Raw genomic sequence first — 72,089 nt, 5'->3', positions numbered from 1 at the left:
ACATGTCGCTATTTTTAGCGCAGGGTGAGGAGAGTTATTGCGTATAAAACAGGTTCTCGGCGGACTTTATGTTCTTATTATATCTATTAGAACTGTTTGATAAAGGCTAAATAAATCAAACACCATGGATTGTGTAAGATTTTGAGAATACCGAACATGAAAACATGAATATATACATGTATGTGACTTTACTTCTGCATATACTTCACATCACGTACAGTGATTCCGTGGTCTAGCGGTTATGTCTCTCGCTGCAAGTGTGAGAGGTCCCGGGATCGAATCTCGGTCGCACCTTTCTTTTTTTTTTAAATACTTTTTTTTTTTTTTTACAAAATGATAGTATTCAGCATGTGAAATGAAAAATTTATGAGGTTATAAAATCATCATTACAGTGTGATAAAAATTCCATATAAAAAATCTTCTATACACATAATGAAGAATAAGCAATCAAATCTTTATATGCATATTGACATACATGTATTTTAATTGCTTCAGTATACATTTCATAATTCTATAAATTCAGTCAGGGGGAGCCGACTTTTTCCCTAAGCGGGGGACACGAATTCTCTGAATTAGCTTGTTTCTCTTTGATTTTGACATCGTTTTAAATATGTTATTACTTAATATTTACATTCAGTGTAATTTTCTTTATTAAATCCATTAGAAATCCACGACGTTCAACTTTCTATAACACACGCGAAACCTGATCACAGCGCGGCAGAATACACAGAAGGAACTACATGTATTTTCAGTATTTAGGAAAACCAAAATGTTTATTGTTTTGACTCAATTTCATAAAAAAAACTACCCTTGTAAAATTGACATAAAATACGGCGAAAGTGCATTAAAAACTAATTTTTCATTTTATTTCCTCGCAATATTTATCTGCGTTATTTAACTTGCCAACGTCACAAACGGCTTTTCGACGTCATGACCGGCTATTACATTTATCAAGCACGCCAATACCGAGGGGCGCTAAATTCACATTAAACATGAAGGAAATAAACAATTATGATAAAGAAAAATTAGAGAATGTAAATATAAGCATTGAATTCATATTTGGGGATGTCTTCGGTCCTATAACACATGCACCTGGCCGTGCCGACAAATTATCATACCGCGCTACCGCATGGTATTCAATTTGTCGGCACGGCCAGGTGTGTTATAGGACCGAAGACATCCCAAAATATGAATTCAATGCTTAATTGTCAGCATTGTTTTACAGCAGTGTGTTTCGGTGGGTTTTTTTTATCGTACTGGTGTATTAAAAAATTTAAATCCGATTTAGGTATTGGAAGCACAAGACTTACAAACAACAAAAAGACAATTTATTTCTCCTGACAATTATGCATAAATTTGGATATCATTTTGATTAAATTTAATCATTTATTATAACTTACACGTTGCCCTTTCGGAGTTTCCTCCAGAATTTTCAAATTTGTCGCATAAGCTTAGTGCGAATCTAAGAAACACAGGCGTGTCTTGAAACAGAGAAAAAATATACAAACTAATTAAAATAGAATAGGGGTACCAATGTGGTGGAAGAAAAAAGGGAAAGAACAAGAATTTTTCTCTTTATTTTGTTACTTGATACTACCTTTAGATGTAGAGTGTACATGAAAATCTCCATGTACACTTTACACAAAAGTTGATGTAGAGTGTACATTGAACTTTGCAACGACGCTGTACAATTTGTACACTTTTTGTTTTTAATTGTAACTTGTCATCGAGTTTCTTTGAAAATGGTGTACACATTACACACATAACATTAGTGTAAATGACAGCCGCTATCAGCCATCGTAATTTTTCCCGATCATGACAAGGTGCATACGGCAGGTGTCAGAGGTCAACAGGGGTCATGGACTGATACAGGATTTGTAATTGGGGGATTATTCCGTTCCGGTTCGTAGTTATATACCAAAGTATGACATTATCATTACATGTATAAGCCATAGCATGCTTTGAAAAATTGAGGTTGGTCCCCCCACCCCGACCCTATAAATCCGCCAATGAGGATGCTCACTCCTCCGTGGCCTGATCCCACCTCTGATGTTTTGAAGGTCCGTGATTGCTCTCCTCCTATTTTGTATTGTTTCATGGACTTTTGATCTTAAATGTTGCTCGTTATCTCGATCATCTTAGACATATAAAGCGTAATTGTTATAAATTAAACTCATCATATGAGCTATAGGAATTTGACAGAATAGAAAGCGTTTGAAAAACACAAAGAACTACGAACTCTAACTCTTGATTCCCGCCTACATTTTGCACCCATTAAATTCAATTTTAATGGCAATTTAGCCATTAAATCTATGTTTAATACAAAGATCAGGTCTATGGTAATTAATTAATCATTTTATTTCCAGCGCTAGATAGTAAATTATCAATTATTTCAGCTCTTGAAAAAAAAAAGGGTTTGGCGATATTTTCTGGTGAAATCGAACTTTCAAGCATCACCATATTTTGAAATAGTTTTAAATTTCATAAAATGTTTCTCATATCTTTTCTTATGTTTTACGGAAATTAATAAAACATATATAAATAAATAAAATACAATTATTTAGTTGTAAATAGCTTTAAAATTGGTGAAAAATCAGCATTTTTTCGTTTTTTGTCTAAAAACATATGTTCCCCCCCCCCCCCCCGTGAAACACAAAAAAGCTTTGGCATAAATTTGTTAAATGACAGTCCATATTACCTGTGAAAAGGAATTTTTGTTTCACGGGGGGGAAAGATGTTTTAAAAATATATCCGGATGCTTCAGTATCCGGACGATTTTTCATCGGAACGAAATTTTTAAATGTTATTCTGTCTTGTTCAACTGGTGATTCAGATATCCGGATGCTTCACATATCCGGACAAATTGACTGGGAACCAAAGTGTCCGGATAAATGAGGGTCCACTGTAGTGAAAAACAAATTCAACCAAAATTATAGAGTTATCTCTCTTTTTTATCCCAAATAAGAAACGTTTTATGAAAATTCATATAAATACATTTATCTATAAAAATTTCGAAAATCATTCGAATATGTTAACTTTTTAAAATTGACTTAGAGGTAGGCGGGAGAACAATACTATCGTTCGTGGTTCTTTATTGATACGTGTACTCTGAAAATGGACCATAATAAGAAAGTAGCGTTTTCCAAGAAAATTTAAATAGTAAAATTAAGATAGAGATTCAGAGATTTTTTTGGTTCAAGAACGGTTGCCAAAATTACAACAACCAAAAAAAAAAAAAAGAAGTAGAGAAGACCTAACTTGCTAAAACATCATGCCTTGTGACAAGAGCTATATGTAATCTATATGTATTGCTATATCATAAATTCTCTTTTATTGTCTTAGACATACAAAAGATAGAAGGAAAGAAATCGACTGGTAATGGACAGACCACATTTAACCCTGACAATCGGTCACACATCTCTCTTTTTTTTACCCAATCAACTACCAAATCTTCCCATGATAACAATTGAAATAATTTACTGTTTAATTTCTCCAAATAAAATTACGTTTGAAATTTTATGATCATAAGAAAAGAAAATAAATAAAAAGTAAAAAAAAGAGAAGTATATGTATATAAGATAATACTGTTACCTCCATATGTCCAACCAGAGAAAACGCTTCCATCTTGATCACACACTTCCTTATCCACCTTCTGGTCAAGACGTTTAGAGGCGTCCACCACCACAACATAGAAAGCTCTCCTGGTCAGGTAAATCTGGTGACAGGCGTATTACGCACACTGTCCTACAAAGTCAAAAAATGTCAAGGTCTTTGCATCCAAAGTTCTAGCATCATTTTCTACCCTTTTTTGCCTTCGTTTTTTCTCCTAGCTGAAAAAGTGATCATAAGAATATCATACTCTTGCTGATGGAATAAAAAAAATGCACGGAGAAAAGAAGAGTTTATAAAATAATCATGTTCCGCAAAGAAATACATAACTAGAATACAATCAATATTTCTAAAATTAAAAAAAATAACTCAGATTCAATCAATTTTAATTTAGATACAAAAATATACTTCACTTTTTCTTAAGGTACAGAACTTTATCTCTCCGAAAAAAAGTATATTGTCAAACCAGAGAGCTACAGTGTCACCCATTGAAAAACCTACACATACATTTATTGCGCACAAGAAAGTGCGCTGTTTCTCAATTTATTCCTCTATGTTTTTCAAACTGTCGAATTAAAAAAAAATTACTAGCCGCGTGATCCTGACAAATTCTTCCACTGTTTCCACAAAAAACATTCCTTATAATTGTTGTGAATACCCCCCCCCCCCGCCCCCTGGCCCTGAAATTGAGATGATCGAATATTACGTCCATTTATACTGCAATTTTTGATTGTAAGATAATTCAGTCGAATGGCAATGCACTTTGTGCAGATGTCAACTACGATAGCACTTAATAGAACTGAAAGGGTTTTTTATCAAGCTTTTGCAATTGAGGTAAGAATTTGGAAGATTTAATCCAGAACCTAGCACAATTTTTTTTTCAATGGGTGGAATTGTAGCCCTCCGGTGTGTCAGTATATTTTTCTTCCCTTGGAAAAGGGTGTGTCCCTTCATTTGAACAAACTTGAACCCCCATAGCAATGGATACTTTGTAGCAAGTTTGGTTGAAATAGGCCCAGGGGTTATTTAGAAGAAGATGAAAATGTAAAAAGTTTACGACAACGATGACGACAACGACTACGACAACAACAGACAACAGACAAATTTTGTTTAGAAAAGCTCACTTGAGACTTCGGCTCAGGTGAGCTAAAAAGGAAACACTGCTAAAAAATTTAGAATAAAGTAATTTTCAAATATAAATGTATAGATATAAATACTCACAACGTTTACTGATTCTGTCACGAATCCCCCTGTCAGACACGGTACAGTGTGTGATGATGTCCAGCTGTAGTTTGTCTATGAAGAGGTCGTACATCTTCTCTGGATTGTTCGGTACATACAGACATCTCTCTCCCTCACTCCTCTCATAATCCCAGGACCGCCAGTATTCTGATATCACGTCACGTGACGCCGAGGTCAGGAAAAACTCCAGATCACTGTCCTCCACCAGACACTCCGTAACAAAGGCGTACATGACGTCATGTTTGATGTCGTCTGATATAAACGTTAATAGACCGTCACGTGTTTCTGTGATTTCCTTAGGAGGGTTTAGAGATCACTTTTCCGTAACATAAGGGAAATATCTGTCTCTGATTTTGACCCTTATGATTCTGTCTGATTGTTCATTGAGATTCAACTGATATTTCCCAGCTAACAGTAAGCAGTACAGTAGATTCCGAATTTTTGGCGAATAGTTATGAAGTTAACCTAAAATGAGAATAAAGCTTTTCCAGAATAAGTAACATTTTTATTGGGATAAAAGATGATACATAACTATATATTTCAGAGATTGGTTATTCATACAGGTTTGGGGAAAACGTAGCTTCAGATCTGTAGCGTTATAGATTTATGTATTTGTCTTCGACCATAACGCTACAGATCCCGTAATGCAAAGAAAGGTGCAATTTACGGCGCAATACGAGGGTTGTCTAAAAAAGTTCACGGACAATGACGTTTTTGTTAAAATAAATGGTTCTATATACATCTATCGTATATCAAAATATTTCTCATAAAAAAAAAATAAGTCAGAATGATTTTATTTTTATTAATGAAACATTTTTTTGTAAAAATCGGGGTCTTTAAAGATCTCAAATGTGCGCACGGACCAGTCTGACGTTACGCTAATTTCATTATTACGTCAAACATTTTGATTTTGACTTTAGTTATCACTAGCTGCAGATCTGTAGCTATCCGAAAAAAATATATTGAGAGACCGGATAGCTACAGTGCCATCCATTGAAAAAACTGTGTATTTATTGCTACAGATCTGCAGCTAAGTTATCACATGTTCATGTAAAGTAAAGTGTAAAATGTCATTTTCCTTCTTTCAAGACCTTTAAAATTCTTATATTTCGACGGATGCTTAAGGCAACTGATTCTATACTTGTAGAAATTCCAGTGCTCTGTGTTTATACCTGTCAACAGATTAATATATTTTGTATTTTTTTTTTCAGTAATAGATCACGTGTTCTTAATTTTCACATTTTTCATTACGGGAGACAGGGAACATGTCACATGACTCTAAAGACATGTTACGTCATAATTGGTGCTGATTTACATTTTCATAATATTAAATCAACATTTCATGTTTAATTTTATTCTTAATTATAAAATTGTTTTTAAACATTTAATTTTAGAAATTATAAATAATAATTTTTTAAGATCTTACCATCATTTAGATATTGTGAAGTTTCCCAATTCACACATTTGTTTCTCTTAACCCTGCAGTCTGACGTCAGTTGCGTCATAGACGTAGTGTTTGATTTCTCAGCGCAGCGAGATCATGCACGCACCCGCAATGATCAGTTTTCATGTTTATTCAGTTTCAGAATAAACAGGTCACACTCAATGTATCGTGATAAATTTCTGAAGCATATTTTTTTTTAATGAATAATTTTTCGTGTTTAGTAGCAGAAATTCTCTCTATTTAGATAATTTTGAATTTTGTTGTGCAACGTCACAATAGATTTCCAGCACTCGGAAAATACAAAAGTGAAACTTTTTCATACTTACGTCTAATTCTACGATGTCTCGTGCGATATTGAGGTAAGCTTCACCCTGTGATATTTATGCACTAAATAACTACTATGAAGGGCTTACATTCAATCATAAATTTAGGAATATTTATTGACAGAATTTTTTTCCAAATGAGTTATAACAGTGAAGAGCATGCGGTATAAAATCACATAAGGTGAAAACTTCATTACTCACACCTTTGTATATCAACTGGTACGTCAGGCATAATTACTGTCACCAACCGTAACGACAGCCGAATTCTTCACTGTTAAAATATTTGCGTCCATGTAAACAATACGGACAAATCGAGACAAAACAGCTAAACGTAATATAGTACTTAACCCCCACAGGTCTATGAAAAAAAAAATAAATATTAACTTTGAAATCAAATACATACTGTTAAAATCTATTGATACGCCTAAATTCGAAATAACTAAGTGATTAATCCGAGTACACTTACGGTGAAATGCAAGAAGTGTTCAGCAGTACTTACTCAACAATTTAAGTGCGGTGAATTTTCTCCAAAACATAAATAAATGCGATAGGGAAATTATAATGAGGTTGAAGATTGTCTTTTCAATTATTATAATAAACAAAAATTAAAAAAAAAAAAATATTTAAAATTCCAAGGAATCATATTCTGTAATATGTTCAATGTTATAGATGAACGATGACAAAATTATTTTGTTCGGGTTTGCTCTTCTTTATTTTATGATTGGGATTGAACTTGTAAAATTGGCAGCTTTACGATTTCGCTTTTATTGAATAACAGATTTATTGAAATAATTTGCATGGTCTCCTAAATTTCAATTAGTAGGCTGTATTTGTATTGACGTGTATACAGAGGTAACTGACATAGGAGCTCTTAATTATTATAATCGGGCTTCTGATTCTTAAAATTTCTGTAAGGTTTTTTTAAACAAGTTTTTCAATGTTGATTTTTTAAAGAGCTAGCGAATGAACTCTGATTGTTAATGTTAACGTTTCACTTGGTGTGTGCAAATCTGCACATATCACTTAGCACGAATTTAACATTACAGATGCAGGCACGTAGTATCCGGGGGGGGGGGGGCAGGGGCCCAACATTACCTTTACTATAGAAAGTGTCTAATGAAAAAGTGGTTGGCCCCCCCACTTTTTACCACGGTATATACATTGCAAGAAAACATAGGAAAAAAATGGAAGTGAAAGGAAATTTGCCTTGAAAAACGTTGCCACTACCCCCCACCCACCCCCCACCCCACCCCACCCACCCCCACCCCCCACGAAATAGGATTTTCGAGTTTGGACAATGGACATTTTACTTTTTTTTTTTTTTTTCTTGTCAACTTTTTTTTGGAAAGTAAAATAAAAATTTCTCAGGTTGGACCCCCCACTTTCAAAAACGATGCTACGTGCCTGAGATGAGTTGGTTTTGTTTTATGACATTTCAACTCTTATCTTTTCTGGATGTAAAATTGAATATATTTTATTAATACACAACAATCTCATACGTATTAGGGATGACAATTTCCTTAATGAACGTGCAAGAATGTTTTGATTAAGAGCGTCCAAAAATTCCTAGTTTGAATATTTTCTAGATTTATAATTTAATTTCTAAAACTATATTACTGTGTGAAATGCTATAGTATCATATGTATGGCCTAAACGCCCAATGTTGCCGCTTAAATCCGATGGTCTAACTGTGCAAAACCCCAATGGTTTGTTCTTGCATAAAAGTCATGATACTATCCCTTAAAGCGGGAAAATTAAGTCTTTAAACAGATTAAGAACTTTATCCGATTAAAAAAAAGCGCGTTGTTTTTTTCAAGGAACTGATGTATTAAGGTCGACGACTTACTGACATCACATATGCCCATTCAAACCCCACCCCCACCCTCAAAAAAGAACCCACAGACTGAGTTTTAAAAAATCGGTATGTTTTCGTCGCGGAAGCATTTAATTTAGTTTTTTAAATATTTTCCAAAAGCCTTTTTCACCATTATTTATAGTATTTTTTTAAAAAAGTTGTTCTTTGTGCAGTTAGTTTGAAAAATAAATAACTTTATCTAGTCTCGAAAAAACATGACCCTAATCGTAAACAGTTAATATACTTAACCCTAACCTAAGGCAAAAAAAAATGTGACTCGTTTTCATGTAAATTACGAAGAGTAGAATGCAGTTTTCTTGTAAACTAGCAAAACTGATGCTACAAAACAAATTGGTACAAAACAGAGCAATTTTTTCATTGGAATTATCCAATATTTTTTCATGGATGTTTGAAGCGTATTAGCCATCTTAAACTAGGATAACACCCTAGTCCGTGTCTGCACAGTGATGATGTTTTGGGGGGTCAAGACTCCTTCACAGGTGACTTCAAGATTGAAATAATCCGTCTATCATTTCAGTTCATCCTAGAATAGTTCATCAAGCTATGAAGCTGGAAATTCACATAAAGAGCCATAGCGGCCTTTCCGACGACATGGCCTACTCATTTAAAAGAAAATCACCGGTTTCTATTAAAGATACATGTATCATGTATTCAAGATCAAACTACATGTATGTGATCAGTTGTGGACCGGTGTTATATTTTCAAAGTTGCAAATTTGTTACATGACAATCATTTTAATAGTTTAATACTCTTACTTTAAACAAGACTTTTAGAGAATCTTAAGAATAAAACAAGACAGCAGCTACGAGTACGACTTAAAATCATTAAAATAGTTTAGGACTGTTTTTCCCGAGACACTTTTAAGGTGCAATGTTGTATACTATATCTCTTACATTATTTATACACGTATTATAAAATTAAAATAAAAGAAAACTTAGCAAGGAAAAATGCATACAGAGAAAAAAAAAATGTATAGATACGAGGGGCATTTCAAAAGTTCTGAGAACAGTTTTCTAACAAATTAACCGTTTCACAGAAATTATTGAGTTTAATATCATTGGAAAGATAAGAAAAATATACACATATTGTGACGTCACTTTATAATTTTTATGACGTAATATCTCCGAAAATGACGTCATAATTCCGTTTGCTCACGATAATAGCCATAAAATGACGTAACAAAAGACACAGTTTGATCAAATTAAAATTCCCAAAAAACAACTTTTGCTCATTCTTCGGGCGTAAGCTATCGGATGCAAATCCCAGTTGGTGGGATGTTTACATAGACTACAATCTATAATTTGGTGTTCTATTTCACAGACTTTCTTGTTCTGAAATGGTTTAAGGGATTGTTAAACATCTCATGTTTTTATAGAATCTCGCTCAAAATATTGCGTAAAACAGACCTAACTGTGAGAAAAAAAAGCATAGTTGACAATCAAAGAAAAATAGACGATTGTGTTACAAACTTATATGGCATCAATTCTTCAGGTGTTTGACCGAAATTTGAGGGATTGATGAAGGCTAAAGAGAAGTTAAGTTTAGTGTATCCTATATTTTCTCGTAAAACCCAAAATAGCGCGGGCGCAGTTGTAACTCCGCCATACCTCCTCATATTCGCAAAATTTAATTCACGGAAATTAAATGAGATTTTAAATGTCTGTGTTAAGGAATGTTTTTTTTAGTTTTGTGTGAGTTATTGGTGAGTGAATCACACAGACTTGTCACGTAGGTATATTTCATGAAGCGCGCTAGCGCTTCATGAAAAATATGCCTATGTGCAGAGTCTGTGTGATTCACACACCAATAATTCACACTAAACTGAAAAACATTCCTTATATTTACATTTAACCTGTTTGGATGCAACTAAAATATACTCAATATTTGAATATCTCGCTGTCCTATGTTATTGCATTTTACTAACGTTGCTGCAGTCTCATTGTGACGTCACGTTTACGCACGTTTTTCCGTATATATTTCTACGCGTGAGTTTACACGAAAATGTTTTTCAAATCAATTTCACAGTAAGCTTACTAGAAAAACACAGCGAATGTAAATATTAATTTATAAACATTTTTTGGAGTCAAAAATCAAAAGAAGTAGTGAGTTCTTGGGCGCCGATTTTGATTTAATTAGAAAAATACGCAAAGAAACAAGTCAGGGGCAAGACTTTTAATTAAACAATTTATTTGAAAACGGTAAGAGTTTTGTTACTCAAAATATATTTGTTGAAAATTGCATTAAAATATTCAGTTTTATACAGAAAATGTTTGATTTCATACAGTGAAGAGCTTTATAAACGACCGAAAATCCAGTGGTATCATGTAACTTAAAATCTTAAATGAATGCTGATGATAACCGGGCAAAAACCGTGCTAGTAAACAAACCATACAATGGAATATGGAATTCTTGATAAACGGTACCATAGTCTTACTGTACTTCTATGCAAGTAAAAATTTTCTTTGAAATATTTCTTCAAATAAGCCTTTGGCAGAACTTGTAAACTTGTCTAATGTGGATAAAAACGCGACTTTTCAGTATGCTAAACATGTTATACTATGACATCATTTTTCGCAGAAATTACGTCATAAAAATAACAAAGTGACGTCACGATATGTGTATATTTTTCTGATCTTTCCAATGATATCAAACTCAACCGTGAAACGGTTATTTTTTCATTACACAGTTCTCAGGACTTTTGAAATGCCCCTCGAATAAAAAAAAACTGAGACTCGAACTTGCAATCATTATGTCTACAATCCAGCAATCACACCACTACACCACGAAGTCATTGAAATCGTAAAGATGAATTTAAGACTGAATCTTAAATTAATATGTGAAGAAAAATTATATCCATATTTTCAAATTTTTCCATATGAAGACTGTTACGATACTCTAAAATTATTTATAGATTTTAGCTTAGCCCCTTCACGTTAACTGCGGTACTACTCTTTTGCAGGGCAAAATGATAACGTTTGGCGAAGTTTTGGTTGAGAGATAATTAAATGACGTATATTTAACAATTACTTTTACGTCATATTTCACCTAACTCAATCATTTTGCCCTGCAAAAGAGCAGTACCGCAGTTACCGTGAAAGGTTCTATTGCGTCACTATTGCTATTACTTTTATTTTCACGTTCCCTTTCAGAAGTTCTTGGATGTCGCCAATACAGCCGAGGAACACCAGCACGCGATCGTCTGTGACACAGGATTCAAGAGACTTTAGACATTTGGCACGGGAATAATGGACTTTTCATACTTCATAATTCGGCTTGGGCTTACCGTGGAAGTATTGTCGTGTAGATAGCGATCGGTGTCCTTGGAGCTGGAGGACTTCCGTTTTGATTAACAGCTGAGTAAATTCTGTCCGCTATCATTGTTTACCTTTTTGTGTGTGTGTAACTGTATTTGTATGTGTTAGTTTAGTATGATTATTTGTTTTTACCATTAAAAGTTGTCAAAGTTTTAATTCGTTTTGCCTGGTGTGTTGTTGTAAGTATGTCATCGGGAGCCAAAAATAGATTTGTGTATTCGGCACATATTACATATTGGGGGCTCGTCCGGGATAATTGAACTTTTGGCTCATTGTGGGTAATTGTTAAAAATGATATCTCGGATGTTTTGATCACTAAATTTATTTCATTTGGGAATTTATTTTTTTATTATACACACCAGTCAAGATGGTTTTTAACGTAGTTGATTTTTTGAATGCACCAGATGTCCGCTTACTTCAAACACTTAAGAAAGATGAATTGTTTGAATTTGTGTCAAAGTTTCACTTGAATGTAAAGCGTAGTGCTCGGGAAATAGAAATAAAAATTGTTGTGATTCAGTATTTAGTTCAGAGAGGTATTTTAGATGATAGCGCATTGTCATTGGTTGAAAATTTGAAATCTAGTGAAATTGAAAAAAAGAAATTTTGAATATGAATTAGAGTTCAAGAAATTAGAAATTGAACAAGAGAGAGAAAGGCAGGCATTTGAAAGAGAAAAGAGAGAAAGAGAGAATATGAAAAAGAGAAAAGTGCGCAAGATGGAGAACATGAGTTTCAAATTAAGAAGTTAGAATTTGAGACGCAAAAGTAAAAATATGAGTTGGAAGTTGAAGCTATGGCTAAATCAAAATCTGACTTTCATGTGACAAAGAACATAAGACTTGTCCCTAAGTTTCAAGAGAAAGATGTTGACAAATATTTTATTCATTTTGAGAAAATAGCAGAAAATTTGAAATGGCCAAAAGAATTCTGGCCACTGTTGTTACAGCGTGCTACAGAAAGCTAGGGAAGTTTACAGTGCATTGTCACTTCAGCAAAGTACAGATTATGATGTTGTTAAGAAAAATGTCTTAAAAGCATATGAACTTGAACCAAAAGCCTATAGACAGAAATTTAGAAATTACCAAAATTCAATGAACAGACTCATGTTGAATTTGCGAGAGAGAAACAAAATATGTTTGAGAGATGGCGCACTTCTAAAAATGTTTGATCAAACTTTGAAAGGTTGAAACAGGTCATTTTGATTTAGGAATTCAAAAATTCTATTCATCCTGAAGCAGAAGGTTGAGACTCTTGAGCAAGCTGCGACTGCGGCTGATGATTATTGACTAACACATAAGATATCTTTTGTAAGTACTAGTCAACAGAAGATGACCAGGTATGACAGTTCTCGAGGGGGGCCAGATACTTCACAGGTAATTCAGCCTAAGATGGCGTATTCTGAGATCAAAGGAAGGGACAAGAATAAGGAAACCTTAAAGCAGGTACCCATTTGTAATTATTGTAAAAAGAAGGGTCACATTAAGTCTGAATGTTGAGCATTACAGAGGAAAAAAACCTGTAAGTAATGATAGTAAGCCAAGTCCCACGGCTCTAACAACTGTCCAAGGTAAGTTTTCCTGTAGTCAGTTTGATAACACCGCTGTTAAGTCTGTCGAGCCAGAGTCTGAAGTACTTAGGGAGGAATTTTAGCCTTTTGTATTTTATGGTTTAGTGTCGGTGGTAACCGACTCACACCCTTTAAGAATTTTAAAGGATACAGGTGCTTCTCAGTCTTTGTTACTAGAGGGTGTGTTCCCATTGTCTGAGAAGACACATACTGGTTCTGAAGTGCTCTTCTGTTAGGTAATGATTTAGCTGGGGGTAGGGTGGTTCCTGATCCAATCATTTGTGTAAAGCCAAGTCTTATAGGAGAGGTAGAGGAGGAGAATAAAGAGTTATTTCCTTCATGTGCTATTACACATTATTAGGACATGCTGAACAGACGGTTATTCAGAAGTTAAATACAGGGAAGGACTTGTCTATAGATCTTGATGAGACATTTTTGTCAGCTATGCTAGATTCAGAGAGTCATATTTCCTCAGAGGATCAGCAGTCTAAAGGTGATGTATTTGGTTTACAGGAAATGTAAGACAACACACCACTTACTAGAGATAAGTTGATGTCTGAACAAGAGTCAGATGTTGAATTACAAGGCTTTGTCTCAAGAAGGTCCCTGTTTGTTATTATAAGAACCCGGGTGTATTCATGATAAAATGGCGTCCCCCTGATGCTTCAGTAGAGGATGAGTGGCAAATCCACCATCAAATTGTAGTACCTAGGACATATCTGAGAACAGTAATAGGGCTTGCGCATGACAGGTGTCAGACCTACTTTACCTTTTAAGGGAGTTTCTTTTCTGTTAGGTAATGATTTAGCTGGGGGTAGGGTGGTTCCTGACCCAATCATTTGTGTAAAGCCAAGTCTTAGAGGAGAGGTAGAGGAGGAGAATAAAGAGTTATTTCCTTCATGTGCTATTACAAGGGCTATGGCTAAGAAATTAGGACATGCTGAACAGACGGTCAGTCAGAAGTTAAATACAGGGAAAGACTTGTCTATAGATCTTGATGAGACATTTGTCAACTATGCTAGATTCAGAGAGTCATATTTCCTCAGAGGATCAGCAGTCTAAAGGTGATGTATTTGGTTTACAGGAAATGTAAGACAACACACCACTTACTAGAGATAAGTTGATGTCTGAACAAGAGTCAGATGTTGAATTACAAGGCTTTGTCTCAAGAAGGTCTCTGTTTGTTATTATAAGAATCCGGGTGTATTCATGATAAAATGGCGTCCCTCTGATGCTTCAGTAGAGGATGAGTTGCAAATCCAAAATCAAATTGTAGTACTTAGGACATATCGGAGAACAGTAATAGGGCTTGCGCATGACACACCAATGTCGGATCATTTGGGGGTCACAAAGGCCTACCATAAGGCATTGACTCACTTCTTCTAGACTAAGATGAGAAGGGATAAAGTCGACTATTGCAGATTTTGTCATATCTGCCAAGAAGTGGGCAAACCTAATACGAAGATCCCGCCTGCTGCTTTGAAGCCTATTCCTGCTTTTGATGAACCATTTACCAAGGTCATTATAGACTGTGTGGGTCCCTTACCTAGAACCAAAGCTGGTATTCAGTATTTGTTGACAATAATGTATGCGTCGACACGCTTCCCTGAAGCAATTCCCCTGCCAAACATATAGTCTAGAACCATTGTCAATGCTTTGACCAAGTTTTTCACCAATTTTGGTTTGCCCCAGCCAGTACAGTCTGATCAAGGTTCCAATTTCACATCTTTAAACAGATAATGCAGGAGTTAAGGGTTAAGCATCATACATCCAGTGCATACCATCCAGAGTCCCAGGGGGCTCTTGAGAGGTTTCATCAAACCTTGAAAATATGATTCGAACCTATTGTTTATCTAATAAGGAGTGGTTTCTACCAATATAAGGTGATGCCTTTTGGATTAAAAAATGCCCCTGCACCCTTTCAAAGTATGATCAATCATCTACTTAGTGATGTAGATGCAAGTGAGGCATACATTGATGATGTGATTGTGTATAGTAACACTTTTCAAGAGCATTTGTCATATATTAGGGCATTATTTGTGAAACTTTCAGAGGCAAATTTGACTGTAAGCCTTACAAAAACAGAATTTTGCCATGCTGTTGCTAAATATTTAGGCCATATTGTCGGTAACAGCCATGTTAGACCAGTGTTTGTGAAGATTGAGGCAATTGTTAATTTCCCTGCACCTCTATGTAAGAAAGAACTGATGAGATTCTTAGGAATGGCGGGGTACTATCGGAAATTTTACCCAAACTTTTCGACCATTGCTAACCCACTGACCTGTCTCTTGAAAAAAAATAGCAAATTTATTTGGGATGAATCATGCCAACAGGCTTTCCAGCAAATTAAAACACTTCTCATGGTCTCTCCAGATCTTTTAACACCAGATTTTGATAAAGAATTTTTGTTGCAAATTGATGCTAGTGGTGTGGGTTTTGGGGCAGTTTTGTTACAAGAAGATGAAAATTATGTTTGTCATCCTGTTGCTTATTTTTCCAAAAAAGTTTTCGAAATGTCAAAAAAAAATGATAAAAGAAGCATTATACATTTATAAAACTTGTGTGAAAGTAGGAAATTTGTACACGATTAGGCTGGTACTTAAAATATTGAAAATGTACATAAAGTACAGTGTTTTTACTATAGCAAGTGAAGTTTATTTACCTGTATGACCCATGTTGAACCCACGTGAAATAAATTAATTATAATACTTATAAAATACAAATTCCTCAATGGTGCTTACCGTAAAACATCGGCAGGTTTCGTATCATTTAGTCAAAGTCGTGCCGCTTAGAAATATTCATATGAACACAGGAGGGTTTATTGTTATTCATAAAAGTGTCAGACATATTTAACATTCGTGCAAGACAATGAAACAGTTATTGAAAGCCACCTAAGCACTCCTTTTAATTTCAAATTCAATGAAACCATTATTGTATTTTTTAATGCAACAGTACCAATTTCTTTGTTTGATCATTATGGCAACAGGATCACACAACTTCATTCAATTTGTAATACACAGATTTCGCATAATCGGGCGGATTTGCGGAATGTTACGTTTTGGGCATTCAAAATATTTTATTGTTTCAAACCCATGCTGATTTTAGGTGATGCTTAACGTGCTTTTCAATTAAAAATATCCACTGGTATTTCACTATTACCAAAAAGAGAACAATTTGATTATATATTCTAAAGTAGAATGACAAATAAAAAGGGTCCATGAAGCATTGCTTAAGTGCACTTGTCCTTTTGGTTAAGCAATGTATTTCAATATCACTACAAGAGTAGGCGAAAGTGACTACATGTATCAAATGCGCTATGGCTATTGAAGGATCTTGCGAAAAGAGGCGTGATCAAGAAGTAACTACCCAAAACAGACTTGATAAGTAGTATGCTGACAATTTTCTCATCGTCAATCACACCTTCCAGAACATAGAAATAAAGAAAGATAACTCTGAATGATTTCTTACAACTTTACGTAGATACGTTTAACTTGTAGGATATGTAATTATATTTTATTTTGAGACTGAATACAGTTCGTTATCTCAATAACCTTCTATGATATAAACAACATCACATCACTGTTGTGATCTCGTCCCTATTATCAGCGCTAGAATGGTCTATACCAATGATACAGTGTACCAGGACCAATATTGAAACAGCAGTGTGATATTCTATCTATTAGTCTTACTATATAAATACATGTACACTGTAGTTTAAGTTGTTATTGCGCACTGTAGCCCGATGGACAATTGATTTCACCATGCGATTTTTTTTTAAAACCAGCGCTAGCACTAAAACATCTTAAGTTTACACGTGTGAAAATCGGATCCGGTTTCAAATTTAATTCAACAATAAAAAAGTCTGACTGTGACTAAGTCTTGTCCTTTGAAATAAAATCTTTTTGAATTGAAATAATTAAGACACAGACATACAATTCTTAATTGCTTTTTCGGACCTAAAGCTCTTTTATTTTTAGAACAAACTAACCTGGGATTATTTTTTTTAATTTTAGGCCTATATAATCTTTTTAAAATTTACTCTTTTTAAATTCGCAAAGAATGAATAAAAACATGACATTCCAGAAAAATGGAAATATGATAAAATACTGGTAAATTATTAATAATGAAGTTTGTGTTTTTATTAACTTTGGATATAATTCTTAATATATCTAAAGACAGAATGGCATGTACACTGTGAACATTATGATTTTGAGAATTATTTGTAATAAAGATAATTTCCCTCTGAAAGACGTGGACAGACTCAACATCATTTTGCTATTGTTTTTCTATAAATATTTTACATATTTTTCTTGGCAAACTTTTCATTTTTATTTTCACTAGTATGACATAAACTTGATGTATAAAGGTGCAGAGATTAGAGAAATATATAATAACAGACTTCGTTCGATTGTGGCTGTTGAATTTTTAGAAGTGTGTAATGAGACATGTTTGAAAAATAACCTACAAAGGTATGTCTTACATTGATGTTTTTATAGCTTTTGGCTTATTCAAGGTATTCAAATTAAAAAAAAAGAAATTTTACTATACACAGTTTAATATATTGAAAAAGAAAAACGAAAATACAATGTATGTATCGAAGGATAAATAAAATTTCTCTTTATTTTGAATATGTTTATTACGCATGAAAACTTGTAATGCATACATGTACATGTACATGTAGCTTACTATGCATTTCAACCCATCCGCTTATCAAGCAATTGGTCAGTTCGTTTAATAGATGACACCTCTTTGCATTTAGATTAAAGATCATGTCAAATAATCTAATGTTTAAAGTTATGCATTTGAAAGTTTCTTTGATTGTTTAAAGCCAAGACATAAACTATAGCGTCAAGCATACAGGATTTGTAAATTTCAAGTAAAGTAATTCATAAGACTTCTACAATTCAAATAGAATGTCGACTTCGCGGGAAGGAAACTCATAAATCTTCCTGGGTTTATAAGTTCTTCCAAAAGATTTAAAGTAAAATTATCTGCAGCAATGATCAGGTATGAGAGGTTCATAGGCCGAATAAAGGACGTTAAAACCTCTAACACACATTCATATACGAACACAGAAGAATACCAATGGAAACATAAATCATGCTAATACAAATATATTTCTAAGTAAATCAAAAAGTATGTTACATTTAAGTATACTATAAAATGTTCATTTCCAATAAGCAAGGAGAAAATCGGGATTAATGGTGTGGAAACCTTCTACTTGATGTTGCGGGCATCTTATCTGATTTCCCCTATCCAGAGTTCCCTCTTGAATAAAATTATTAGTGACTTCTTCGCCAAGAATTTGATTTTTGTCTTCATCACACATAAATCCAACTTCGTATGCAAGGCTTTTATGAAAGGATTTTGTGACATTCCCCAGTATTTCTTCAACTGTTTTACGAATAGAAAATGTTACTTTGGAACACATTGTCATTTGAGAGATAGACTGAAATATTTGCAGTTGAATTGTGGATGGAGTTACTGCTAAGGCAATATCATGATCACTGTGAGTGAACATCGCAGCGTTCTTGTACAAGCAACTGATGTTATAACTTCTCAGAACTTTCCAATCTTCAATTTGCATCAATGCCACGACCAAACGATAAAAGAAGAAATACGGCAAGAAATCAAACAAAAATACTAGAACTGACGTCTTTGTACTCGACCTTTTTATTATCTCTTTCTGTGTTTCTCCGAAGTCCTTCTTATTCATGGAAGGCACATAGTGCGTCTCGCCTTCACTAGAAATCAAACCCAATCTCTGCATGTACAACAATAATTCTTCTTTGTGATACATTATAAAAGAAGGGTCATCACCAAATTTGATTTCTTCTGATGAACTTTTGGTTTTCGTTTTCAAAAGTCTTTCATCTTTTATTCTCCATATGTCATTGAGAAGGGAATCTTTTAAATTTCCTGTTTTGTAGAATTCTTCCCAATCTTGTCTTCTGGCATCGATTCCCTTTACATGATGCATATCCGTCATAATAGATTTAAATGTATTAACAAACCATTGAACATCAATTATAACTGAATAAGTAAGATTTTTTTCATCAAAATGCAGAACTTTTCCAGCATCGTGGTAATATCTTAACATATCATTTGCCAGATCAAGCACTTGCCTTTCATCTCCATAATGCTTGAACAGATTTTTTATGTCGTTAATATTCATCACCCGCCTATGCCTTTCTTTCTGAAATGTGTCAGTTAATATCCATTCTGAAGGAATTTTTTCGCTCCACTTTCTCAATTTTACAACTTGTACGATAACTTCTTCAATTACATCGATCTGGTCTTTTAATAAATTTGTGCAGAAGCACATGTCCTCTCTGATGTACTGGGCGAGGTAAGAATTAACTGGCAATACCATCTGAAGGCTGTTCATAAAATCGACTTTATCCTGTAATAATCAATTTCAGAAAGATATACATCTACTTTATTCAAGTACAAATGTATGCTGAGGTAAATGTTAAAGCTTAGTTTGCATGAAATGACAAAATTCTTACCATATATCAATGTACAGAAGTAAAATTTTATTTCAATAATATATAATATGCATACGTTAAAATCTATGTATAAGCTGCATTACCTTGTAAACACACTTGTCCCAATGCGTTGCTATTATTATAATAATAACTTTACTGTCTTTATCGTTATGCGATTGCCCATGGCAATACGTGTGGATAGATTTCATCCAAAATAGAAAGTAATCTGTGAGGAAAAGAAAATATTTCTTAATATTTAGGCACGCCAGCAGATCAGTCGGGTACATTTTACAGATTTTTATCTTTCATTAAAGCCCCCATTTTTCTTCGTTGGCATGAATCAACACTATCTGAATATGATTGCATATTATTATGCATTTTATGACTTCTATGACTTCTTATGTGTTCTTTGAAATATAAATCCTTATTTCTTTTGCAACAAAACTTTGATCCTCAAATACAGATGTAACTGCAAGTAAAATTTTATACATAACCTTACCTTAAAGCGCCCAAGGTTGCAGTTGAAGGGGGGGGGGTATAGATTTTATTAAAACTAAAATTTTTCCTTAAATTATGTAAGATAGCTTAAATATTATTTTCATCATATTTTGCTAAGTTATTTATGATATTTCTTTTTCATCGACTCTTTTGAGACCAAGGCTGAAAGAGCTAATGCCATGGCATTCTGTGGTGTGCGTCAACTTTGTATAATTTAGGCCATATACATGTATTTTGTCTAATTTCGTTCATGTATATTGGGTTATCAAATTAAGTCAATTGAAAATAAATCACCCTGACCTACACTTTGAGTTATGATTTATATCTTTCAAAAAGTTGACGGTCATGTTAGATGTCAGAGAAAGGTATCAATAATCACCATGTTCTATTTTCGCAGTACAGTTAAGGTGCGCAACGGAAATATCGGCTAAATTTTGTATTTAAAAATGTATTCGTAATCGTGATGGCGATTATCTTAAGTAAATTATTTATATCGGATAATTGTAATTATGATTAATAACTACATATTGAAGACGATTATATTTTATATTTAGACTAGTCACACGATGCGGCAGTCACGCGATTTTAGCACATTGACGAAGTATTGAAGTTACATATAAATATCACTAGTGCAAGGGCATAACCAAGTTATATTTCAAAGTTTACTATATGAATATTTTTAAAAAGCATTGTAGTTTCTATAAAGTGCTGTGATCCTATCTACATTCTGTAATTTCATTGTTAGAATTATACTTGTATGACCGAATGCTATATTTTTTGCTGGTCAGCGGCATGGAATATTGATATAATTCAATTGTTTTTAAGATCTCATCAGGATCGCAGCACTTTTCAAATACCTTATAAGTTCTATAGTTGAAATGTAAAAGCTTTCTTTGATCCATAGAGCGTATGCCCTTGCACTAGATCGATTTATTAAGACCCCCACATTACCCTCCGATGTACTTGCATACAAATATACGGCAGTGTCAATTAGATACGTAATGTACAGAAAATATCTTAATAAAATAGCGAAGAAGACATTGCATTCAAGTTATTGTCTCATAGAATGTCTGTAAATAATATTTTTTTAAATTAGAGAATACATATTTTGTTGAGAAAATATTAATTGATCTGTCTCTCACTGCATATACAAACTACGTCACGTTGTAAGAAATGACTTCATATTGACAAGTGAATTGCGATCAGTGACTTGTTTATAACTTGTTCTGTGGGATTTATCTAACAACAAAACAACACGCTGTAGTAAGTTTTTATATAGTTTGATGATTTCGTACTGATTAAATTGGCAGATAAACTCATTTTGTGATATTTTAAAGAAATGTTGTATGACGTATATTGTGTATGATGTCATAGTAAAGTTTTCCCGTACAAATTAGGCTCCGCCTACTTTTTGTAACCTTAACTGTGCTGCGTTGTAAGAAATTAAGTCACAGTGGCATTATTGTATTAAATTCTTATTAAAATGCTTTAGAGGTAAATGTTGGACTCCCAGATATTAAAAAATAAAATTTTGTCAGTTGATGCATCTTGGAGAATGTCAACCAAATAGTAGGTTACCATGAGCTACTTTCACACATTTAATGACAATATTTGAATATATTTTAGCTACATGTGTATTAGTAGTAATTTCGCAGCACTGTTAAGGCTAGAAAAAGGGGGCGGGGCCTAATTTATACGGGAAAAGTTTACTGTGACGTCACACAAAAATATGAATTTTATGCATTCATCATATTACCCGAAAATGAAATAATTTGCAACTTTTAACTGTATTAGCATAATAAACAACAATTAGACTTACCAATGCATTAACAAAAGTCGCTAGTTAAATCCTATACAGCTGGTTTTAAACAAATCACTGATCTCGATGAGCTTGTCAATCATGACGTCATTTTGGTGAAAATGACGTATTTCATATACTGTGAGAGGCAGATTAGGGAATTTTTTAACAATGAAAAATGCGTTATATTATAAAACAGAATATTATTTACAGACTTTTAATAGGCTAATGATACCAATGAATATCCTTTGTTTAGTGCGATTATTCATCAACTATCGAGAGAATGTAATCAAATAATTCTGTCGTGTTTTAATGTTCAGGTTAGGTATATTTTACATCGAGGTGCCTCATAAAATCGCTTTTTCGCAAGGGCATACACTAAATAAATCTGGACAATTTTTAAAATATAAATAAAGGATATGTTCCTTAACTTGAAAAGTGTTGCTGCTTTCTTTAAATCGAGAGGATGACTTCATAAGTACACAAAATATTAAGTAAAAGTCAAACATATTTCGACATTAGCCTATTTACTTGAAATTATAACTATTAAAACGAGAATTCTATTCAAAGCAGCAGCACTTTCCAGAAAAAAAACAAAGTATGCAGAAACAATTACTAGTTTGAATTTTTAATTTCAACTAGGGTATGCCCTTGCGATATTAAAATTTGTTATTGACCTACATTCCGTGTACCTACTATGCATTCATCACGTGACTGTCCATCGATGGGACCAAACTCCATACAGTACAGAGTAGGTTATACTATGCTATTTCCAAGTTTTTAAGTTCTGTTATAATAGAACAGCTGAATAAAAATCAATTCATTTTAAAAACAATTCCCGTTTTGGCACTTCTATTTTCCGTTGATTTTTCATAGTAAGCCTGTCGATGCATCTTGTACTAACAATATATACTATGTTTTACTTTAGTTAAAATCAGTTTACTATAGTAAAATATAGTGATTACTTTTGCACTACAGTGATAGCTATAGCTATCAAAACTTTAATTACCAAATATTTATTAACCTCAACACTATGAAAAGTTTGATTTTATTATAGCGATTTGATTACTATTGTGAGAACTTTGACACTAGGAGAACTTAAACTAAATTGAAAATTTTGATTTACAATAAAGATGACTTTGACACTATGATTTCTTTGATTCATTATAGTGATCACTATAAAACCTTTAATTAACTATTGTAATTATAAATTTATCGCTATGAAAACTTTGACTCACTATAATGATTACCATGAACAATTGATTTATTACACTTTTCAAACATATATACATTAAATATATATTAAGGATGTCTTGTTTACATACCGGTATCTAAAAAAATTAAATAGGTCATTTACACTTATTTTATATAAAAGATGCCTTTCAATCTATGTTTTCCTAACAGCACAAATAAAAAAATTAACTGAATGCAAAAATTGTGTTGCAATAGAAGACTTTAATGGATATATGCTTCATTCTTACATTGGGGTAATCTGCAATGCTGAATTTTAAAAACTTTGAGAAATTGGATAATGACTCTTGATATCACAGAAAAATTATTAACAAGGGAACAAAAATTTCACATGCCTTTTCGTTTAGTGTCCTTGACTACAGAAGATTTTTAAATTTGTGTGATATTTTCACGCATGGCAGATTTTTTTTAGTCTTCGGGCTGGACTTTTGACACAGTTTACACGAGTATACACCAGCATAGTTACACAAGAGAGTAAGGTAAATTCAAAGGTGAAGATGTTTTCTGCAGCTTTGAACTAATCGTATTCAGTCTTACTCTGTCTTGGTCTTCAAAAAGTGGGGAAGAGAAATGTGCAAAAACAATGGTTTGGAATTTTTCAGAGGAAATTATATTATATAATTATAAGAATATTTAACGATGATTTTTTTAGATCAAAAGAAAAAAAAATGAAAAGTTAAAGAAAATAAAAATAATGATATCAATTACAATAAGACGTCGTAGCGTAACTGATAAGGTCACGGAGTTTCACGCTGGAGACCAGAGTTCGAGTCTGGCTGTGGGCAAGATTTTTTTTATTCTTGCATTAATAATTTTTTTTTTCATTTTTCATTCGCAAAAATGTAGACTAAATGCTATTAAATCAAGAAAAGGTGAAATAAAATTTTTAAGTTAAAGAGAAAGTCGATTATTTAATATTAAATGTAACAACCAAATATTTTTAAAGTGATATCAATACGTACTTGTGTGATGAATGAATGACTTTACCCGCACTTTCTAAAGAAAGTTCGGGTATATTGTTGTTACCTATGTCCGTCCGTCCGTCCGTCCGTCTAGCACACTTTTCTTCCCTGAACTCCTCCTACATTTTACACAGTAGCTTAATCATCTTCTAGGAGATGATTGGTTATGTATTGTAGATGTGCTGAAAGGTTTCGGAATCGCAGCACAGTTAAGCTTACAAATGGAATTATCAGCAATTTTTTAAGAAAAAAAATACATACTATATTAGGATGGGCAAATCTTTTTTTATGAATTCACTGATATCAAAAAAATGTAATGTGGTTTAAATCTACATGTTGGGGACTTTTAGATTTTTTATTTAGACTTGTCATGTAATGTCGACGTCACATGACTTTGGCAATTATAATTTCAGTTTAGAGGTCATCTATAAATTTCAATATTGCAAGGGCATAACCAAGCTAAAAATCTTAGTATATTTTTTAATCCTTTTCAACACTTTATGTAGTTTGTGAAAAGTGTTGCGAACCTATATAGATTCCCTTTTTTAATTGGTAAAATTTAATTTGCTGGACGGCAGGTTGAATATCTTGCTGGTCAACTACATTAAATATAGCTATTATTAGTTTATTTGCAAGATTTCAAGAGCTCCGCAGCACTTTTCAAATATCTTAATGCTTCTCGAGTTTATGTGTACAATTTTGACAAGATACATTGAGGGTATGCCCTTGCAATAAATCGATTCATTAGGGCCCTTCCATTACTTTTTCAATGAATCTGCATACAAACACACGACAGTATCGTTTGTCTGATAAATGCACGTACAGTTTATGAATAAAATACAAAAATAAACATCGCATCCAAGTGAATGACTTTTTAATTTTACCTCAAATAATATTTATCTGAGAACAAAAGACATTTTTCCATTGTACAAAATGTGACTTGATCAGCCTCTGACTGTGTAAAAACTGCGTCATTTTTGCGAGATGACGTCACATTGACAAGTGCATTGCGATCGATGCATCGTTTGTATACTTTTGTGTGGGATTTAACAAACGACAAAACTGCATGTAATAGTAAGTTTGTATGAAGTATACAGCTATCCAGCTGTTTGAAATGGCAAATAATTTCATTTTGTGGTATTTTGAAAACCTTATATTATGCGTGACGTCATAGTAAACATTTCCCGTACAAATTAAGCCCCGCCTCCTTACTGTAGCCTTTACTGTGCTGCGATTTTGATTTTGCCATGTGGGGTCAAATGGAAGTCGAAAAATGTCGTTTTATGCAAAAGCCCGGTCTTCCCTGAACTCCTCTTACACTTTACTCATCAGCCTAATCATCTTTTGGGAGATGGTTGGTGGGGTCATGTAGATGTGCAGTAAGGTTTTTGAATGTTTATTTTGCCCCATGGGGTAAAATGGAGTTCGAAAAATGACGTTTTTTATGCAAAAAGCCCAATCTTCCCTAAACTCCTCATACATTTGACTCATTAGCCTAATCATATTTTAAGAGATGGTTGGTGGTGTCATGTAGATGTGCATTAAGTTTTTGGAATGTTGATTTTTCCCTGGGGATGAAATGGGGGTTTGAAAATGATGTTTTTATGCTAAATGCCCCATCTTCCCTGAACTCCTCCTTCATTTGACTCAGTAGCCTAATAATCTTTTAAGAGATGGTTGGTGGTGTCATGCATATGTGCAGCAAGGTTTTGGAATTTTCAGTTTGCCCGGGGGGGGGGAGTCAAATGGGGATAGAATTTTTTTGTTTTTGTATATATTTGGTATGTTTAATCAACCTGCTTTAACGATTAAATTTGAATTTTTATGTGGATGGCAAAACCTGGTACATGATTTGTACAAATTTAAATGTACACCTCTTGAGAAAGTTTCCATATTAATCATGCTCTTGTTGTTCTTAAAAAGAAGAATTTTAAAGATGTGTTTCCTTATTCCTAAGCAAGATTTTTATCCCTAATTGTGGCCTGACCCCATGGCCACATGGATGTCCCACCAGATGTATATTACTAATGCTACATGAAAATTTGTATTAGCTAGCATAAAGTTTGATGAAAATATCTTGAACAGTTTCTTTAAAATTGAAACTAAAATCTAAATAAATTGAATATAGATAATAAATTTTCACCAAATTATGTATAAGTGCATGCTTAACATGAAAAATGTCTTAAATTATTTCTTTAAAACTTAGCAAAATACAAAGTAAAGAGAGGGAGGTCAAGGTCACAGGAATGTGCAAGGTGAAGTTTTTATGCAGTTGAATAGCTCTTACTAATACATATCAGCATATTATGTTTGATAAAAATGCCCTTGCTGTTATTGATAGGAAGATTTACTATGGAAAATATCCCCTGCATATTTCGTAACTCAAATCAATATTGTGTTTTTATGTCATCTGTTTGTTTGTTGTTAAACATCTCTCTCAGGAATTTTTCACTTAAATGAAGACACCACCACTTGAAAAATAATGAGGACAAGTCAGATTTCATGTCAACATTCATTTGAGGAGTTTTCAACCATTAAGACGTAAAGAGATATTAACTCGATCCTTCCCTTCACCCCTTCCCAGACCCCTGTTTATTCATGCATGCAAACTACTACTTGTTTTTACATTTAAAAAAAATGTTGTTTTTTTTCTTTTATTGATAACAAACAATGTTATAAATAACACACACAGATAAACTACATTACACATTGACATTTGAGGCTTCTTTTCACATAGAATAAGGAAAAAAAGAAAAGCTATAGATAACACAGATAAATTACATTACACATTGACATTTGATGATTCTTTGAGAATCATTTGAGAAAAAAGGAAAGCTATAATCAATTTGATACAATAATAACGTGCCTGGAGGGAGACGCTTTATACGCTTTTTACGCTTTTTATACGTTTTATACGCTTTTATACGCTTTTTATACGCTTTTTACGCTTTATAAACCGCGAAGCGGTTTATAAAAAAGCGTAAACTGCCCCAAGTTTTGTTATATCGGATAACATAAGTTGAAATAAGCTTCATACCTTATAATTTAATTTCAGTGTAGACAATGAGACAATATTTCCTCCGGAAAAAGGCTTCAATTTGAGCATTATTTTAAAAATAACGTCAAGCGCAGTAATACGTTTTTGACGTAACTCATTGTGACGTAGGCAAGTTATGTTATACAAAATATTATATGTTCCTCAGAACGATTCATAATAGGAAATTAAATTATTCGTAATCAGTAATCATAATCAGCTGTAATCGATTACAGTTTGCCAAGTAATAATGAGTAATCAGTAATCACCCATTTTTCTGATTACAAGTAATCGTAATTTAATGGATTACTCTGAAAAATGTCCCGTAATCATGATTACTTTATGATTACAATTATAAAAACAAAGGTCATGAAATTATGATTTTTGATGATATTCAGTGAGCAAAAGTTATTATAAAATTATAAGCTATTTTTAGTTAAGTATCTTCTTCAAATGCTTCCAGAAATGCTTATAATCAGGTCCATTATCCAGACAATGAGTAAATCCTATCAGTTCCTAGTAGTAATTTCAAAATTCTTTAGCAGCCATCTTGACTTGATATATATAATTAAACTAAAAGAAAATTACTAAAGGATCATTTTGATTTTTTTTCTCAATCAATTAACATGTGCAAAAAGCAAAATTTTATTTATTAAAATTATAAAAATATTTTTGAATAAACATGTTTTTTAAAATATCAAATATTCCTTTATTGAGATGTGTTTTCTATAAATCACTTCGTTTTTTTTTCCGTACACATAAAAAAGATATGTGAACTAATTAGTAATAAAGCACTGGTATACTAAAGTTTGGTTGGGTTATAACAATTAATGAACTATCCATGGTTGCCCAGTAAATGTGTTAATTCTTGTAAAAACATCTACTAATCGGCATCTTCATTGCAAAAGCAACAAGAAGGCTAATTACTTGTGCAACAGTTCTCTATCAAATCCCTATATGCATAACTATAATTATGTCCAGTTTGATAAATTCTTTTTACATGTACTTCTATCTCAACAACAACACAGATATTTACATCTATTTGTATTAAAGACAGAAAACATGAACTTGATAATTCTTATGCATCTATATTAAAAAATGTACCACCAAACTTTTCCGGGTTGTACCTTATATATATACTTAAAATATAGTGATACTTAAAAAGAGAAGACTGAATATATAACATTCTGTTGTTCATGAACATTAAACAAAAAAAACTAAATGTAATCTAAAGTAATCACAAGTAATCATTATTACATGAAGGAAAAGTAATCAGATGTAATTGATTACTTCAAAAAATGTCTGTAATCAATTTGTAATCGATTACTTTTAAAATCCAAAGTACATGTAATTGTGATTTAATCGACTACTTTTGATTGACATACCTGTCACTTTTTACCCAATAATACAAAAGAGTTCCAACAAGGGGAGATAACAATTTAACTCCAGCAAATTGGTTACAAGAGGTTAAAATAACCAAAAGAAAGTTATATGAAGTTTCCAAATCAGTTATTACCAAAAATATGGTAAAAGACTGTTATTTAAAATATGTGAAATTGTAGCAAAATATGGTATTTCAAAGTTAATTTACAGCATGTAGATATTATTTCCAAGCTCAAAATTTTAAAACAGAGAAGACCTTAGTATATTCTTAAAGAAACAGTTAAATTAATTCAATTCCAACCTTGGTCTTGAGAGAATCGAGCGTCTAAAAATGGCTAAAAAATCATACTCATTTACTTAGGATCTAGAAATAGATGTGTAAAAAATAAAATATTCATTTGATTTAAGTTTTTCCTCATTAATTGTGTTAATTGGACAATGACTTTGACTGAAAATCAAAATCTGAAAATAAGCTGATGAAAAAAGGTAACTTTTTGACTTGATCAATTTGTATACATTTTCCATTAAATTTTGTGTGATTTTCGAAAAATATGCAGATGAGCTGTTACTAAAAATAGATGAAGGGTTCGACATTTTTTGTGGATATTTTGACTTCTACCTTTATGTAGAACATTTTAAGCCATTAAAAATTCCCAAGTTGCAACCTTCCATTTGGACGATTTTTTGAATTTGCATGGTTTTCTCACGGACTTGCTCTTAAGAGCCATTCTCTGTAATCATTTGAGATTTTATATAAAAGCTGTCGCACGCATAGTCTCAGAATTTCTCCAAACTCTCTATGATAAAATTCATTGATACCCTAAACTGAAATCAGACAAAAATTGATTGCTATGCTTTATAGTTACCATGGCAACATGTTTTAAAGTTCGAAAAATGGCATTTTTTAACATGTTTAGAGCCCCATAGTTAACTTTTGTGGCAAAGCAAACAATTGGCAATGATTGTTTCAAAACGTTGAAGGTCATATTTCTGAAATGCATGATAAACATCTTTGGTAAATCATCTATCACATATGTTACCATGGTTACAAAGTATTCAAAAGTAAAAAAAAATAAAATTCATTGAATTTTATAAAGTCATACACGTAAAAAAAGCAATTATAGGATGAGATGTGACCAAATAATAGAAAAAAAGAGCCTTGAAACATATATCAAGAACAAAATATGATATTTCATTTTGGTTGGCAATGGTTGTCAAGGTTTTATACCACAAAGAGCCTTCAAAGTAACACTCTGTACGTTTAAATTTGATGCTATCTTTTGAAAAAGCACATTTCGTCATAACTGATGATACATTTTTAACGATGTTAGTGTGCTCTTAGTTATCCCATTTGAAAAAATTCAGATAAGATTCTTTAGATAGAGCGTTGCAATGGAAATAAGCAGAAAATATATGCTTAAAAACCAGAAAAATATTTTCTTTCCTTGGAAACGTACCCTTAAGGTCAGACGCAACGTAGTTTTTACCATTTATTTTTCTATCTCCTAAAAATAGAGTTCCGATATTGATTCCGTTACTTTTTCCTTATCGGGCTCGATTTTTACTTTCGATTACGCCCCTTGAGAGCTTTTTCGTACGTAGATATAATTTTAGAATATCTTTGTTTGGAATTGAGAAAATTCGCGATAAAGGAGGGCGATTTATCTCCAAAGGAAAACAAAATAAAATAACATCGATTGAAAGTTATAGACAGAAAAATGTGACAGTTGAGGTACCTTCAATAAATTCCAAATCTAGTCCTGACGATCCGCCGCCTGATCAAAGTAAGTTATCTTGATTCGTTTATATACATGTAAGCAAATATCGTAAAATAAACGTGTGTGTGTCAACAAAAAAGAAGGGCTAAAAAATTCGATGAATTTAGTTTCAGTAAACAGTCAAGCATCTAGATGCGTTTGTATTGCTTATTCTTTTATATATTTTACCGTCAACTAGCCGTCAACTAACCGTTAACTAGGCGTCAACTGATAATGCGAAAACAGTTGACCACTCGGAGTTGAATGCTTTTCACAAAAGCGATCAACTGATTTGCATAAAACGGCCAGTTGACCATTAGTTGAATGCTAATACTTTGAAATTTCATGTAGAACCAGAGTTGACCACTAGTTGAACACTCCGACTTGTTAGAAAATTTCTCCCACGCTACATTTATGTTGGGTTCAATATTACATTATCATAGATCGGGTTTGTTATACCATAATTACTACAACCAAGATTTGAATCAGTACATGTGTGTTTTCTGTAGAAGATGAGAATTTTGATTTGAAACATTATTGTCTTTGTAATGATTCCGCGTGTGAAATACCTCATGTAATATTGTAAATATATAAAATCTTAAGATTTGTTTTACTAAGCTTGTTATTTTTTAACAGATAATAGGAATACAAAAAACTCTAGCCAGTATAGGTCCCTAAACTCCCTATTATTGTGTACTTTTTTAAGAATTGAAAAAATTCTGAAAACTTGTCATGCATCAAGCGTTTTGTTGTGTTTCTTGTTGAGTTGGAAAAAAATAAACCGTTGCTTTCACTAATTATATATATACATGTAACCTTTTCTGCCTAGAAAATGAAGAAGGCATGTAACAACTTATGAGAGTGTGCCAGCTCAATTCATTTATAATGCATTTAGATTTACAAGTACATTTATGTCAAATAGAAACTCTATTGGTTTGACTTTCCATATTTTCAAGAACACTGATTGTCTTAGATTTCAAATCTCCCTCAATTTTTTTTCAAATATTTAATGAAAGCAACCTACTTGCACTGACTAATGGAGTATTCAACTAGCGGTCAACTGCAAAGAAAATAGAGGAGTAATCAACTAGCGGTCAACTGTAAAGGAAATAGTGGAGTATTCAACTAGCGGTCAACTGCAATGGAAATAGAGGAGTATTCAACTAGCGGTCAACTGTAAAGGAAATAGTGAAGTATTCAACTAACGGTCAACTACAAAGAATATATAGGAGCAGTGGTCCTCTCTATGCAAATGAGTTGACTGCTCCCTCATTTGCATTCAAAAATTCAACTAATGGTCAATTGACGGTCAGTTGACAGTCAACTAGTAGTCAACTGAATACTCCGATTTAATTCTAATAGTATTCAGTTGATATAGGTTATCCTTGGTAATTCAAGGTAAATTTATGACAGATGATGATTTACAAGATCCAATCTACATTTTGGAGCACAGCTATGCTTACGATCTATCAATAAACGGACAATGTGATGAGGAAGTAGTCCCAGATGAAAACGAAGACACGTCACATCTCATATAAAATGGGATACAGGAAGAAGAATCAGTGAACTAGGATTTGTTTTGAATAAACTTATAGAGGGTTGTTATAAATGTAAATATTCTTAGAATTTGAGAGACATTTATGGCGAAAAGAGATATGGACTTGGTTCCTTACTACATATCAAGTGTACTTTATGTAGCACAGTAAACTATGTTCCCACAGGAAAACGCCATTCTCGGTCGGACAGTAATGGGATACGAGCATTTGACGTAAACACAAAAGTTGCACTGGGTTTTTAATTATTGAATATTGATTTTATATATTTTATCTTCATTTGATCAATGAAGCATCTCAGCATACAGTTATATTTATCATATTATACATATACTTGTAATTATTATTACATTGCAGGAATGCTCCATGCAGGCATTGGTGAGAAAAAATTACCTATGCTCCTAAGTGTATTGAACATCCCACCACTGTCAAAGACATCTTTGAAAATATCTGAGAGAGAAGTTGGTAGAGCAGTTGAAGATGTTGCCAAAAATAGTTGTAAAGAATTTGCTACTGCAGAGGTGGAATCATTTGGGTAATACTAATAATATTTGTAAAGGCATTTGTATTTGTTATTGCGCACACATTACAAAAGAAAATGATGGATATAATTTTATCAATAAACTTTTACTAGGCAGATCATAAAATATTCTTGGGTTTTGGTTTATAAATATGGTATGAGAACTATACTTTTCAGAAATGCATGCAACTGATATATATTCATTATAATGTGTAATAAGTATATACTTGGTAAATTTACATGCAAAAATTGTTGTGCATTTATTTTTTTCATTTTTTCAATTTATAATTTGAAATATTTTTCTCATTTCAGTAATGATGACCTTTCAGTGTCTTTTGACGCAGGATGGCAGAAAAGAGGATCAGGGCGATCTTATTCAAGTTTGTCAGGTTTGAAAAATTACTGTTCTGCAGTTACATACGAATTTTCAATATAATGTATATGTAAATCAAAATGACTTGAACAAAAGGTGTATAAAAACCCAAGTATTATATATTTACGTATTGTTCTTCAATATGAAATATTTGTAGAGGAACAGTGTTTCATAGACTCTGTCCTCATTTTTACTTACAGTGCGTTCTGTTGTATGTATGGGTGTATTGCATATTTTTCTTCAAAGAGAGGTAACTCAGATATACAAATAGTATGTAAATTGGATTTTTCAAAAAAAATCTAAGAAAAAAAGCTGGTTCCATATGCTGAAAAATTCTAGAATTTCATCATCTATTACTATAAAATTGGAAGAAATATCATCTAAAAGTATGTTTGAGAATTTCGGTATATTTTGCATAGGAAAACGCCAATTTTCATCATATGTTATCCTTCCAAAACCCCTGGTAATACATTCTGATATTTTGTCTCAGAACATCTTAGTAGACCTTCATTTTAAATAAAGAATTTCTTGAGAAAACTACCAAAAGGTAATGTATGTTACGTAGGACCTTAAATGTAGATTCCCAAAATTTTTATGATTGATATTTATTAACAGCTAACCTGACTTTTTTATTTTGACAATCTCTAAGTGGATGCAAGAAGTTGTCACACAGGGTTTAATACTGATATAAAGTTCACAAAATCGAACATTTTCCCTTCTTGGTAACCATAGCAACAGTGTTGTTTTCTTCATAACATTTTATCAATATATGATATTCAACTTCAGTTCTAACAGATAAGTACCATTCAAGCTGAGTTCTTTAATTTGTTTCTTGATTATATATATGGCAATTTAATTCTTAATGAAGCGAAAAATAAATCACTTTTAACCACTGGTAGTACTTTGTTTCCATGGTAACACTGCAAAGTAACAATTATATCCAATTTTTAGTATGGTTTTGATGATGCAAGGTCCAAAGGATGCATATTTGCCAGTCTTGAATTTTCATGTTTTCCTCAAGACAGTAGCATTAACCCAATCTTAGTTACTGGTTTTTCATAATTACACTGTGTTGCCAAGGCAACCATTAAAGTTTTTTATAGAATTATATTGTTTATACTTATATACTTAAGGTCAAACATTAATATTTACATTGCTGTTCTTAAGTAGTTGATTGAGTTTGAGCATGTAACACCTACCGTTAGTGAATACGGAGTGTTTTTCAGCATATTTCGGCATTTCAAATGTATTCCAAATGTACCCTTGTTACCACTTACTTAGAATCATATTCTAAACAGTTTCTTTACACTATAAGTGACATCAAGGTGTCATGTTTTTGTGAGAATGGTTTGTTTGCTTTTTCTAGTTTTGATTAAGCCACAGTCAAGATTTAAAGTGGCTGAAAATCTCAATTTTTCAAACTTTCCGGCTGTTGCCATAGCAACCGAGACACTTATCAACGAAATGTTGTTTGATATTTGTTTCTGGTGCAAAGTACTAGGCGTGGGTGAAGTTTCATCAAAATCTGTGGCCATGCGTGGATACAGAGAATGGCTACATGTACATGTATTAATACTCAAAGCACTTTCGTTTTAAACGTTTCTTCCAAGAAACTCGTTTCATCAAAGAGAAAATTTATCGTCATTCTTAAATATAATTTGAGATAATTCTGCGTAAAAATACCTTTGTACTCCCAATTTGCAAACACAGTATCTTCCTGGTCACACACTTCCTTATCCACCTTCTGGTCAAGACGTTTAGAGGCGTCCACCACCACGACATAGAAAGCTCTCCTAGTCAGGTAAATCTGGTGACAGGCGTAGTACGCACACTGGCCCGCAAAGTCAAAGAATGTCAAGGTCTTGGAATCCATCTTTTCATAATTATTTCTTTCATTGTTTTGGTCTTTGTATTTTTCTCTGGCTGGAAAAAGTAATCATGAAATATCTCATTGTTGCTGTTGGAATTAAAATATAAAAACTATGTAGAAGGCTCTCCTAGTCAGGTAAATCTGGTGAAGGGCATAGTACATGTACGCACACTGTCCTGCAAAATCAGAGAAACTAAGCGTTTTCTGCTTACTAGTATCGGGTTTTGATTTTCTGTTCTTATTTGATTCATTGATATTTTTTCCTCACTATATTGTACAAAAAATTAATCTAAGAAAGTAAATGCAAAGTGGCAAGATTTGAAAATGAAAACAAGGGATTAACTAAGAAGTCAATGAAATATCCGAATCTGTGATTTTTTTACATGAAAAACCACTAATTACAAACCTCTATCTAATAGTTGAATAAACAAGAGGCCCATGGGCCTTATAGGTCACCTGATCATTATCATTATAAGCAAAGCCCCCCTCCCCTCTATGGTAACCCTGACCCTGGGGCCTTGAAATTCACAATTCGGGAAGATTAGGGCCCTTTTCCATCATAACTATATATGTAGTTCATTCGTTAATACCGAGAAACAGAGAAGAAAAAAATTCAAAGATTTCATGTATTTTCACTATATAATCTCTAGCGCCCCACACTAACATGAGGACCCTGACCCTGGGGCCATAAAATTCATAATTTTGGTAGAGGCACTCTTGCTCATCATAACTATGCACCTAGTTTATTTAATACCTAGGAGCAGAGAAGAAGATTTCCAAGAATTCATGTATTTTCACTATATAATCAATAGAGCCCCACCCTAACACCAGAACCCCTGACCCTGGGGTCATAAAACTCACAATTTTGGTAGAGGCACTCTTGCTTATCATAACTATGTATGTAGTTTGTTTATTTAATATCCAGGAGCAGAGAAGTAGATTTTCAAAGAATTCATGCATTTTCACTATATAATCAATAGAGCCCCGTCTTAACACCAGAACCCCTGACACTGGGGCCATGAGTTTCTCAATTTTGGTAGAGGACTCATTGCTGATTACAATCATGCAAACATTTTGACTGCTTGATGTCCAGAAGTAAAAAGACGATTTTTAAAGATTGCATTAATTTTAGTGATTTTGACCCCACCCCTCAGGCCCCAGGGGGCAAAGATCATGAAATTTACAATTTTTGTTCCCCTTTACCTACAAATGCTTTGTGCTAAATTTGGTTGAAATTGGTTCAGTGGTTGCAGAGAAGAAGCTGAAAATGTTCAAAAGTTAACGCACAACGCCCGATGCACGACGACGGACGGAAACAGATAGCAATAGGTGACCTAAAAAGATTAATGAGAACTCTTAACCAACAAATTTAAAGTAATACGCGCTATATAGAACGCCGATTTTTGTGTGAAACAAAATGATAAAATGATTAAAAACACGAAGTGTAATGAAAAAATAACACTTTCCACAAAATTTACCTTTAGAAGTCGTTATAATAACAAAACAATTAAGCAATATCTGCAATTAAGAACTCAGTCTTTTTTATGAGAGTGACACCGTGACGCATGAAGGGGAAAATTGACAAATATAGAATGCTTGAATGAACCGTGTACATTTTTTTCAAATCATAAAATATTAGGTTTCGTGAAATTAAAGGTTTAATACAGAACCTAAAAATTCTATTTTGATGGGAAAAAAATAAAAGTAAAAATAATTTCAGTAATCCCCATGTAGCTTAACGAAAATATTGGAAAATTCAAAATACTCTTGTACTTCTTCCTCCCTATTGTACGAAAGCCAATTGAGCTCATTTTGATAGGTAAAAAAAATTAATTTTTTCGCGTTATAACGCGAAACTTTCGCGAATAAACGCCTAACCTTCGCGTTATAACGCGTAACTTTCGCGAATTAAGGCGTGACTTTCGCGTTATAACGCGATACTTTCGCAAATAAACGTGTAACTATTGCGTTATAACACAAAACTTTCGCGTCATAACGCGAAACGTTCGCGAATAATATGCGAATCTTTTGCGAATAAACGCGTTAATTTTGCGTTAAAAAGCGTAACTTTCGCGTCATAACGCGAAACGTTCGCGAATAAACGGGAATCTTTTGCGAATAAACGCGTTACTTTTGCGTTATAAAGCGCTCTTTCGTGTTATAACGCGAAACGTTCGCGAATACAGGCGAATCTTTTGCGAATAAACGCGTTACTTTTGCGTTATAAAGCGTAACTTTCGCGTTATAACGCGAAACTTCTGCTGTTTAACCAAGCATTTGCTTAAGTCTAAACTTTATTTTGTCTTGTGACCAAGTTTTTTTTTATTACAATGATAAGCAATTAAAAGTTATTTTAAACTTGGAATATCTCAGGCTACAAGTTTAAGTTTTCTTCCTATCGAATCCATCTTTATCGTCATGGGTGATCTTTCTCAGCGCTGTTCAAAGTTTTCAAAGATTATGCGAGTTTTCCAAAAGTTAAACTTCAATCCCTCTTATCATAAATATAAAGATTATGAATTTCGGGGAAAATCATCCTTTCCGGCGTCTTTATTTATGCACTCTCTGGAAACGAACCATCCATATACTGGTCACCGTCACATAATAATAATTTAGTATTTCCCATGTTTGATGTTTTCAACGGTCCTCTAGTAAAGTCATTTTTATAAAATTTTCAAAAATATCGGGGTTTGTTAAAAGAAAAAAAAAACGTGCATTTACATGTACATAAGCATTTAATTTCTTAATTAATAAACATATTTTATTATATGGAATTCATTTTTTTAAAAGTGAATCAATCAAATAATTTAAAGTTTAACATATTTTTTTCTAAACCAATATTCCTAAAATAAATAAATAACAAGCTAATTTAGAGAATTTGTGTCCACCGCTTAGGGAAAAGTAAACCATGCGCAGTTCAGGGGTCGTGGGGGGGGGGGGTGGTTCGGATCTACTTTGAAGACTTATTAAATGTATACAAATGTATACATACAATGTAAGCAAATAAAATATGCCAATATGGATATAAAGGTTTGATAGATTATTATTTATTATATATGTAGACGATTCTTTTTTTAAAAATATGGACTATTTATCACACTGTAATGATTATATTATGAGTTTGTACAAGCCAGACCTCAGAAATGCATAAGAACATTTCAATGGTGTGATTTTGTATTGACAACATTTTCCTGATGCTTGTCTTGAGCCCAATTGTGTGCGAGTTGCACATTTATCATTTTCAATGCAATTTGCATTTATTTCAAAACTTCAATTTTAGGGTGCAATTTGTGCCTTTCACTTACCAATTTAGTTATTTGGTGCAATTGTATTTACTTTGTGCACGATTTGTGCTTTTAATTTGTGCACGATTTGTTGTTTTATTTTGTGCACAATTTGTGCTCTTAATGTTACTCTGCATGGGCTGCAAAATCGCCGCCCAAATTTGAGTTTGAGACGGATTCGTCATGCGACTGATGGGATCGGATGGGTCATGCCCTTGACCCATTTGCAGACCATTTTGACATAGTACATATATTTTGTACAATTTGTACCTAATGTGCGCAAAATTAGTACTGTTGTTACTTTTGGCCCCAAAACTGCCGCCCCGATTTTAGTTTGTGGCGGATTGGTCAATTGACCTTGTCCCTTGACCCATTTGGTATAATTTTACAAAAAATGCTGTCTCCGGGGGGTAATGTTTTTTTTTTATCAGACTCCTTGGATCAAAATGGTATTTCTCTTGCTCATTATCTATATTCATTTAACTTTGTTGCCATATTATCATCTTGATCGGCGCATACATTGTGTTATATTTAATAAATTATTAAATGGCCATGACAAGCACGCCCAAACAAATAAAGTCTTGTTTTTATTGACTGTTTTTACAGACTTCTTAAGCATTCTACTGGGGCAATTCTGATGAAATTTGTTTTTGTTATTGTCTAAGTCCAGAGTCACGAAATAAATAAAGAGGTAGAGCCAATTGGGCCTTATTTGGCCCTGAGAATTATGGAAAATTCAAAACCGCTCAGTTTAGGCTGCAAATGCAGTGTTTATAACTTGGAGTGTTGGTGACCACGTATACATAAATTGTGACGTAATCTCACATCTCGTTAATGCATTATGACGTCATAAAATGCGTCATTTTCCTCATATCCTGTAAATTCCTTTAAAATGACCCTAAGTTGAAGCGTTTTCTTAATATTTCGTATAGAGCACAGCCTCTGATCCAAAATATGCCAATAAACAATGAAAGGCCTATTTCTGAAGATCAAAATACATGTTTTATTTTTTGGATCGTGGGCTGTGCTCATATTTAAATTCTTTGCTGAAGGTAGTCAAATACGCATATTTTCTGCAAATTTCAAGAACATTGCAATTTTTCAAAGCCCGTTTTCAAATATTTGGATTCTCAAAACGAGTTTCATTATAGAACATGAAATCACCAAGTGTCTATTTAATTTTGATATATGAAAATTGAAGAGGGTGATAGTTTATTAATTGATATAAGTAAGGGCCATTTTATGAAAAAGATGGCTCTTGCTCTTTCCAACAGTATTTAAACTGGTGCAAGTGATAGTGATAGCATGTATTAATTTAAGATTTTCACCATAAATTATCTTTTGTTTATTACTTTAAAACCTAATTCAATATTAAACGTTTAGATCAAAAATGTTTGTACGGGCTTTAACAAATAAATTATATGTGAATTATAAGTGAAGTATAATTAAATACATTGTACTATACAAAATCTATAAATATTTAACAGTTTGGATTCATTTCCATCGATACTACGTGACGTATGTAAGCATTACATTTTAAAGTTTCTTTTTCTACAAATACATGTCAAAAGAATTTGTATTTATACGTCATTACATGTAAAAGTAAAGTTTGAAGTATATTTTGACATCCGTACTTTAAACAGTCACATTCAAATGTTTTACCTTTGAGTGTTCCTGTCCATTTACAGACTTCAAACACTTCCTCGTGGACCTCTAATCCTTCTGTTGACTCTATTTTCTTTAATTCATTCTCATTACGCTTGAGTAGACGATTCAGTAGCGTGGTTTTCCCGGCCCCAGCACATCCTACAATCATCCCCCGGGCGTGATGGACTTCCTGTACTCCCCCTCTCTCGGCGTACTGAACGTACCGTTCTCTGGCTTTCTGGTCCCATTTCAATATTTCTTCAGGTACTTTTACTGTCCATATCAAATTTAATGTTAAATAATATTTTCCAAGCTTTAAAATGATACATTGAACTTTAATTTCTGATATTTTACTTAACTTTCAATGTTATCAAATGGCTGTTTGTGGTTTCGGATGTCGTAATGAAAATCTTTTAAACCAACATCACAAAACTATATATAATAAGACTTTTTTGTGCCGTTAAAAGATAAATAAAGTATAAAAAATAAGAGTTAAATAAAAGATGATTTATAAACAACCATTCTTAACGTAACAGAAAGCTAAAAAAAAACACGAAATAAATACTTACAGTAGCGACTAAAAATCGTCATGGTAAATCGAGGGTTTTTACAAAACTTGGATCTGTAGCTCTCTGTTTTTTATCTGTCTGATTTTTCTCAAGCAGAGAGCAATAGTTCTGCTGCTAAATGTACTGTTACTTGGGGTACATTTACAATGTGAGTATATGTACTTTAGCTGCAGCTGTCAATATTACGGATTTTAGTTTTCGATATTCGAAATACATGTATATATCTATATATGAACATGCATCTGCTTGTATGTAACTCAAAGAATGAAAACGTTGCCTGTAAGGTAATGGGATCATCGAAGGTGAGCGTTTTCTAAACGTTAGATACAGAATAAGATTGTCTGAGTGTGTTGTTGTTCATAAAATTTTGTCTAATTTTTGGTTAAAGCAGTTAACCAATAATTAACATGCATTTTCGAAGAGTAATTCTTACGTATATATTTACAGATACGCAGCTGTAGCAAAGGTGGGGTTGGGTGGGGTGTTAGATTTTTTGAAATTTCGTATGTTTATCCTGGAAAGGTTGTATATTCTTACAAAAATCAAGAATCAAGATGTGTTTGTGAAACACTATTCGCCCAGCAGCAACAAAGTTCAGAAACTATTTTAAGCATAAAAGTCACAGTCAAGGTCATAAGGTCCTTGACCTTGGTGACATATGAAAGTGCAAAATTAGTGAAATGTTCATTTAAATATGAAGTCTAAATCTCTTAAGGTTCATGAGTCCTATGTAGGATAAAATGTTGACAGCAGACTGTCCTCCAAACAGGTAAACAAACAGACAGACATACAGGACAAAAACAATATACGTCACAGTGCATTAATGTCAAGATCTAGTAAATAACGAGACATTAATTTTTTGGTGCTGGATCCATTATGACGTCATAATCAATTTCAACTTTCTTTTTCCCGTACTTTACGGCTTTAGCAGAATTATGTAGAAAATAGGGTATTTTCATGTCATTCAATTTGAAATCATATGAAAAGTAAACCAGATACCTATATTAAATTTGATATTGATTTAAAGAAGAGGCCATGAACATACTAATTACTGTTTTCTGAGAGACTGTAAGCAATCTGGATTCATTCCTTTGCCGAATACGAAAAAAAACTCCCATATTCATGACTGGTTTTCTTATTTTTTCATTGAAAATGACAGATTAAAATATAGTTTTGCATCTTGTTTACCTACAAATTATTTCTGGAAACACCTTATGTGACCAAGCTAAAGTTTGTAAAGCAACAACAAAGGAATTTATTTCTCAAGTTTGATAAATCTGTAGGCACCTTTCATTTACTAAATCTTGACTTTAAAATATTCACGTAGTTTTGGAGTTATATGGTGCATTAAAACAGTATTTAGCAGCTACATGAATGCTCTATCTCTTATAGAAGTTATATATGTATGTTCGTGGGAATGCGATCTGTTCTGCCAATTTCTTTAAAAATCCAGATTCCAAAAGAGAAAAAAAATAGGAAATCCCAGCTTGATTTTCAAAAATATATTTTGACGATGCTAAAGGAAGTACACTTTTTAAACAATCACGCTGGGGAATGATTTAAAGTATGACTAACAACGAAGGAAAAAGTCCAAGAGTTCCTGACACAATGATTATTACTTGATGTTAGTGTTACATTGTAGGGTTTTCTACTACATGTACACTGATTTTTAATTCTCTATCGAATGCATTCATATATTTTCAGATATTTTAGTAATTAAATTCTTTATTAAAAACTTTTTTTATCCTGTGATATTGTAACGCTTTAAAATAAAAGTTTGTTTCCTTGTCTTTTCAAAATTTTACCCAGAGACAAATTTATATAGGTTTCCAGCTGACGCTAAAGATCTGAAAAAAATGTATCCAAGAAACCAAACATCGATTTCCACAATAGTATTTGTTAATAACTGAGACATGATCAATACTTACAACGATTTCTGATCCTGGCATGAATCGTACCGTCAGACATGGTACGGTGTGAAATGATGTCCAGCTGTAGTTTGTCCATGAAGAGATCATACATCTTCTCCGGTCTGTTCGGAACATACAGACATCTATCTCCCTCATTCCTCTTATAACCCCATGATACGCAGTATTCTGAGATCACGTCACGTGACGCCGTGGTCAGGAAAAACTCAAGATCACTGTCCTCCACCAGACACTCCGTAACAAAGGCGTACATGATATCATGTCGGATGTCGTCTGATATAAAGGTTATCACACGATCTTGTGTTTCTGCGATTCCATCAGGAAGATCTACCGAGCCGTCATCAGTAATGTCTGTGAAATATCTGTCTCTGATTTTTTCCATAGTGATTTTATGAGATTGATCATCGAGATTCAGTTGATATTTTTCAGCAAACAGTATGCTGTACAATAGATTCCGAATTTCTAGTGAATAGGTATGACAGTTACCTGAAATGAGAATAAAGTTTTTTTTTTAAATAATTAACTTACCCCTCCCCCTTTTTCCTTACATCTTGACCAAGTTTTGGGAGAAATAACTATTCTTTCTTTACATGCTAAATTTGAATAATTGGGAGATTTTGATCGATATTGGTATACATCTATCTTTTTCTTAACTTAATCAAAGAAAATAACTTGGTGACAGGCATTGTATTGTATGATTTTATGATCTAAGAAAGATAAGTCTTATTTGTTGCTTAGTTGATTTATCTCCCTTGTCATTGACTGGACCTTGTTGAATGTAGTATGGCTGATTAACGTAACATGTGCATTTAGTATTAAGTTGATAAAATTAGATCATTATCACATAAACACTACAATGGTACTCATGTTTAAGAAAAATCTCAGAAAATATATCAAATTAAAAAAAAAAAACTAAAAGATGTGAGAATATATGTCTTTGGTCGCACAGATTGTTGAAAGGAACTTCAATTTTTAGAGAAATAAAAATAAGGTAGAAATATGCCCTTGCGACAGGAGTGCTCCATAAAGCAACACGGAATTTAGAAAAGCTGGAATAACCATAAACAGTTTGATGAGATTTTGTTAACTACATTGTAGCGTCTTTAAAATTACAATTTACGTAAAAACAATCAATGAAAATGATAAATGTACATGTAAAGATGCGAAAGATTAAATTAAAAAATCTTACGTGGTTTCTATAAAACTAAGCAATACTCAAATTTTAAAAAAAATTAAGTTCAAGGTCACAGGAAAGTTTAAGTTAAAAATTTTGATGCAGTTGAACATAGTTCTTTCGAGCAGCATATTTAGTTTGATAAATATTGTGTTTATTGATTTATGTAAATATGAGCTAAATATGTAATTAAAAATGAGGTCTAGGTCAAAGGAAAGTTGAAAATATTTTGTGGTTTATACATATATATAAACAAATAAGGTTTGATAAAAATAATATCTCACCATTTATTGGTTATTTAAAACTAAGCTAAACAAGAATTTTAAAAGAGTGAGATCAAGGTCAAACTATGCCAATTAACCTTTATAGCTCAGATGGAAAAAACAAGAGGCCCAGAGGCCACATCGCTCACCTGAGTTAAAAACCTTTACTTGCAAGAATTATGCATGTAGATGTTAGGAGTATGAACTTCCTCTTTTTATGCATTTACTGTAATTGGACTCTATCTGAGAAGAAATTACTTAGAATGGCTTTCTTTTTCAACCAGTGCATAATGCCTACCTCATTATCAATTTAGTCATAAAGAGTTCAAGCTCAGTATTTGTGCAAAATATAGCATTTGTACTGTTAACATTTCTCTCCTTTTTTGGGGTGGGGGGAGATGTAAAATTAGCTATGTTAGTTGTGATAAATCAGAAAATGTATATAAGATTTTACTGTTATTTCTTTACAAAATTAAACATACTTGATGAAAATTTATCAGACAATTAGTAGGTAGTATAATAAAAAATATGAAGCGTTAATAACAATCAACTATATAAATTTTAGATGACTTCAACAGACAAATATGCACACAATATCAAATATGCAATATTGCAACAATTTTGTGACAGAAATGCAAAACGTCCTGGCAATAACAATGCATGCATGTAGATGCTCAATGTAAACATTTCAAACGTTTGTTTAGAGGAAATTTCAATACATCAAAGTAATCATTTGATAGATACGAAATACACTGTATTATTCAAGTTAACTTAATAGTAAATCTTTCCTATGCATAACGAAAGCGAAAATTGGAAAGATTGCAACTGAAAGTGAATGAATATATATGATGGTCAACAGACTCAGACTTCAATATCAGCTATTATTTTTAAAGAATTTTAAATAAGTAACATTTAATTGGAGTACCTGCAGGAATCAGATTACCTAAACTTGATGGCAATATTCCAAAATGGAATGATTAAGATCTTTTTGCACTCAATAATTTTGATTTTAAAGACCAGTCATGAGAAATTATAGTGATCCACCTTTTTTCCTCTCTTTTATAGGAGAAATTGTAATGAAATAAAGAGGTGGGTTAAAGTTTACAGCCCTTTACGTGCTGTCCATTGACCCCCTTTTTTCATACTTACCTGGATATAAGTGTTTCATATATATTCGATTCTCATTAGCTTATAATATAATGGTACAGTGCAGGGAACTAATTTTGTTACATAAACCAGCATCAGGATCAGCATAAGTAGGATCAGGATAGAGCTAGCATCAGCATCAGCATTTAAAAAAACAGCATTACTTGGATCAGCATCAGCAAGCAAAGGATAGAACTAGCATTGACCTATTTTAAAACCAGCATTGACCTACTTAAAATCAGGATTATCCTGGTTTACTAAAACTACAGATTTGATTTTCACAAAACGAAACCGCAAATAGACATTCCTATTTCAGTCGGAAATAAATACAAAGAATGTATTTCTTGCTGACAAATTGGCCAATATAATCCTAAGATTATTATTAAATTAATTCAATAGCAATAACCCCGTGATATTTTCAAATCTGAATCAGCTGATCATCAAACGCTATGTAGTCTACTGGTGAGGCCACGCCACGGATTGGTGATATTGAGATCGGTGATAAAGGGGTAAGTAGTCACGCTTGCGCATGAAAAATCAGTTATACAATATAATAAAAGTATGATATTGTGAGTATGACTAATTACTACAAAATTCCATTGGGTTTTATGGGCATACACATGCTACGAAGTTTTTCAATCCGAATTTCCTCTAAATTTACGGAAGTCAGAATTAAAAGTCGCAGTGCCTTTGATGAGATTATCTGCAATTAATTAATCATAGACTGAGGTGTAATGAACAAAACCTAATAATTAATCCAATGCAATAGTTGATTTTATGTGAATGAATCTGGCGTAAACATTTTTTTAATGCGAAAGTTTTTAAACTTTATAAAAACTTGTGCAGAAAAATGAATTTGTGTATGTACAAAGAATCATTTTGAAATAGCTAAAATAATAATTATCATTATGATAAATTGTATATAGGAGAGAGGATCTGTGCTTGAAAATATACATACATTTATTTTAAAACTTTTTCACTACATATTCTTTTCCTTGTTTGATGAATAGCTTTTCATAGTGGAAAATTGTGTATACAAAGTAGTTTGTATGTCCTTAACTGCAGATCTGTAGCTCTCCAAAAAAAATATATTGATAGACTGGAGAGCTACAGTGTCACCCATTGAAAAAAAACTGTATTTTTATTGCGCACAAAAAAGTGCGCTCGGTTCTTGATTAATACTTCCAAATTCTTGCCTCAATTGCAAAAAAGGAAAGATTTAAAAAAAATTCCTTCATCCTCAATCAAGTACTCTCGTAGTTGACATCTGAACGAAGCATATTGGACCGAATTATCTTTGAAACCAAAATGGCAGTATAAATAAGCGAAATGTTCGATGACTACAATATTAGGGTCAGGAGGACTATTAACAACAATTATGAGGAATGTTTGGTTGTGGAAACAGCGAAAGAATATGTTAGGAACACATGGTTAGTAATATTTTGAGATTACAGTTTTAAAAACATGGAGAAATAAATTGAGAACCAAGCGCACTTTTTTGTATGCAATAAATATACAGTTTTTTCAATGGGTGGCAATGTAGCTCTCCAGTCTATCAATAATTTTTTTCCGGAGAGCTACAGATCTGCAGCTAGTATGTCCTGTATGTAGAATTTGTTTTTTAAATGTACCTGAATCCATTTATACCCTTGCAAATAAGATCTCAATTCAATTAAATACACAAGCTTTAATCAATAGGAAGTCTATATAATTATATATATATAAATAATTATTTGTGTTTTTCCCAAATCAAATTGTGGGAGATTAAAAAAAAATAATGTTAATGCAGAACATTGTTTTTAACCGACTTTTAATTGTAAATAAGAGGCTTTTAGCTGTGTTCGACGTGCTATTACACTCGATATCGAGGCCAGCACTGAACAGGAAGAAGAAGAAAGTGATCAATCATCAATGAATAAATCTTGTCTTCTTTGTACTTTTATAGAAATGGAGTGCTATGAACAGTCCACAGTTTGTTGCTTCATCACCGCACATAAGAATCTAGATCTAATTCATTCATATGAAGACGCCAACATGTTCCGGTGAAGGGCTGCATATTTTAACCTGTACTCAGCACTAAAGCCTTTGAAAAGTGAGAGATTTTTTTTCGTACCAACACCTACATGAACTGCGACACTGGAATTCGGTTTATATGGTTTCATTCAAAGGACCGGACAATCTACATGCAGTGATGTCGGAGACTGATGATTCAAACAAAATTCTGCTTTTTAAAAAAGACAAGTGTTCTTCATTCCTAATAGTAGAGGGCAGGGACAGTAGAGGACATGAACAGTATGATGTAATGGTGGATTTATAACTTACAATAAAAAAAATTCTAGAAAGTGAATTTGTTGAAAGAAACTACTGGTGATAAAGAAAAAAAAAACTTCATTTGTTCATGCGAACACCATGATTCTATTTATTTATTTGACTTTGTTGACATAATATAATACAAGTGAAAAGGAGTGAATATGGGACATGAATTGTAAAACTATTAATCTAATAATTCCATGATTACACTATTTCATTAAATTCTAAAAGATGTTACGAGACACTTTGTAATTTCATTTATATTATTTCATTGGTTAACTTGGCACTGACTATAAATAAATTGTAATTTTTAGACACTGGAAATTTTGTTTTTATTGTTTCCATGAAGTTAAAATTTTACATGTGTACTGTGTTGTTCTACAACAAACATAAAATAATCTTTATTTTGTCCCCTACTTCAAATAGATTGTGCCTTAATACAGCACTATTAGCTTCTAAGGAGTGGTGGAAGAAAAATTTGGTAAAGATGATAAAAGATTTTGCTAAATTTTCAGAAAATGAACATTTTACCAAGGCGGTTAATTAAGACAGAACAGAAAAACTGATGGAAAATGTTACTGTAAATTTCATGTTATGCATGTAAAGTTTTCATTTTTAAAATTGCAAAATTTGTTTTGTACGGTAACTTAATTAACAGTTTTAATGTCACATGTATATCATCAAGATGAAAAGATATCTGGCTAGCAGCAAACAATTAATCTATGGTACACTAGAGCATATATAAATATTGGATGATTTAAACTACTGGCTTAAACAATTAGGAAAATGTATTACACTGTCTAGTATTATGATATAAGGGAAGAAATATCTACACAGTAAAACATGGTTATAACGAACACGCTATAATGAATTCATGCTGATGGTGAAGTCATTTTCATTCCCTGTACTGGTTTTAAAATCCTATGGATAGTGAACATAATTTTAAAATGTCAAAAAGTGTGTTTCCCTGGCATTTAAAATGCTACAAGCTTATTTTTCTGTGTATTTAAATGATTTACTTCAGTCTAAAATACCCAACATAACAATGTGTTACCCCCACATTCAGTCTCTTATTGCAGATTGATAAATATGGAATTTTCCAACTAAAGTTTTAAATGAATTAAATCCAAATAAAGAAATGTTTTTATTTAAATTCAAAATATTAAGAATTAAATGAATCGGGACACACCGGTATTACTATTTTTGTCATTACAATTCATTAATCTTGGCACATTAGTGAAAATTTTACCAGTCATCAATAAGTGTTTAATATTCTTTTTCTAATGTACTAATAGAGAGATACATGTTTATATGATATTCTGTCCAACTTGTATTTTTAGTAATTAGCAAGTGATCTAAAAAAAATTATTTTTAGAGTATTCATGAAAATGCAATTAAGAATTATATATGCTTCATTCAGCTTCAATAAGAACACTACATGTAACAGAAATATTGCCTATTTACATGGAATGTTGGTGTCCTCAAAAATAAAATATGAGGGGCAGTACTTTTTTTTTTAAAAATTTATACTAGAAATACAACTTGGACAGAATATCATAATATAAACATGTATCTCTCTATTAGTACATTATACTTAAAACAAACATCACACTACTGTAAAATATATGTTTTCATTTATTTTAGAAAATCAATTTATACATGGACAATCATCATGAACAGTTGTAAGATTGTACAAAAGAGCAGGATGCATTTCTATTTACATACATCTCATCTAATTATGTACAATACACAAATCACTTGAAATCCATTTTAAACTTTAAATTCTGTCCATTTCATTTTAGATCTAAGTGGGAGATAACTTTAAAATGTATATGATATGTATGTCATCAATGGATTTGGCGCACATCATCACAACAGTTTTAATGCCACTGTCTGATTAACAGAAGTTCCAGGCTTAAATTTTCACTATTTTAACAGATGAATTCCATCAGCTGGATTTAGCTCCAAAGAGAAGACCAGCATAATTTAATCCTGGAGGAATTTCTGCTTTCTTTATTCTGTCATGGGCCTGAAAAATATGAAACATTAATTAGGTTAATTTAAAAAAATGCCAAATATTAAAAAAAAACAATGCTATAAATACAGTTTTAACTACAGTAGTGAACTTTATACAGTGAGTAATGTGTACATCACACAAATATACAAAATACAAACTTGAGGAGGAAATTATTTAATTTTACACATATAGAGCAATTATTTTTTTTTTCCCGGGTAAAAGAATATAAATTGTCACTGACTACTAAAACTTTTAATAAGTACCTATAAATTATGCTATGAAATAGGGGCACAATGACAATAAGGAACTTTACAAATTGAACATAATTTGGCTATTTATCATGTTTATAATCAAAGTAATGTTCACAGTTTCAAACACTCATATTTTCTCTTTTAACTCCAGTAAAATTTAAAAGGAGCCATTGAGGCTGAAATGATTCATCGATAATAAAGATTCTGTGTGAGGATTAAGTATGCATATCAATATGTATGTAAAAATATTTAAATATCGCAAAAAGAATAAGGCATTTTTTTTGTTTATACTTATATTTTGTGTTAATTATATATGATAAACATATTTTAAAATCAAAATTTTTATATAAAATTACATACCAGTAATAATTCTCACCACTTATATAAAATAATTTTGTTTTACAGCAGATATACCATGTATACAGCTTTAATATTCTTTTATATCAAATGAAAATTATTCATAAAAAATTGTGACGAAATGGTTTGTTCTTAAAATTTTTATGCCCCTGGATCGATAGATCTGAGGCGTTTATTGTTTATGTCCTGTCTGTTTATCTGTCTGTCTGTCTTTTGCCAATTTGAACATTCCCCATAACATTTTAACTTTGAGAGGTAGAGACTTGATATTTGGCATGCATACACAACTTAAAAAGTTCTTTCAAAAGACACCAACTTCAATGACCTTGTGACCTTGACTGTGACCTACATGCTTAAAATAGTTCTTTCAAACTTTTACCATAATCATAGGAGATGGAGACTTCATATTCGGTTTGCATATTCCACTAATAAAGTTCTTTCAAATGACATTGAGGTCAATGACCTTATGACCTAGATTGTGACCTATACGCTAAAACAAAGTTTTTTTTAACTTTGTTACCGCCGACCGCTTAGTGTTTCACAAACACATCTTGTTCAATACAAAAAAAGACTTCCTGTTCAACATGACCAATTCATAGACAAATATTTGATACATATTGACATTGAATTGTAGCTCAAATATCAGGATAGATACATATCTGCCTTCTGAAAAAATAATATATCTGTTTAAAGCCTTACATACAATCTAGATTCTACTCGTAAACCAGACAGGACAGTACTTGATAGGGAACAGCCTAACTAAGACTGCAAAGATAAAATCCGTAACCATGCATACTATTGTTTAAGAGTTGACTTCTAGATTGGTTCAAAAGTAAATGAAATACATGTACTACGTTTGACTGGACTTGGTTATCAGTCGCTCAGCTTATATATGTACATTACTACATCGTTGTAAGCATGAAGCTCTCCTTCTCGTGCCTGCTTGATAAAAAAATTTCCTAATCTTTATCTTGATGCCTCAATCTTTATTGTGACGTCATATTATGACATTGAAAGTGAACATGGGTTTCTCCATCCCAATTGAAATGAACAATTTACATTCATTCTAAGACTGCGACTGGGTATCATGATCAAAGTAAAACATCTGACTTTGCTTTATTTGCATTGGTCAATATTTAATGAGCTACAAAATATTAATGATCGAGCTACAAAATATTCTTTCTCATTTGACCACGGTCAGAATGGGAGAAGCTAGGTTGTACATTTTGGCCGTGGTTGCAACAATGGGTTATGTATAATTTGACTTGATACCTTGTGGATTAACAACAGAATACTGCATCTGCAGATTCTAAATTAAAAAAAAGTTCATTTATTTTTTATTCAGTTGTAAAAATTGACCTTTAAAACCACATGGGTTTAACATGTTTAAATGCCTTAATTGCTCAGAATTTTGAGTTTTCGATTTTTTGTAACACTCTGTTTCACATAATCTTTAACATTTTCATGATTTTTATATAATCTGATTTAAAAAAAAACAACAACATTGTTTACATACCCTCTAAGTGGTTGTAGTGACTGTACTGATGATCTGTTGGTTCCCTGACTTCTCCATTTAAAGCATAATATTTTCGCTAAAATATTCACAGGACACGCAAAAAATTTTCATGTGGATTTGACATAAACGGATAAACTTCATCATGTTCATTGTCCATCACGTTTCCATGCTTACACGTTGCACACACTAGCCTGACTAGGGCTATTCCACCTACTGAAATCGCATCACAAAAAGGATAAATCGTCGCATTTTAGCTGCAATCAATATCAAATAACTATGTTACGATGACTTCGCAAGATGAAGATTTACTTCCAACTTCCACTGTGTCGCCATTTTTTTGTTTACGATTGCAATATGACAAAACGAAATTCGTTAAAAATCGCAAAAAATTTTGGTAAAAAGTGAAAACAGATAAAGGAAAGTCATTTAATACAAATTACAAATAAAAATTACCCCAAAAATTATTTTTAATGGCTTAAAATAGCGATGCTGTTTTTTGAATTATCCACTTCCGGTAGGATAATCCTACTTCCGGTAGCATTACTAGCATTGACCTAGTTTCAAACCAGCATCAGGATAAGGATCAAACCAGGATCAGGATAAGGATAACTAGCATCAAAATCAGCAAGCAAAGGAAGCATCAAAATCAGCAAGCATAGGAAGCACCAAAATCAGCATTGATGCTGTAACAAAATTATTTCCCTGCACTGTAGTCACATATTAAATATCAATTAACATTAGAGTTAACTGAAATTACCAATATACCAGTAACTAAGAATGAGTTGTCAGTTACTGTCTGATTATGCAGGTTGCTTTCCTATTCTACACAGATTACTAAAGCTTAAGTAAAAGTAAATGTTTACAGCAATTTCTTAATGCTTTGAAATACAAAAATGCAATAAACTTACACATTTTAACACAACAAATCAAAAAAGGTAAATAATCAAGTCAAAATATTTCAACATAAAGTTTCATACATACAATGAACATAATTTCAAAATAAAATGATGTAGATACATGTAATAAATCACTAATCAAGCTGTGCTTCAGAACTCATGTATCAAATTCTAATTCAGCTACAAGAATTAACAAGTAATTCTTCACAAAAATCAATAAATACGCTGGATGGTCATGATCATAAATTCTGGGAGCTCTGTATAAAATCATAGGTAATAGCTTTAAATATAGTGTGTGATCACTTGTAAGTGTTTCATTTTAGGTACATCTATTGGTTAATTTGTTGACCACCCAGCCTGTTTAAAGCCTCAGCAATTGTAATATCTACAATACTGCATGATGTTGATAATAATGTTATTACATAAAGACTTGAATTAAATGTATGATAAGAATATTGACAGTGATATTGTTATTGCATTTTGTCTGGAAACATATTATTTCATATACACTGTAAAGGTTTATACTCTCATGTACTCCAGTATTGTTCTGTAAAGGGACTAAATGACACAAACACAGTAACATTAATAAACTAACAATATTTCTATGCAGCATTTTTTTTCACGAACAGATAATATTCAGTGAACACACTTTAAAAAACTATAAAATACAGCTTTGACCATATATCAAAGACACCATTTACTTAATGCAAGTGTATATTTCTAGTACATGTAGTGCAACTCTTATCATTATTAAACAGAACTCATTCATGTCTTTATATAAACTTTGTATACTTGTCTGCATTAACAATTCATTTTATCTTAAAATATTTCATGTATATTCAACATACCAAGTTCATGATATTCATGCATCATTAAAGAAAAGAATCTAAACAGTAAGGATAAAGCTAACTCACAAGCATCAATACAGTATATGCTTAATTTATGAATATTTACACATAATACAATGATCAAAATTTTTTTGACATGAATGATTGTGATTGATGCCGGTTCATGAATTATCCTTAACATGCAACATTCAATCATTTTTTTAACATTTATTGATTGTCTATTGAAAATTAATCCACAATAAAAAAAAAGTCATAATGAAGGTTCCTGTTTCACAAAACTTTTAAAGTCCAATTGTTTTGTGATCATTACTTAGTTGTTTGCAAATTTTTCAGACTATTCCATGCATGCATATAAAAATAGTTTAAAGTATAAATATGACTCAAAACAAACAAAAATTTACATGAAGTAATTGGTGCCTTAATAATAATAGATACTGTATACAGGGTAATATTCGCCCCCGTTTTATTTTTGCCCCTGAGACTGTCATACATCTTAGAGGTATACAAATTTAAAACGGGGCAAATTAACAGAACACAGTTTGATTTCTTCAACAAAACTGTGAAAGGGCGATTTAAAAATGTTGCAAATTGTGTGAAAGGGTGAAAATAAATCAGGGCTAATACAACCCTGTATTCAGTAACCTTTGTACCAAATGTCACTAATTGACACTGGCACATTGGTAGGTGGGAGAGGGGACAAGATGACGTATCTCCCCCAAATAAATACTCATGTGTCCCTTTATAATATCAGATTTATAATCTACATATACAGTACACCATTTTATGGTCTGACCAATATGCCTCAATCACATCAGATTCACAATGAGGGAAGTTTGTGAGAATCAAATCAAGTTGTGAGCCTAAATCATGAGTTGCCTTTTTTTACCAATTGTGTGCATTTTAAATTCAACTTTATAAAGTTCAGAAATTCTTTATGACCTGTAAACAAATCGAAATTTAAATTTCCAAGAATTATAATTTTTTCTTTGTGTCTACGAAAGGTTTTAAGTGCAACATAATTTCACGTTCAAATTCTTTAAGAGAACATGCTGGAAACTTGTAGAAAACAACTACCTGCACTTCTCCAAAGTGTCTGAAATTTATAAAAGCTATGATGAACTCAATGAAAGTGTTGCTGAATTTTGAGATACATTTCATCAAATAGTCCTGTTTAACGTATAAAGCTGTTCCATGATGAGGACGATTGCTGTCATTTCTTTTTTCATGATTAAATAAAGTCAAGTAACCTTCCATCATAAAATTCCGTTCATCATTGATTGTTAATCTTGCTTCAAAAACCAATAACATCTGATGCTACAGCATTGGGTTCATATCTAATTTCATTAAAATGTTTGTGAAGAGATCTTGCATTATTAAACATAATTCTTAGTTTGTTCTGCTCTCTTTTGTACAATGGAAGATAACACAGTTTTAGGGGTGCTTCCTTCCTCATTCTTTCCATTTTTTCTACAACTTTTTCATCCACAGTTAATGCTTGCTTATTGATATTCAGAATATGCAACTTTTCAACAGATTTAACTCTACTAAGAGCTACATAATGAATGTGGGGTGTTTTCCTTATCTTTGACTGAAACAAATCTACTACAAAGTCATCAACAGTGCAGCCCTGGGCCTTATGGATTGTCTTACCAGCAGCTGGTCTTAAAGGAAACTGTATTCTTTGATATATAAATGAATTGAAAACAAAAAATCGCTGACAGTCAAATTTTGGTGTCCAATCATCCATAACATCATCATGGAAAATGTGTCTGTATTTCTGTCGAGCAATTCTCCCCACTGCAGAATCCAAAAACTTCACCCACACTATACTTGGCCTTGATACACCAGGTAATCTGTACATGATGAACCATTTGTCAAGCCATCAGTAACATCAATATTAACTGTAATGTCATAAATCATTCCAATGGCTAGAGTTAGTCTTGTCATGAGATTTGCAGTTTTGCTTACATCGTCTTGATTTTGCAATGATCTGAGTAGTCGGTCTTGCACAGACTTACTGTGGTCTTGGAGGACACTGTCAACAGCTTTTACAACGACTTTGACACCAGGAACTTGCTCTATAAGTTTATTGTTATAGTCATCTACTTTCACATTCATTGTGAACAGATGGGGAGCATTTTGTGGATATTTAGGACTATTTTCAGCAATAATGCACTTGTGAATTATGTCCAAGTCCTCAGACGTCATCTCATTGTGACGAAGACGGTTCAAAAGCTGTGCAAATTCTAAATCATCCTTTTGTCGCATTACTTCATCTAACTCAAATAAGTTGAAGTTTTCTTTCCAAAGATTACATGCAAGTGCTTGGGCGTTTTGTTTTAAATCCTGAAAAATCCATCCATGCATGATTGGTTTAAGTTGAAAGAAATCTCCATGCAACAGCAATAATACTAATGTCTCTAAAGGGCTTCTTCAAACCAGTAAGTCTATCGTTGATAAATTCCAACTTTGCATTGCCAACCATTGAAATTTCATCTATGATGACAACTGACAAATTTCTGTATTTAGTTCTAAATGTATTCAGTTTATCACAATACATGTTTTGCTGCCTTTGGTTAATTTTCTGATGAAATGCAGAAGCAATTGTTTGTACACCAATGTTAAATGCAGCTTTACCAGTGTATGCACAAAGAAGAATTCGTATATCATCTGGATTTTTTCCCTCCTTAGCACATAAATACCGATGTAAAGCTTGATAAAGTGCTCTGATTAACACTGACTTCCCAACGCCTGCATCTCCTGAAAGATATGCATGAATAGGTTACTGTTTACATTTGATCCATTGCATAACATGATTGAAGAATTCACGTTGCTTCCAATTAAGACTGGCTACAAGATTTAAATACTCATCATCAGGTAATCTAACAGAACTCTGCTCACTCAGTTGTCTTGTTGATGGAATTCCAACAACATTTCCTATATCATACTCTCTCTGTTCAATTGGCCTTTCAGGGTTAAGGTGAACAAATCTTTCAGAGTCAACATTTCCTTCATATTCATCTTCTGCCTCAGTTTGTTGAGCACCAGGAGCTAATTCATCATATGCTTCTGTCAAATCATCTTGCGCCATCTGTTCTGCCTGATCAAGCGCATCAACATTGTGTTCCTACTGTTTGATTTTCTGAGCTAAGAAATATTTCTTCTCGTTAAAGGACTGCTCAAAGCTCTGCTGTCCACACAGAAGATTAGAACTTTCATTTCGCCATGGAGTGAACAGCATTAGTTTTTTCTCCGTAGTAATTTACTGGGTCTCTCTTTAAACTATAGCGCACATATCTTAAAACTCTTGGTGTTTTTCTGCGTTTTATTTTGATTCCATTTTTCAACACAACTAATGTGCTGTTATCTTTTAATTCACTTTCAATGTCAGATTCACTGTTTTCATTTTCTGACTGGTGTGTCTCATCATCATTTGTTTCCATTTCAGACAACTCAGTTATATTTTCTTTTGGGAAAACTACATCTATCTGTGAGACATGGTCAGCTAATCACCAGTTTTCAAGTTGTTTTGGACGTTTTGCTTATCTTTTGACTATGTTACTGCATTTTATGTCTGTGGATTTGGCATTCAACTTTTCAAGTTCTGAATCAGGTTTGACAAGTATTACACGATCATCCACTGGAGAGGTGTTTATAAACATAACATCTCTTGATGCTTTTGTAAGTGGCATTTGCAAAACCAGATATGCTGCTTCTTGTGCTCCAACTTCAACACTATTGAGAAATTGATTTCCAATGTGTCCAACTTGTCTCTTTATGTCAAGATTGCTTTCTCTTGCTTCTTTTGCAGCTCTACCAAAAGATCACTCATACCCCTTCTGGATTTACTTATGTATGAGACAATGTACATTACACAAGCATATAAGTCCAAGACATACTGAATGTCAATATTAGCTGCCCATGCATGCTAAAGGGTACTGTTGTAACCATTTACTCTAAGATCGCAGGGTTTGTGCTTCAGAAATACTTTGGGTCCTCTTAAGGAACTTCTGATGCATTTGATATAATTATCTTTAGATAGATGTACGACATCCTGCATGAACTCTTGAAAACTGAAACTAGCATCACATTCATTTTTAAATTCATTCATTTTGACCTGCATAAATTTGTACATACATGTATTCTTGTATTTCTCAACTTCACTGTCCAAAGGTTCTAATATCATTGTAGTTTGCAGAGGTGGAAGTGAAAATCCAAATCTACAAACAGCCTTTAATCTTTTTTGCATGTTTGAGAGTGTTTATGCACCTTTAATTCTGGCATCTTGTCTTCTGTATTTCTTTCACATTTTAAGTAGCTATCAACAAATGTCACAATTTCCTTGTTATTATTTTCCAAATACCGTATAAGTGGAAATTTTAGCGAGACGCAAATTTAGCGATTTGACCTTAAAAACTGGTAATTTATTTTTAGCGAGATGTTATTTTAGCGATTTTAAAATGCCACATTAAAGAAGCTATTACAAATACAATGCGATTTATTTTTAGCGATATTTAATTTTAGCGATCTCAGCACCCTCGCTAATAATGCCAAAATTAAATCCTCGCTAAAAATTCTACTTATACGGTATTTTGGAGCATTTTCAATCCAAACAACCATGTGAACATGTGGTGATCCCTTTGTTGAAATTCAATCCTATAGAAGAAGTCCTGCATTTTTCCAAAAGGATGATTTTCACTCTTAATCACAGTATTCAAAAAAGTTCTAAAACGATGATCAAAGTACCTTGTACATGTAATTGGATCTTTTTGAACTAACTTTGATTTTTTCAGTCCACGTCGTGCTCTCAATTTCTGAATCTGTGTACTGTCCCTGATCATTTAAGATTCCTAGTGCACTTATCAGCTCATTCCATCGTGTATCTGCAGCAGAAAAGGACATACCAGGGTAAACCAAGTTGGTTGACAAAGTTGTCGTATCATCGCAAAAACATCCTTCTTCCTTGTTTCAAGATATGAAGGAGAATTTCTCAACTGTTTTAATACATAAAATCCATTATTGTGACTAACAATATTTATGTTGTTAATTTGATCAGGATTTCTTATTTCATATGCAGTAAAGGTTTTCCCCTTTGTTTTGCACTTTCTTAGAGCTAAATTGCATTTGTCTGTTACCTGTTTCAGTTGAATTTTTTTCAATTTGAAAAACAAGTTTGGCACCAACTGTGCAGCACGTCTATCAACACTTCGCAATTCCCACTTGGCAATATTAGCATATGAAACAGGTACTTGACGCTGATTGTTTTCTACTCTTCCTTTACCATACAATATTGTTGGAAATGACAAATACTCTGCCATTTGATCTTGATACAAACTAAGTGGACATTGTCCCTCTCCTGGAGGAAATGTGAAGATCTGATTCATATCATATGAACCACTGTCTAGTAGTGTATCACAATTTCCATCCTAACCACTACCATCAACTTCACAGAATTCGTCAGAGTCTGAATAATCTGATTAATCAGGCACTGTTGAATTTTGTTTGCTCTGGCCCTCTATAAACTCTCTCATTAATTTGCTTGCTTGGTAACTTCATGGAACCAGTTGTCATCTATGTTTATGTTTGAATTCTGATAATATTCACTGTTTATCATTAACCAATGTAAAGCAATCAAAACCTTTGTAGGTCGGATATTTTCATGAGAATAAGAGTGCTTAAAAGATAGTTTTCTTGTTAACTTCACAGGTTTTGTGACATTTTCATCAAGTCTCCGTGGAAGACTATTGATTGTTGGTTGAATGTCAACTGGCACATTAACAATTTTTTCTTTTACAGAATCCTGCCCTCCTCTTGGTAATTCTCTTATCTGCATGAAAGGAATTCTTAAGGATACAAGTCTTTCTTCCAATGGTAAAAAATTGTCAACACATTCCATTGCATTACCTCCAAATTTACTTTTTCTGTATCTTTGTTTTTCAGCTTCAATATAGTACGAATTATCTTGAGAGTGTGCTTTTGATTGTTGTGCAGCAATATTTTCTGGTGTTTTATATTCTTCATTTTTTTCTCTTTTCTTTCATGTTTATTCTCTCTTTTTCTAACTAGTTAGGATTTTGTCTCATTTCCTTTTTCTTCTTTAAATCTCTTATTTGCCCATCATGCCTGTACTCTTTTTCTTGCCTTTTACTTCTCATACTGTCTATTTCCTTGTCTTTAAATTCTGGATCTTGTCTCTTGTTTCTCTGACTGTCTCTTTCCTTGTCTTTAAAGTTTGGATCTTGTCTCTTGTTTCTCTTACTGTCCCTTTCTTATATTTTATACTCTGGATCTCGTCGTTTGTTTCTCATACTGTCCCTTTCCTTGTCTATAAACTCTAAATCTTGTCGTTTCATTCTCTTACTGTCTCTTTCCTTGTCTTTAAACTTTGGATCTTGTCTCTTGTTTCTCTTACTGTCCCTTTCTTTTATTTTATACTCTTGATCTTGTCGTTTGTTTCTCATACTGTCCCTTTCCTTGTCTTTAAACTCTGGATCTTATCGTTTCATCCTCTAACCATCTCTTTCCTTGTCTTTAAACTCTGGATCTTGTCTCTTGTTTTTCTTACTGTCCCTTTCTATTCCATTATTCTCTGGGTCTTGTCGCTCGTTTCTCATACTGTCTCTTTCTTTGTCTTTAGCTCTGGATCTTGTCTCTTGATTCTCTTACTGTTCCTTTCTTTTTCTTTAAACTCTGTATCCTGTCTCTTGTTTCTGATCCTATCTCTTTCCTTGTCTTTAAGCTCTGGATCTTGTCTCTTGTTTCTCTTGCTGTCCCTTTCTTTTCCTTTTAACTATGGATCTTGTCGTTTATTTCTCTTACTGTCCCTTTCATTGTCTTTAAACTCTGGATCTTGTCTCTTGTTTCTCATATATTCTCTCATGTAATCCTTTTCATCTTTCTTTATCTCTGTTTCTTTTAAGTGCCCAGTATTACTACCAACAGATTGTTTGTTTGTGAAAGCAGTTGTTGTTGACTGATCTAATCTACAATATTGATGTATACTTTGATTATTGCTTGGAAAGCTATGAATTAGTGTATGAAAGGCAACAGGCATCACTTCAAATTCCGATGCAAATTCAATGTGCATACTTTCATACATTGCATACAGAAACCCTAACAAATCATCTAGGCAGCAACTGTGTCTCATCAGAGACTTTCCATCACAATCTGACAAACCATTTTCGCCATGAGAATGTGAGTCAAAAAATAAAAATTATCGTCTGAAGCTTTGTACAGTGCTGAACATATGGAGCCAATCATTATTATTACATATCTAGACCCCAGAGCCTGTTGCAGACATTCATGTAGAGTTTGAATTTGATTTTTGTTGAACGAAAATATTTCATATGAATTTGACAACATCATAAATGAATTACATGTACACTGATTACCTCTTGAAAATGATGAAAACCTCATGCTTCCTTAATGGAAAGACAAAAACACCACATTATCTGAATTCTCATGCATACAATTTCCTTGCAGTACATGTGTTGTTTCATTTGGAACATTGTTCATTGTAAATTGAGTAATATTCTGAGTTGTAATCTGAGGGATATTCTGAGTAAGCAATTGAGATGAATTCTGAGTAATAATCTGAGATAAATTCTGATTCAAAGTGATCTCAGGGAAAGCTGCAGAGACCACTGTCACAGGGGTGGTAGAGATCACCCTTGCCGGTACAGATGTCATAGGTGTTAGGACGTGGCCTACACCCAGAGGCACAGATGGTTGGACGTGGCCAACATCTGTTGGGTACTTGTCACCCACATCTGCCTTAGAAGAATTCGTCTTCTTCACAGCAGCTTTCTTCCAAGTCTTCTTCCTAAGCATCTTGTGATCTACAAAAAATGTAAGATTGTTATAATCTATCCTTTAAAAGATTGATTAGAGAAGCCTATACTTGATACATACAAACATTCTCACATTAATAATGCTGCCATCACGGACACTTTCAAAACAAGAGATGTTTGTAAAATAAACATATATATACCCCCTCCCCCCAAATTAGAATTTTTCTAGGTCCAAAAGAGCACATCTCTGTCAAAAATGGTACGATTGTACCAAAAAGAGATCTTGACCAAGATATTTATCTGATAAATCATTTTACCAAATTTCATTTTAATATGTGCAACCTTTGCAAAGAAAAAGAACGGAAACTGCATGTAATTGATTTTTTTTAAGTTCACGGGACATAACTCTGTGAAAAAAATAGTGTGGTCGTACCCAAAACATAACTTGGCCTAGAAATACATCTGATAAATCTGTACGCTAAATTTCATTTCAGTATGTGCCATTGTTGTGAAGAAAATGAATGGAAACTGCAAATAAGTAAAAAAAATTCTAAGTCCAAGAGGCATAACTCTGTCAAAATGGCGCAATTGTACCCAAAACAGAACTTGACCTAGATATTCATCTGATGAATCTGTATACTAAATTTCATCTCGGTATGTGCTAAATTTCATTTCAGTATGTGCAACGGTTGCGAAGGAAATGAAGGGAAACTGCAAATAATTGAAATTTTCTAAGTTCAAAGGGCATATCTCTGTCAAAATGGTGCGATCTTACCAAAAGCAGAACTTGACCTAGATATTCATGTGATATATCTGTATATTAAATTTCATTTCAGTATGTGCAATGTTTGCAAAGAAAATGAATGGAAACTGAGTGAACCGACAGACTGACTGACAGACAGACAGCAGCAAAGCAATATGCCCTCCCTTCTTCGAAAGGGGGCATAATTACATGCAAAACATATGCCAAAATTCATTGAAAGAAGGTCCTTTGGATGAGACCGTATAAACGGAGATCCTGTGTCGCAGTGGGTGTTGGGATTAAAAAAGATCTCTCCCTGCTCACTAGCCGCTAGTGCACAGTACAGGAAAAAAGTGCAGCTGCCCACCAGCAAGTGGTTGCGTCTTCATATAAGTGAAAAATTCTTGAGAGGGACGTCACACAATATACAATCATTTAAAGAGGGATGCAGTTACATGTAATTGGTAAACCATTTTTACATAAAACTTACCTTTAAGATGTGTCACACATTTCCAGAAATTATATGTACCATATAAATGTATCGAACACTTACTGACAAATATTTTTGGTGTAATCATCCAAATTACACACATGCACCAAGATGTAACTATTGTGGTATTTCATAAAATTTGACAAATTTTTTTAAGGGGGGGGGGGTGGGTAGGGAAAAGAGCTCAACTGTTTTGAATTATAACAGACTCTTTCATTTGATAAAAGTTACTGCTTCTTAAAAGTGCATCACAGCTCTATATCAACAGTTATGACAATGTATATCATCTTCAATTGCATAATCAAACTCAACAAAAAGGCTTGTCACAAGTAATGCACAATGACATGCAAAATGGGTCAGTAAAATTCAAAATTCAAGAGGTCCCATGGGTGTGCAATTACAAAAATAAATTACTAGCCCGATGGGCTGGTAATTTATTTTTGTAACAAAGTTCTTAGCCCGACGTTGCCAGTCACTAATTCATTAACGACCGAAAACAAAACATGTCATGCATAAATATAACATAAAGGTTAAAAAAAACATTTAAGTTGAAATAAATAAAAGAAATAATGGTTTGCGCTTTGTAATTGTCAGGTGCTTCCCCCTATATATATATATATATATATATATATATATATATATATATATATATATATATATATATATATATATATATATATATATATATATATATCGCATTTGGCGGATGACCTGCAGGAATCATTTGTACGAAACATTTATGGTTTAAATGTCCATGATTTGGTTGGCTGAACATACCTGGTCAGATTTTACAAACACGTCGCATAGGTTATTTTTTTTCATTTAGTTTGAAAGACATTGTGAAATTGTAACATTTATATCCATTTTTTTTTTCTAGGGGCTACTATAACATAGTAATGTTTCACAAAAAATTGAACCTAAAATATTTAATGCATAGATGCATGATACGTGTTCATGTATATTATTGAAATAGAAGATTAGAATTGATTTCGCTTGAGAACAAAACTGAACCAAAATTTATCTAATTCTATACTTTAAAACATCAGTACATAAAATGAAACTGACAAAATAAATGGTTGTTTGCCTGAATGAAAAAAATAACGCCCCATGCCAGGCTCGAACCAAAAACTTCTCGCTTCGAGTGCACTGAACTGGTAGCCTAACTTACTGAGCTATCATCGCTACACAAAAACATATGTTTTAAAAAAAACAAAGACGCACCAAATTGACACATTTGGATTTTTTGGGGAAAAGCTCATTTTTCGTGGTCTCTGGGTCTTCTCTCCATTTTTTAAAAAAAGTGTATTCGTTTCTTTGAATTAAAATACACACAAATAACGTTTCAAAATCATTGAGAGAAGAGCCAGACATAGAAAATTTTTAGAAAAATGTGTTTAAAAAAGTACCATTTTGTACCAAATGTCTGATATGGCCAATTTTCAAGTTATTTTTTAGCAAATCAAAGCTCAATTTCGGGAAAATATTTTCCTTTCCTGTTGCACAGGAACCCGATAAATAAAAAAAAAATGTTAAAATTTCATGTGACGTGTCAATAAAATTTTCACTTTTCAAGTATGCCCAGGTTCCTGCTGAATGCCAATCAAAAGGGCACTCGTTCTTAGCCTGGTTCCCTGTCCCTGTTTTGCTTCGTATACTCCGCGTCACTAGGCAAGGATGAAACGGGACCAGGCTAATATCGACTATAATTGTCACTGAGAAGACTGGCGATAGGAACACACAAAGCATATATGTTAAAACGAATTTAAGATTATGATTTTACAGAAAAGTTAATTCATACCTCAATTCAGTCGAGGTAAATATAAGTTTACTTTCGTTTTAGATTTACTAGCCCGATGGGCTAACGCAGTATAGATTTAAGATAACCCGACCTCTAAAATTGGTAGCTCCGGTCATCGGTAATTGCACACCCTAGGTCCGATGGGATTGTTAATTAACAAAATCATACACATTGAATATATATTTAAACTGTCTGGCTTGCGTAAATGTCTTTAATCTAATAAATAAGTAGAACAAGCATGTGTTGGTAAAATGTATTATTAAACGAAACATGGATGTATTATGCTACAACTAGAACTAAGTAGTAACTATTGAAATGCACTCTCAACCACTACATGTGTACTGATACAATTATTTCAATAGTACGTGGTCTTTATTGCAATAGTGGTTGCAACACCCCTCTTCACAAAAGCAGTTACAAACCAACTTAATATTCATAAAGATTATGTCATTCAAAGTATTCTATATTTAACTATCAAATTGCCTTGTAAAAGATTTGTTTTTCGGTAAATTCATGATCATGGTATACTATATATTATAAATATTCTTATATGAAATACTGTATACATGCATTTAAGGAAATTAAAATTTTTACAGATTTCGACCAGCATATATGATCAATTTCATTTATTCTGAGTTTTTCTCAGTGTGTAAGTGAACGATTACCATAAAACGGGATTTTTTTAACCTTTATCTTTTGAAAGCAGGCATAAATAAAAGTTGTACTAGATCAGGGATTCTTATATAATATTACATGTACGTATATACTATTCTGCATATTTTTAATCTTACATGGTTTTCTGTAAGCTTTGTTGTCGATGATGTAAATGTCCCAGTGTTGATGTAGACCTATACAGGATCTCACGATGTCAGGTCTAGGATTCAGGTATCTCCAGAGCCACCTCACGTGATTTACACTGTCCTGTGATCTTCCTCTGTAATATATAGCCTCAACTTCTCTTCTTTGATCCATTAAGAATTCTTTCCGTTGATCGTCACTTTCCCTAAGTATTTTTTCTGAAACATTCACTGTAGAAGAAAAAAAAATGAATATCGAATTATATCGTATAAACTCAGTCTTTAATCTTTAATAAATGAAATAAATAAAAATTACATACATGTAAAGGTAAAACAAGTAAGAAATGAGTTTGATAAAAAGTAAAACCATTAAATGAACAATATCTTTTGTGAATCTTCAGACTCTTAAATTTTTATAAAATGCCCCGTGAAGTATAAATAAAAGTATCAGAATCTTAATATCATGATGTATATTATCTTAATCTTCAGAAATAAATATGAGTTTAAACATTTTCTAAATTCGGGATTAATTACATCCTTTACACTGACTTACATATCTGGTATATCTCATCATATATCCTCGTGTCCTCCATGGTGACGTGAGTCAGTATGTTCATTTGTAGACGGCGTATCAGTAAGCGATCATAGTCATTACAAATGACACACTTCTCTCCAGGTTTTCTGTTGTATCTCTCTGATCTCAGGTACATACTGGCTGTGTCATAACTACTGTAACAGAATGGTATATTTTTGTCTGTTATTGCTATTCTATACATTGTCTCATCCTTTGTGTCCTTCGTTACCTTGTCCTGATTTTCCCAAAGGTAATCATGTGACTTCAGTCTATCCAGTGTCTGTTGAGCTTTCTTACGTTTTACAGGATTATATTTACGGCACATTTCCTGTCGTATCCTATTAAGCAAGTCCAGCCACTCTGTGTCAGTGAAGTCAGGAGGACCGGAGTCAGAACATAGAAAACAGAATAACACGGACACTTCGTCATCAGTCAGTGTGGAAAACTGATCTAAAAATATAATATTTACATTCAGTGAAATTTTCCTTATGAAAACCATTAGAAATCCACGACGTTCAAATTTCTATATTACACACGAAACCTTGTCACCGCGCGTTAGAATACACCGTAGGAACTAGATGCATTTTTAATACTCTAGGAACACCAAAATGTAAAATGTTTTATTTCAATTTAATGAAAAACTATAACCCCGAAAAATAAGCGTAAAAAAATTACGTAATCTGCGTTAAGAATAAATTTGTCATTTTTTTCCTCCCAATGTTTGTTTGCGTAATTTAACTTTGCAACCGCGCTAACGCAGTGTTTTTTTTTAAAATTCTTTTCCCTTTCGATTTGTTTTTGCTCTCTAAAAACCAATGCTTAAAACTTATGTCACCAATAGTTCGCGAGAATGCAGCAGTGAATTCGTTATAGAACTTTATTTTGTATTTCAGAAAAAGTATGATTAAGAATGTTAACAAAATGTTTTGACTAGCGAAAGACAAATTATAATGTCTATTGTACAATTTATTCAAGAAGGAAAATGACTTCAGGACATCAATTCAACGCAAAACTATTCTATTCTATATATAAATTCGATCTTGGACTTTCTTGTTTGACAATAAAATCAAGTAGGGTTTTTCCAAGGTTAAAGCAACTACCTTAAACCTAAGGAAAGAAGGCGGGAGGGGTTGAGGGTTGTCCAAATTCAAAAATCCTATTTTGTGGAGGGGAGGGTATGGTGAGGAGGGGAGTTAACCGGAATTCAATACGTATATAGTTTCGATTGCAAAACTAAATAAATAAATAAATGTCGTGGAAGTCAAGTAGATCAGAATTTAAATATGACTTAATATCTCACGATTTTGTGCTTAGTTTAATTATAAATGTACATTTTACAAGCGATTGATAAAATAATATCAGCCTAATTTTGTTAAATGGTCTTAGAACGTGGAAAAATAGGGGGCAACACACCTTCCACCATGCCCCCACTGTTGATGCTGAAGTGTTAGAGAGAGAGAGAGAGAGAGAGAGAGAGGGTTATACATATAATTTAGGTCTTTCCTCGGAAGACCTAACTGTTATTCTTTTGCACTATCCTGTTTCTCTATGCGTACCAATTTTGTGCACCCAAGTTCTCGGAAACGATTTACTTAATTTATTCAAATTACAAATAACATTTGTTTTTTGTAATTAATGTTCTAATTTTTCTAATCTTAAGATTCCCCTTAGTCTAATTACCTACATTATATGCTTTTCTTAAAGTGATTCTTAAAGAATATAGTATGATTTTCCAAAGTTTTTCCCTTCAGATGTTTCTTAAATCATGCCAAATCACATGGATCAAAGTGTTATTGTTGAGCAGGCTCTTGCCTCTAAATCCCGTTTCGTCGGGAAAGTAGTTGTTTAGAAAAACTATCCTTAAAATACAAACAGGGTCTATTGGATTTAATAGGACTGATATAAGGATACAAAGGAGAAAAACAGAAGCATGCAGAAATAATGTTGTATAAAAGAAACAAATGTAGACAAAAATGCAGAACTACAATTGAACAGTTACATAAACGAATTCTTGAAATTTAAAGACCTCAGTTTTGCTGCCAAGAATAAAATAAACATGATGCAATTTTTAAAAAAAAATTCAATTGCCGTTATGTTTTGTCGTAAAACAAAATAAACTTATTATTTGACGCTAATTTTTTTTTAAATATTGCAGTAACTGTCGTTGAACTAGTAATTGTTTCATCGTTTATCTGAGATTCGACTGTTAAAAATCAATTCATGGCTTAGAAAACATTATTACCATTACAACGCAACAAAAACTGTTCGTTGCAATTTATATTTGCGAAGTTGGTGGCAAAACTTGAGAATTTCTCTAAAAAAAAATAAATGTTGGTTTACAGAATCCCCTTATAAATGTAATTTGATTTATAATGTACAGAAGTTGATCACCTGATATCTTTGTCCTCCAAACGTAGTACCCACCCACGCATCGTCCATCTGCAAGAGATAATGGTACATGAATACTTTAGAAATAAAGCAATATAACTATTAACGACGTTCGATCCTGATATTTAAAGTCTTAAGCTTTTTTTGCCAAGTATATTTTTAGTTTCTACATACATAGCTTAGAATTAAAATTTAAATCAAAAAATAGGGGTCAATATGCTTCTTTTAGCGCTACAGTACATTTAATATGACCTTTTTGCACTGAAATTTGTGTCTTAATTAAAAATTACATCTTTGACGTTTTTCCTGCAATATTTTTATTCAGTTAAAGCACGAAACAAACTGAACTCTAAATCTGTTTAAAAAAAGACACTAAAAAATTGTGACTAAGAAAAAGTTTCAAATTGCTTCGCATAATCAATTATTTGATCTTTCTGCACTAATCAAATGTTATTTTTCGGGCATTGAAAATATAATAAGCAAGAAAATTATTTTAAAGTCTTTAACTATTTCTGATTTTAAGCAAATAGGTCAAAGTTATCTTGAATATTCAGAAATGGACATCAAAAGTGGGGGTATATGATGTACATTTTCAAATATTACTGAAAAAGTGTGAAATTTACGCTAAAATTGGCTCAATTTTTTCCCGGTTTTTCAAAATATATTTACTATATTTGTCACACTTTGTTGCTAAAATTCATAAGAAATAATTCAATAGATATTTCAGAACCAGCATAACATATTTCACCGCAAAAAACAGCTTTGTGTGTAACCATCATGGAAAAATAGGCATCCAAAATTAGCAGTGCTGTTATAATTCAAATGGAAAAAACCGACCATTTTCGTCTCAAAAACCTTCCGCCACAAAATATAGTCCCTAGATTAATTCTACTTGAATGGAATTTAATCGCGGTTTTTTCATTGAATATAGTTTAATTTGCATTGTAGAATTCAGTTTTATTGTTAGAACCGAAAAATGATGCTTAATTTTATGAATAAAGGACCTGCGCGAAATACGCTCAAAATATCAGGATCGAACGTCCTTAACACTTTATTTGATAAATCTAGAATTACATTTTGATGTCGGCCACCTTAACTTGTAAAATAGATTTCAAAGTAAGCTGGAATACAGGAACTCATAGTACATATGAGCCTTTTTAATGTTGCGTCATATATTCAGTCAGTTTATATTCAAGAACATATCTATGCATAGAGTCCTTTGTCATAAATATTATGATATTCAAAGTTTTTATATCTTAATCATTTTATGATCCAGAATAACCCATGATTTTTTTTCCTCAAGCAGACACAGTTATAAATATCTTTTATCAACACGCACTAGCGAAAACTATATAGGGTACTTATTTGTAATATATATTCTTTGGGGGGGGGGGGTAAAAACTCTTCTCGATAGAGTAAAACACACGAGCATTTTTTTTATTGATGCCTTACTTGTGTAGCATTTTTGACCGCATATAAGGTTTCATTTTGGTTGATTCGATATGCAGCATGTTCTCTTACATGAAGCAATCTATTGACCAATACGTTCCTGATACAGGGAGTTTAATAGTCTCGTTTGATATAATAATTTTGCAAGTTTTTGGTCGATACACAGACCTTGCATCGAATGCATTAACAACATATTATTTAGTCTGACGTTCTGTGTACAGATTGTAAGGCCCTATGTTACACAGTGAATTGTTATGGTTTTTTCCGACAAGGAATATCCGCCAGGTGCATGAATCATCCATATCATAAAAAAGTTTATTACAAAAACAATATAAAAATAAACTACATATATTTTATATGAGGCAAGAATCTTGTATAACAGTGTCTATCATTGATATCACTATCATAATGTAGATTTTTTCACAGAGTGGACACAGGTCGCAAGCTGAATATTAATAATTATAATTTAAGAAAACACACACACACACACACACACACACACACATTTTTATAGTCAATAAAAGAGAATGTTTGTTGATTTTTTTATCCTTCAAAAAATGATGAAATGAATTTCAGTTCGGTTTCAGCATTGTGATAGTATACGGAATCGAAATCAATAGTTTCCGGAAAAATTAACCCTAGTAAAATTTAAAAAAGTATTTAATTGGATTTTATGTGTTTTTTTTTCCATTTTCCTGAAACCCAAAGGAAACAAACATTATAGCTTTAGTATAGGGAATCCCTACAGAAACTTGCTGAACTATTCTGCATTGCGGACTTCATATAGGAAACTTTAACGGCAAGTTTCAGTAAGGTTTCCATATTGTTTCAGTTTTTCAAAAATTTAGAATTTCATTTCTTCTCCAAAACTAATATTGGACTGAGATAAGGGTGCCAATTTTTATGAATTCTTACTTTCTGAACTTGGCAAAAAGTGCATTAACTTCCTTTTTTCACTATTTGAGTCGTTCCATGGCATCCTTATCATTCTCGCCCCTGATTCTCTATTGACACCAGACTCTGTGACATCACGATGCCTTTCCTGCAGTTCTCCATTGACTTCAGCCTCTGTGACATCATGATCCCTCTTCACTGATTCTATATTGACATCAGCCTCTTTCACATCATGATCCCTGTTCTCTGATTCTATATTGATATCAGCCTTTGTGACATCATGATCCATCTTCTCTGATTCTATATTGATATCTGCATTTGTGACATCAAGATCCATCTTCTCTGATTCTATATTGATATCAGCTTTTGTGACATCATGATCCATCTTCTCTGATTCTATATTGATATCAGCCTCTGTGACATCAGGATCCATGTTCTCTGATTCTATATTGATATAAGTCTCTGTGACATCATGCTCCCTCTTCTCTGATTCTATTTTGATACCAGCGTCTGTGACATCATGCTCCCACACCTGCAGTTCACCATTGACTTCAGCCTCTATGACATCATGCTTCCTCTCCTGCAGTTCTTCATTGACATCAGCCTCTGTGACATCATGCTCCCACACCTGCAGTTCTCTATAGACATCAGCGTCTGTGACATCATGCTCCCATTTCTGCAGTTCTCCATTGACATCAGCCTCTATGACATCTTGCTTCCTCTCCTGCAGTTCACCATTGACATCAACCTCTGTGACATCATACGTTCTCTCCTGCAGTTCACCATTGACATCAGCCTCTGAAATACTATGCTCTTTTTCCTCTGGTTCACTATGAACACCAGTTTCTGATATACTGTGCTTCATCTCCTCTGGTTCCCAATTGACACCAGCATCAGTGATACCATATTTCTTATCATTTGAATCATTATGGATTCGGGTTTTTGTATCAACAATTTTATTGCCCTTTGACTCATAACTGATGCAAACATCCGCGATACACTGTTTTATTTCATCATTTTCACTACATACATCAATCTCCATAATATCATTTTCACTCTCATTTTGTTTACTATTGGTGCCTGTTTCTTCTTCTTTCTTTGTTGCCCCTTTGTGAAGAATATTCCAATAAAATTATCAAAAATTTCTATTGTTTTTTTTTTTTATTATATTTGTTGATGTTATTTTATCGATATCTGATGCAGTGGAATACCATATTAAGAATTCTTTTATTTTATTCAACATTCTATCAAATGAATTTTTTTTAAACAATATGAACGTTTTCAAGATACCTAGGACAATTGTTTTCTCTTTTTCCATCAACAACTTTTCTTTTTCAGCTGAAATAAAGAAATAATATCAATATTCTATCTGCTTACTACTACATTTTCAAGCAATAATATATTGGTGTTCATTTAAAAAAAAAATCATTATTTAAAAGAAGGATTTTATCATTTTTTTATTTTAAAGCTAAAAAAATTAGTTATATTTATGACATACTCAAAAACTCATTTTTTTCTTTTCTTCTCTTTCTGCGCATTCTTTTCCACACGACACTCACAGTTATCAACAGCAGTATAAGACCAAATACAGCAACAAGACTTCCCATGATTGCCCAAACATATGTTAAGTCATCTTCTTGGAATTTGGTTGTATGAACATTCATTGATGTTGTGTTGTATATTACACGATTTGTTGTAAACTTGGATATAAATTCTTTCGTTGTTTCTTCACTAGATATATTCAGTGTGCTATTTGGGTAAAATAAGTGTGTTAATAGAAATTCTACATGCAAGATGATTCTTAATTTAATCAATAAATTCACATTTACTTACATGTTTTCACAAGATGGATCAGCAAGATAACAATGATGTTCCGTGTTAATGTTCTGGCAAGCAGGGTCTTATGTTAATCATTATTTAAAAAAAATTAAATAACATATCAAAGTAATATTTTGATTATTACTATGTCAGTATAAAAAGAATTTTAATTGAAATTATGTTAGTCAAAATAAGTTATTAATTATATGATGAAATTAAATCAAATCACAAATTCATAATTTGATAAATGTAAAGATGTCAGTATAAACAAATGTAAA

At 32.7% G+C, this 72,089-nt stretch overlaps 1 protein-coding gene across 1 annotated transcript; it reads right to left on the bottom strand.

The window, feature by feature from the left end:
* Window positions 1-18,545: 18,545 nt before the first annotated feature.
* Window positions 18,546-71,600, bottom strand: LOC134264868 (uncharacterized). Its single transcript, XM_062747129.1, has 11 exons — window positions 71,492-71,600; window positions 71,284-71,331; window positions 70,015-71,100; window positions 67,654-67,701; window positions 65,242-65,712; window positions 64,683-64,919; window positions 42,294-42,779; window positions 39,812-40,069; window positions 34,679-34,918; window positions 19,971-20,092; window positions 18,546-19,781 (listed from the first exon to the last, which is right to left on the bottom strand). The coding sequence occupies exons 1-11, from the start codon at window positions 71,598-71,600 to the stop codon at window positions 18,546-18,548; spliced, it is 4,341 nt and encodes a 1,446-aa protein (XP_062603113.1).
* Window positions 71,601-72,089: the final 489 nt, after the last annotated feature.

Source organism: Saccostrea cucullata, unplaced genomic scaffold (genome assembly GCF_032062105.1).
Source record: "Saccostrea cucullata isolate Sc308-1 unplaced genomic scaffold, CSIRO_AGI_Scuc_v1 ctg351, whole genome shotgun sequence".
Classification (NCBI taxonomy): Eukaryota; Metazoa; Mollusca; class Bivalvia; order Ostreida; family Ostreidae; genus Saccostrea; species Saccostrea cuccullata.
Note: the sequence above shows the minus strand (reverse complement) of the source record. Positions and strands in the feature narration are given on the sequence as shown.

Excerpts from the sequence above, each read along its gene's own strand:
- LOC134264868 (XM_062747129.1), bottom strand. The coding sequence starts at position 71,600 with ATGGGAAGTCTTGTTGCTGTATTTGGTCTTATACTGCTGTTGATAACT. Across the intron at positions 64,920-65,241 it reads TGATGAGATATACCAGATAT|TGAATGTTTCAGAAAAAATA; the intron begins GTAAGTCAGTGT and ends TTTCTTCTACAG. Across the intron at positions 40,070-42,293 it reads TGCCAGGATCAGAAATCGTT|TAAAAGTACCTGAAGAAATA; the intron begins GTAAGTATTGAT and ends TGATATGGACAG.